This window comes from Quercus robur, chromosome 5, assembly GCF_932294415.1.
Source record: "Quercus robur chromosome 5, dhQueRobu3.1, whole genome shotgun sequence".
Lineage (NCBI taxonomy): Eukaryota > Viridiplantae > Streptophyta > Magnoliopsida > Fagales > Fagaceae > Quercus > Quercus robur.
The window spans coordinates 11,204,628-11,276,716 of record NC_065538.1 but is presented as its reverse complement, the minus strand read 5'-3'; the positions used below and the strand labels follow the sequence as shown (position 1 = coordinate 11,276,716).

Here is a 72,089-nt window from a genome sequence, read left to right as displayed (position 1 = left end):
ATTAATATCTAAGCATTAAATTAGTGTCAACATAAAATTCACAAATTATAAGCTATCCAAATGTATAAGCATTAAAAAAATAATTTTTTTATTTTTTTTATTTTAATATATATATATATATATATATATATATTAAAGATAAGAGAGTTGAATGACCTTCACATTGAAAGTCTACACAACCTTGGAATTGAATGTCAACAGTTCAATAGGAATCCCCTACAACAATACTGAAAAAGAAAAGAAAAAATAAATATAAAATAACATATAGCAATGTCGACGTGTTTGCATGGGACGCCTACGACGCCCCGGGAGTTGATCCTAGCCTTATTTGTCACCACTTGAATGTCAACCCCTCTTCCACTGCGAAGAAGCAGCCACCCCGACGCCCTTCAAAGGAACACGCTAGTGCCATGAGAGACGAGGTGGCAAAACTGAAAAAAGAAGGGGCTATTAAAGAGGTCTTTTATCCCGAATGGTTGGCAAACACGGTGGTGGTAAGGAAGAAGACAGGGAAGTGGAGGGTCTGCGTGGACTTCACGGACCTGAACAAGGCGTGCCCAAAGGACCCATTCCCCCTACCCCGAATCGACAGGTTGGTGGATGCAACCGTGGGTTATCCTCGGATGAGCTTCCTGGACGCCTTCCAGGGCTATCATCAGATCCCCCTTGCGCCAGAAGACCAGGAGAAGACGGCTTTCATGACGCCCATCGGAAATTATCACTATAAGGTGATGTCGTTTGGGCTGAAAAACGCAGGCTCAACCTACCAAAGGATGATGACCCGGATGTTCGAACCACAACTGGGCAAGATCATAGAGGTTTACATAGACGATATGATTGTAAAAAGTAAAAGGGTGTCCGAGCACGTGAAAGACCTCGAAAAAATCTTCGCTATCTTAAGGGAACACCGGTTGCGGTTGAACGCTTCCAAATGTTCATTCGGGGTCGGGTCGGGGAGATTTTTAAGGTACTTGGTAACCCATAGGGGAATAGAAGTGAGCCCCGATCAAATCAAAGCAATAAACAGCCTACAGGCTCCTCAGAACCTGAAGGAAGTACAGACGCTCACTGGTATGATTGCAGCATTAAACTGGTTCATATCGCGGTCAGCGGATCGATGCCGACCTTTTTACCTCCTGATAAATAAGTGGAAAGGGTTTGAATGGTCGGAGGATTGTGTTCGGGCTTTCCAGTAGCTTAAGGAATATTTGTCACGACCCCCCATCATGTCCAGCCCTGAGGCAGATGAGGTGTTGTTTGCGTACATCGCTGTAGCTCCCCATGCCGTAAGCTTGGTACTGATACAGGATGATAATGGGGTGTAGCGACCGGTGTACTATGTGAGCAAATCATTACATGAGGCCGAGGTGCGATACCTACCTCTAGAAAAGGCAATTCTGGCGGTAGTACATGCCACAGGGAAGCTCCCTTATTACTTTCAGGCGCATACGGTCATCGTTCTAACTCAGCTTCCCCTTCGAGCAGTGCTTCGAAGCGCTGACTACACAGGAAGGATCGCCATGTGGAGTGCGCTTTTGGGAGCCTTTGATATTAAATATATGCCCAGATCCTCCATCAAAGGTCAGGTCCTCGCAGACCTGGTAGCGGAGTTTGCTGAACCCTCTATAGAAACAATAACCGAGAAGAAAGACATGGATGGAAAATCGGTTGGCGTAATTTCGGCGGGGGGAACCTTACATTGGAAGGTCTACGTGGATGGCGCGGCCAACCAGAGAGGATCTGGAGTTGGGATAGTTTTAATATCACCAGACGGTGCCGCCATTGAAAAATCGCTGAGGCTCAGATTTTCGGCTACGAACAATGAAACCGAATACGAGGCCTTACTCCAAGGGATGACAATGGTTCAGAAATTTGGCGGAAGAGTAATAGAAGCTTTCTCGGACTCCAGGTTGGTCGTCGGACAAGTGATGGGTGAGCTGGAAGCCAGAGATGCTAGGATGCAAGAGTATCTAGGACAAGTTAAACGCCTGCAGACGAGTTTTGAGTCATTCAAACTGACGCACGTTTCCAGAAGTGTAAACACTCATGCAGACTCGCTGGCCACTCTTGCCACGTCCTCGGCACGTAATCTGCCACGAATGATCCTTGTAGAAGATCTAGTCAGGGCGAGTCCCATCAGCGGAAACCCGGCCCAAGTCCATCAGATCAGACAGAGTCCCAGCTGGATGGACCCCATAAAGAAATTCCTCCAAGACGATATCTTACTGGAAGAGAAACTAGAGGCAGAGAAGGTACGTAGAAATGCTCCTCGATTCTGGCTATCAAACGACCACAAACTATATCGGCGCTCCTACTCTGGACCGTACCTACTCTGCGTACATCCAGAAGAATCCGAGTCTCTACTCGAGGAGTTACACGAGGGAATTTGCGGAAGTCACACCGGAGGAAGGTCGCTGGTGCACAGGGCACTCACCCAAGGATACTCGTGGCCGAACATGCAAAGAGAGGCTCAAGAATAAGCTAAAAAGTGCGATCAGTGCCAAAGATTTGCCCCGAATATCCACCAATCCGGAGGGGTTCTCAACCCACTCTCTAGCCCATGGCCGTTCGCACAATGGGGTCTTGATATTGTCGGACCTTTCCCCAAAGCTGCGGGGAACAAGCGATACTTAATAGTCGGAACCGATTACTTCACTAAATGGGTGGAAGCTGAACCTTTGGCCAACATTAGGGACGTGGATGCCCAGAAATTCATCTGGAAGAACATTATCACCCGCTTCGGAACTCCACGTACACTCATTTCCGACAATGGTCTTCAGTTCGACAGTAAGAGCTTTAGGGAGTATTGCCGCGAGTTTGGGATCATTAATCGATATTCCACCCCCGCATACCCCCAAGGAAATGGGCAAGTCGAGGGCGTGAACAAGGTCATAGTGAACGGATTGAAGAAAAGACTGGATGAGGCAAAGGGAAGATGGGTAGAAGAGCTCCCGCACGTCTTATGGACCTATCGGACAACGCCGCGACGTTCAACCGGTAAGACCCCCTTTTCGATGACTTATGGGTTGAGGCCGTGCTCCCAATCGAGAACAACTTCCCCACACTGAAGTCTAGCTCGTTTACCCTAAGCAGTAACGACGAGTTATTGGGAAGAAGTCTAGACCTAGCCGAGGAAAGAAGGGAAAAAGCCACGATTCATATGGCCTATTATCACCAGAAGCTGAGACAAGGGTATGATGCCAATGTTAAGCTGCGACCTCTAGGTCCAGGTGATCTCGTGATGAGAAAGATTCTCGGCAGTGCGAAAAACCCCTCTTGGGGCAAGTTGGGGCCCAATTGGGAAGGACCATACCGTGTCACATCCGTGGCCGGGATAGGCGCTTACTACCTAGAAGATCTGGATGAAAAAACCGTACCTCGGCCATGGAATGTAAATAACCTCAAAAGATATTGTTATTAATGAAAATGGCTTCGCCCATGTTTTGTTTCATGATTATCCTCTGCCTGCTAATCTAACTACGACTATTAATAGTTTTAAACAGAACCTAAGTCCTGCATGGATCCTCGGACCACAGACTTAGGGGAAATTATTACTCATGACAATTTATACAAGTTTTAAACAGAACCTATGTCCTGCATGGATCCTCGGACCACAGACTTTGGGGAAATTATTACTTATAGCGACTATTCATAGTTTTAAACAGAACCTAAGTCCTGCATGGATCCTCGGACCACAGATTTTGGGGAAATTATTACTCATGACAATTTATACAAGTTTTAAACAGAACCTAAGTCCTGCATGGATCCTCGAATCACAGACTTTGGGGAAATTATTACTTATGACGACTATTCATAGTTTTAAACAGAACCTAAGTCCTGCATGGATCCTCGGACCACAGACTTAGGGGAAATTATTACTTATGGCGACTATTCATAGTTTTAAACAGAACCTAAGTCCTGCATGGATCCTCGGACCATAGATTTAGGGGAAATTATTACTTATGGCGACTATTCATAGTTTTAAACAGAACCTAAGTCCTGCATGGCTCCTCGGACCACAGACTTAGGGGAAATTATTACTCACGACAATTTATACAAGTTTTAAACAGAAACTAAGTCCTGCATGGATCCTCGAACCACAGACTTAGGGGAAATTATTACTTATGGCGACTACTCATAGTTTTAAACAGAACCTAAGTCCTGCATGGATCCTCGGACCACAGACTTGGGGGAAATTATTACTCATAACAATTTGGGAAACTATTACCTAAGGGAAATCATTTTTAGGCGTGCGCGCAGTCTAGCACCGTTGCAACCCTCATTCAAATTCGCTACAAGACATCCTCTTCACCTTGACCGTTTATATCGTTATCAGCGTTAAATAAAGGGATGGTGCTAACATAAATCCATGAAAATGAAGGAAACATTCTATATTAATATTCCGAGATCAATACAAAAAGAGAGGTCCTTATAAAAGAGCGCAAAAGCAGGACGACTCTCGTTCAAAAAAAAAAAATGATAATAATAAAGAGAGGAAGGAAATACAAAAATTAAAAAGCCTAAAAGCTAAGCCTTGGCAGGAGGGTCTTCTTTCTGCTCTGGCTGAGGAGGAGGAACCTCGATGGTAGGGTCCGCGGCCGGATCCTTTGAGTTGTCAGGTATGGGGACGGCATCTGGCATCGTCAAATCCTGCTCAGAAGTTGCTTGGACGCCGTTAGGATTCTCTCGGATCTCCTGAGGGTAGAAGACGTTCTCAGGCAGTCTTAGCACCAAATCTGCAGGAACTGCTGCAGCATCAACTACAGCATCAAGGGCCTGAGCCCATGAGATGCTGCAGTAGTCCCTGCACACCTCGGGGATCTCCTCGGACAGCCTGGCCTCCGTTTCTTGGACCCCAAGCTGGCGAGCAGCATTCTTTTCAGCCTCCGTAGCCTCTTGGATCAGCTGAGCCTCCTCTTTGACCCGCCGCAGCTCACCCTCGACTTTTTGCAGAGCAATCTTGAGATCCAGTACTGCTTGCTTCTCGGTGGCGAGGTTGATCTGGGTCGAATATAGCTCTTTGTGCTGGTCCTCCGCCTGGGTCTCGACACTCTTCAGACCAGCCTCAGCACTTTTGCGTCATTTCTCCGACTCCTTGAACTTCTCAGTGAGTTTAAGGTGATCGTGCTTGAGGGACCCCAAGGCTTTCTCCATCTCCGTCCGAGACTGAGCCTCAGCCTCAGCCCGACTTCGATTATCACAACAAAATTCCTCAGCCACAAATACCTGCTGAGTAATCTGCAAACGAAACAAAATCGGTTCAGAATTTAACAGGGTTAAATAAATTAATAAAACAGTGAAAGGATTACTTACCATCGCAAGATCCCTTTTAAGGGATAGGAAAATCTCGGGCTGAGAACCGCCTATAGGCCTCCATATCCCGAGGAAGCAGTAAGGGTTGCTCTAAGGCATCAGCCACGTACCCCGCTCGGCCCCGGTTGTACTCTCGGATCGACGAGTTGTAAGGGATAGCAACCCCATCCAACTCCAACTTAGGGCTCCACGTACGCGGGGTAGCGCGCACCTCAGCACGGTTCTCCTCGTCCCTACTCTCAGAGGAGTTGGCCCTCTTACTCCTCTGTCCCTTTGTAGCCTTTTGCTGCTTAGCAGGCCGGGTAACCAGCTCACCCTCCTCAGGAATATCAGCCTGCCTCTTCTTTTTTAGGTCGGGGATAGCCTTGAGGCCAGGATCAGTAGGGACCTGAGGGGCGATTGGAGGTGGGTCCTGGGTTTGTGCCTTGGCAGGCGCCTTCAAGGACTGACCCTTGCCTTGGCTGGACATCAACTCTCGCAGAGACTTTCCCATATCACCTCCTTCTCCGTCCGAGGAGTCGTCCGAGCAGGTTACTATGATTGGACCACCAGCCACGGAGTTGCGGTCCTGCTCTCCTTCAGGATCAGAAAGCTCAACCACGGGGTCTTGCTGAACTTCCTCCTCAAAATAAAACTCGTCTATTTCTTCCTCAAGGGAAAGACGAGATGATTCGGTTTGCCCCTTAACTGGAACAGCAACACCAGGCTCTTCTGGCAGAGGTAGTTGCTCTACTATATAGGGATGCCAAATGCCGGGTAATATGACTGGTGGAAGATCACGTTGAGCTAGGAACCCGGTCTTGGACACGTCAATCCTAGCCAACCTCGGACTGCCAGCCCTTATGGCGTGACCAATAGCTTGGAAAGAGCGGCTTAGAGGTTGATAGCCCAGAACCAGATTAGCCGCACGTAGCTGTCCGTCCTCAGCAACGTAAATTTCCGACCTCAGAAGGTAGTTCAGCGCCGGCACATTCACGAAGTTTAGCCGAGGAGTGACGTGAACTTTATCTGTAAACATCCAAGAAAAGTGGGATTAGTTCATGAAATCCTCCAAGTGTAAGGAAAGCAAGAAAAATAACCCCCCAATGCTAAACCCTTTCCCCAAAAGGATTGGCCCTAAAGACGCCGCACCTGGGATTCCTGCCCGAGTCGGACAATGAATACCATCGAACCACTCCCCCGAAGCAATAAGAAAATCATTCTTCACGGTCTTATTGGATACTGGAAGACAAGAGATCAATCTAACAACCTCGGATCGGGATTTAAGATAATACCCTCCACTCTCGAGGCGGTGACACTCATACAGATAAGCCACGTCGTGCCAAGTAAGGCCTAGATTCATCCATTCGTCTAAGACATCTACACAGCCTAGTATCTTGAACATATTTGGGGCACACTGATGCGGCGTCAAGCTATGGTTGAACAGGTACTCCCTTGTAATCCTACGCATGGGAAGTGTCATCCCTCCCTCTATGAAAGCAATCATGGGGATAACAACTTCTCCCTCTCCTCTATCTGTCAATACTCCTTCAAGAGGACAGTACTACAGCCCCACACCCGAGGGAATGTGGTATTTTGCCCTAAAGGCCTCCATAGCGGCCGGAGTATTTACTAATTTTTCGAATCTACCCATCTGAGTTGTACTGGAAGAATGAAAATAAAGACCAAGGGAAAAACAAAGTCCGAGGAGGAAGTCGAAGCGACAAAGCGAACGGAACTTACAGGTATCATCTCAAATGACCGATGAGGAAATCGGAAAGCTCTTCTATGGAGAGTGCCTCGCAGAAATGACTATGAAGATCTGAAGGAAGGATGTACTCAGGGATTTCTGGACGCTGGAGTTCTCTGGAGGTCTCTACTCTGATGTGCGGATAAAAAAAGAAAAAGGGAGCCTGTCTGACATCTTATATAGTCGGGAAGAGAGAGAAAAGATCGACCTCGCCTAAAAAGTCGAGAAATAATGATGGCCGTTCGATCCACGTCTCACCGTTGGATGAAGGGGACAAGAAGCCTCTGGAAGTAAATGGCCGCGCCTCGTAAATTGTAGCGCGTCCAAAGTAACTGCCCGCACGCGCGCCCCAAGCCTTCCTTACTTCCATCCTCTCACTGACATCAAAACCCCGCTTTTCTCCTCGGAAGGAGATAAAAACCGTAGTTTTGAGGGGCTATTGTGGGGCCCGGCCCAAAATAATGGGCTAGTTAAATACAGGCCCGTCCGAGAAGCATCGTGTCCGAGGAGAAGTCATTGCCAAAATATTATTCAAGCCCAACTGCGGTAAAAGAAACCTGTCCAAGGAGTAACACCTCCTCGGACACCACTAAGTCTAGATCAAAAAGCTCGCCCCAACCACTGCAGCTCATCCTCCAATCATATAAAAAAGAATAAAACCCAAAATATCTCACGGAAAGCTGCTACCACCACATTAAATGTATCACAACCACCCTCTTGGCCGCATTAATGAGGAAAAGACCCCTGAACAGTACTACCTTGGCCACTGCAACTCACAAGGGAGTGATAAAGGTGTCTGATAGGACAGGTGCTCAAGTGGGGGCTTAGATGATCAACAAGTGTAAGGTTCAGATAAGAATGAGAGAGCTATATAATGTAAGGGAGTCCCTCAAAGAAAGGGGACGAAAAAAATGTATTCAGCACTCAGGAAATAGAATCTTCTGTGAAGTATCCATTCTGGTGTCTTTATTCCTGCAACAACATTTTCCATACTTCAGACTGACTAAGGTCACTGAGGCTAAGTTCTTTGACCCATCCTCTACAAGTATTTATTGTGTGTTGCGCCTTGGGGCAGGGCTTGCTCAATAGGGTTTGGGCCAGGAAAATCGTGCAACTACAATTGGCGCCGTCTGTGGGAAGAACTAGAGCATCAGCCAGCACAACGGTCGAGTATGGCAGAACTAGGCCCACACCAGGAGAATCCTCACCAGGCAAACTCCCAACAGACACAACCCGCAGAGTCCTAGAGGCAAAATAACCCCACCAACCCAGGCGGCAGGGGGAATCGTGAGGGAAGTGTGCATACTATCCGGACGAGCCAGAGTCACACTCAGACAGGTAGTCACGTGTCCCAGAGGCGAAACAGTCATCAGGCCATGCAGCGGGAAATAGATGACCTGAAAAGGAAGTTACGACGTGTGCGGCAAAAATGATCCCCCTCTGACTCAGACGAATCTTCTAATGCGGAGGATGCGAGTTACCGACGGAGGTCAAGGACCCCCCCAAGTGAAACCTTTTCCTACGAAAGGGAACCACGCCCTGTACGGAAATATGAGAACCCATCCAGCAAGGGTTCAGGGAACGATGTTATGAAGAAGGCGCTGGACCAGGTTTCGAGATCACCCTTCACGTATAGAATTGAAGGGGCTAAGCTGCCTCGACGCTTCAACCAACCGGCGTTTGCCATCTATAATGGCCGAGCAGACCCGGTAGAGCATATGAGCCAGTTTAACCAGAAAATGGCAATCTACTCCCAAAATGAAGCCCTAATGTGCAAAATCTTCCCATCCAGCTTGGGATCAATGGTGATGAGGTGGTTTAACAGCTTGAAGACAAATTCCATAGGCTCCTACAAGTAGCTCACTCAGGCTTTCTGCTCCCGTTTTATCACAAACACCAGAGTCCCTTGACCCCTTAGTTCATTATTGTCCTTATCCATGCACGAAGGAGAAACCCTGAAAGCATACTCAGATAGATATTGGGAGGTGTATAACGACTTAGATGACAACCATGATGATGTTGCTATCGGCACGTTCAAAAGCGGCCTCCCCACCGAGCATGGCTTGAGGAAATCCCTCACTGGTAAACCAGTTGCCGACGTTCATCAGCTGATGGATAGGATCGACAAGTACAAAAGGGTGGAGGAAGATCAGCTGCAAGGAAGGGGAAAGGAGAAGGTCATTCCCCCCAAAGCAAATGACTTTAGGTCGGAACGATATAACCCTAGCCAGCCGAGGAGAGATTTCTCGCGACAGGCTGGACAGAGCCACCCGCAAACAGTGAATGCCGTGTTCAGGGAGCCAGTACAACAGGTGCTGGAGAAAGTAAGGAACGAGCCCTATTTTAGATGGCCAGGAAAGATGGCCGGAGACCCTTCCAAACGTAACCAGGACCTATACTGTCACTACCATCAGGACCATGGGCATACCACTGAGGATTGCAGGAATCTATGGAATCACCTAGATCAGTTGGTCCGAGAAGGGAAGTTACGTCATCTTCTGCACCCCTCGAGCGGACATCCCGGGCAAGCAATACCAGAGTCTCGAAAGGATGTGTCCTTAAGACCCCCTACTGGAACGATACATGTCATCCTCGCTGCACCAGGAAGAACTGGGCCACCCATCCCCAGGGTTTTGCTTTTGGGTTTGTTTGAGTTGCTGTGCCGATCTCTCTAGCTTTTTGTGTGTGTGTGTGTGTGTGTGTATTTTTTTTTTTTTTTTTTTTTTTTAAGGTGGCGTTGGTGGATGTGGGTTTGTGCCGGTGGTGGCTGGTCGGTGTTGTTGTGACAGTGGTTGTTGGTGGCTGTTGTTGTGACAGTGGTGGATGTGCCGTTGTTGTTGTTGATGTTGTTGATGGTGATGAGAGGGAGAAGATAATATATTATTTTAATGTGTAGTAAATATTATTTTAATGTATAAAATTGAATGATAGAATATCTGATAAATGAGATATTGTAAAATGATGTGGTAAAATAATAAAGAAGGCTTTTGGTGTGTCAAAATGACATTTCTTTTGCAACATCTGCTACGGATGCTCTGTTATTAGAATTTTTTGTTATACATTCCACAAAGTTGGAAAGGGGAAGAATGGAGGAATAAATGAAAGAAGTTTTTCTACATGAAGTTGTAATTTTCTTTTAGAAGCACATGAAGTTGTAATTGTTTCTGTACTTCTGTGTGGATTTAAAAAAAAAAAAAACTTGACGTGTGTAGTTTCTTATTTTATTGTTAATTAGGAAGTTTTTTTTTGTGTGCTTTTTATATATTTTTAAAATTTTTAATTTACTATTTTAATCTCATAGAATAATGATAAGTTAATTAAATTAGGGGTATTTTTTACAGTGAAAAAAAATAACTAACTTTTTTAATCTTCTTAATATACAGAAAAAAAAGGAAAAAAAAAAAGAAAAGAAGAAGAGATATATATATATATATTTATTTATTTATATATATTGTTTTTGATAAGCTTATAGATTTTTCTCCAATTTCATTTTATTCCCTTAGCAAGGTTTTAAAAATCAAATCAAACAAAGAATATAAGAAACAAGAAGATGGTTTCTCACTTTTTTAGTCTATTGGATTTAATCAGCGGTCAATTTCGTGATGTAATAAGAAATTTTAATTTATAATTATTTAAACTATGAATTAATAATAATTAACAATTGAAACTGAAAATTTTCAAAAAATAAAGATTTTTATTGTGAATTGTCTCCTCTTTTTAAATAAATAAAAGTAACAAAACATAATTAGTCAATTTTTTAATCCATAGCTCTAATAATCCCACCCACCACTATGCGGAATAATACCATTATGATGGCGAGTCCAATAAAAAAAACTCAACAACTAAGTCAAGGTACAAATTTTCACTTGAAAGGATTGACAAATCAATTTTTTTTGACAAGTGCAAATCAATATAAGAAAGGCAAGCCAAAAACCTCCTACCGATACATTTTACGTAAGATTGAGATCATAACTCTCCCACTGATACATTTTACATAAGATTAAGATCGAAAATGAAGAAATAAGAAGATAAAACTAACCCTCTCTTGAAAGATGGTACAAAATAAATTCCACTCAAATTAATTTACAAAATCAAAAACCATCTCACATTTCAGTGGAAATAAAAATAAATAAAAATCAAAGTGGGCAAGGCCAAAATAACCCACAATTAAAGTAAACTAGCTAAAAAAAAATTATTATTAATTTTCTCCAATATTTCAATAAGTTTACTACGAATCTTGTAACTTAATTGGTTGGTACTTCAATTTCCAATAAAAACATTCATGATTCAGATCCCCCCAACTATTGATGTATAAGATAAAATTTTGAATAAATTTCCTTATAAAAAATTGTAATCTTTAGTTATTTTATAGACAAAATAGAAAACACACTATATATATATATATATATATATGTGTGTGTGTGTGTGTGTGTGTGTGTGCGCGCGCGTGTGTTCACAAATTGCAAATTGCATGATATAGTATTTCATATAGATAAGCATGTTTCATGCCTAATAAAAAATGCATATATCCTTCAATTTATTATTTTTTATTTTTTTATTTTTTTACCTTCTTGATTGTGTTTTACTAATTTTTTTCCCCACTCTATTGGGCATTGCTTCAATTATTGCATGATATGGTGTTTCATTTGTTTCTCACCTAAAAAAAATTTTGTTTTCATACAAATCTTAGAAAAATTATACTAAAATTTCATTATGCTATAACAAAATAATATATTTATTCTATTACACACACACACATATTACATATGATTGAAAAGTGTTGAGAAATTTAAAAGACTAAGATTTATTTTAGTGAATTCACGAATATTTAATTTTTTATGTCTTGTGTGTCAATTGTCGTCAAAGAAACTAAACATGAGTAAGAATGTCATATTCTAAATTTATTATAATTATTATTCCAACTAAAAATTATCTCTTATATAGAATTTATAAAAATAATCATATAAATTTATTGGATATAAATAATTAATGCACAATTATAAATAATTAATATATGCATTTACGTCTAATAAAACTAAACATCACAAATTAATATCAGCATTTAGCAAAATAATATGTCCATGTAAATTAATATCTAAGCATTAAATTAGTATCAACATAAAATTCACAAATTATAAGCTATCCAAATGTATAAGCATTAAAAAAATAATTTTTTTATTTTTTTTATTTTAATATATATATATATATATATATATTAAAGATAAGAGAGTTGAATGACCTTCACATTGAAAGTCTACACAACCTTGGAATTGAATGTCAACAGTTCAATAGGAATCCCCTACAACAATACTGAAAAAGAAAAGAAAAAATAAATATAAAATAACATATAGCAATAACTAAAATTGAAAATATAAATCAAAAAGAAATTTAAATCTAAGTTAAAAAATAGAATTACATAGATTGCAACCTTTGAATTGTATGTCAATTTAGGAGTTTTAAACAATTTTATAGGATGCTTGCTTGGAATCGCCTATTAAAAAATCAAAAATAAATTTTAAAAAAACTATTATTACATATAACAAATGGAATGAACATATAGTCATATACCGATAGCTAAAATTGCAAATATAAATCAAGAAAGAAAATTAAAATTACATTAAAAATAGAATTGTATATTATACAACCCTTAAATTTAATGTCAATTTAAGAGTTTCCTATGAAAAAACTGAAATTAAAATAAATAATAAATCTAAAACTATATAAAAGAAAGCAAATGAAACATGTATTGATAGCAGTCTATTTTGGTAAGAGGATGTTATTCTGCGTTAGAGACTCCTTGAATCTACTCCCTGCCTCATTAGATGCCCTATCTAAGAATCTATGCCCGGAACTTGGCGTGAAAGGCAATATCGACCATAATAATCTGAGTATGACAAATATGGAAAGTCAGAAAAAGATATTGTTAGACTATATGAAACAGGATATTCTTATGTTGATCCTTTGAGAGATCTGATTCCATAATGACAAAAAACATTATTTCCAAATTACTAAGAATTAGCTTTCAATTTCTCTTAGAAAAAAAAAAAAAGAGAATCACTAACCTTTGTTGTTTATTGTTGGACTGAGATTGTGATATGGTGATAAATCAAACCTATTCATCTTAATTCCTTACCTTCCCATCTTAATATCACAAATTGCATTTAAAAAACTAAAACTGAAATAAATAATAAATCTAAAACTATATAGAATAAAAAACAAAAATAAAATGCAAATGAAACATGTATTTCATTGATCCTTTGAGAGATCTGATTCCATGATGAAAAAAAAAACATTATTTCCAAATTACTAAGAATTGGCTTTCAATTTCTCATTCAAAAAAAGAAAAAAAAGAATCACTAACCTTTGTTGTTTATTGTTGGAATGAGTTGTGATATGGTGATAAATCGAACAATTTCATCTTAATACACAAAAAGTTCCTTACCTTTCCATATTAATATCAAAAATTTCTTTTAAACAAATTAAAATAAATAAGAGATCTAAAACTATATAAAAGAAAGCAACTGAAACATGTATTTCATAGATCTTTTGAGGGATCTGATTCCATAATGAAAAACAACATTATTTCCAAATTACTAAGAATTAGCTTAATTTCAATTTCTCTTCGAATTTTTTTTTTTGAGAATCACTAACCTTTGTTGTTTAAATCCTATGATAGAATTATAGAGTTTAAATCTTATTGAAATTATAATTTCTAATCAACGTTAACATTTAAAAAAAAAAAAAACGTGATTGATGGCTGTAATCTGCCAAGGAAATATGATAGAATTCTTTTTTTTTTTTTTTTTTAATTTTTAAATGGAGTTATTATACGGTTTGTTAGCATTCTCTAACTAAAGTAAAAACCCTAGCTTTCATATACCTAAAAACTGGTACGAAACCAAACCTCTTGCTCTTCTTGCTTTGCTCTTTGCTTTGCTTACCATGTTGAAAGTAAAAACTCTGAGAAATCATAGGGTTAAGCGTGAGCTTGAGAAGCCAAGGGTTAGGGGACTTTTATATATTCATGTGAGTTTCTCTTCTCCAAAAAAGTAGATAATATATCAACTTAAAATATGTTTAACTAATGTAGAACTTTAAATTATAATGAGATTAAGATTTTTAATTAATTTAAAAATAATAAGATAAAGAGAATGTATGTAAACAAATAATTTGGAAGTGAAGAGAAACCTAAGGCTAGAAAAAGAAGTGTAATTGATAAGAATAATTTTTATCAAAAAAAGATAGGAAGAAGAAGAATTACGTGTAGCAATTTTTTATCAATTAATACTTTTTATCAACTTCTAAATTATAATAATAAAGATGAAAAATTATAGGAGAAGAAGATAAGAACAAAAAAATTATATCTATTTTTTTATAAAAAATCTAAAAAAATTTATGCAATTTGGTGAAGCCACTTAGCGCAAGCACGACTTCTAAGCTCAACTTTTATTATATAGTATATGATATATATATTTATATATATATATATATATAAAATAAAGATAAAATAAAAAGTAACTTAAATGAAGTATCGAAAAGAAAGAAATATAAATTAACGTATAAACTCAAAGTTACAAGAAGTTCCTATTAAAAAATAAAAAAGTTACGTAGAAGAAATTGAAAATAAAAGTTACGGAGAAGAAATTGAGAGAATGAAGTTTAATATATGTGCAATGTTAGCAAAAAGAGTGATGGAAAAACAAAAGATAACAACAACTAAGTTTTTGTATTTATCTAAAAAATTGACAGAGATATATAGAAAAAAGTCGATAAGAATAATTATAATTTTGTGTCTATCTATGAGGTATTTTTAAAAAATAACAAATAAAATAAAATGTTTTTTTATATGAAATTAAACGTTACATTTTTTTTATCATAAGAAATTAACGTTGAAGAATTTGAATTTTAATATTAAGGTTTTTAGTAACTTAGAAATCATAATTATAAGAAATTAAACATTGAAGAATTTGGATTGTAATATTAAGATTTTTAGTAACTTAAAAATCATATACTATATAATAAAAGTTGGGTTTAGAAGACGTGGTTGCACCAATTGGCTTCACCAAATTGCAGAATTTTTTTTAGATTTTTAGATTTTTCAATAAATTCATTCACTTAAGTTTTTAGATAAAAACAAAAAGTTTTTTTTTTTAATCTTTATCAATTTCTTTGGATAAAGTAACTATAAGTGTTCTAATGAACTTCTTCATTTTTTTTTTAATTATAAATTTTATTAAATAACAATTTTACTAGCTTACATTAGATTTTTTTTTTTTTTTTGGTTTTTGGATAAATATTTATCCTACATCATCTATTTCATAATAATAAAGTAACAAATTTAAAAGTATTATTTTTTCTTCTCAAAATTTTTTTCTTTTGGAATAAATAACAAAAAAATCATTCTCAAAAAAAGAAAAACAAAAAAATAGCTCTGATAAGCCAACAAGATCCATGCCTCCCACCCACTTTGCAACAATTGGAATGGGTGACTGCTCATAGAGGAATCTCTTCTTCTCTGTGCCTAGACGTGGCAAAAATAATTTTTAAATGGGTCAATCGGGTCGCGTTGTGTCGCGAGTCGGGTCGAGTTGTCCCGTATTTTTCAAACAAGTTTTTTTTTTTGAAATAGATGCAATCTGTCAATTGTTTATGAGTTCCTTAATTGTGATTAGATTCTCACTAGTAATACTGTTACCAATTACCACAAAACACTTGATACCAAAATTTGGTGCAACTCTTGTTCCAGCTTTCTAGAAGCTATGCTTGGTATAATTTTCGATCTGTTTAAAGTAGGAAGAGAAAATGAAGGGCAAGTAAAGAATGACAAACTATAATGGAGTACATAACATATTAAGTAAAGAAAAATAAGTAAATATTTTATAAGAATTACATCTCAATCTCAATCTACTCAATGTTGGTAGACGTGGCAAAATGGGAGGGTCGGGTCAATCGGGTCGTGGGTCAAAACTGTTCGTGAGTTAAAATGGGTCATTTTTAAACGGATCAATCGGGTTGCGGGTTAATCAAGTTGGATCAGAATTTTCTGACCCTTTTTGCCATGTCTATTTGCGCCCCAACAAAAACAATAGCTAATATATATTAACTTTAACGTAAACTAATAAAAAATTCTAATAACAATCTAATAACATTAACTATTTTTTTGGGATAAAGTAAAAAAAAAAAAAAAGTAATTAACATAAACTTCTTTATTATGTAAACTCCTTTTTCTTTCTGTTTATATCAGGTTATCAACTATTTAGCAAAAATATCAAGTTATCAATTTCTTTACAACTTAAAATTATCTAATATAAAAGTGGGGGTATATATATGGTTTGATATATTTTTCCCTTTTCCTACCATACGGTTTCTTGATGTATTCTATCCTTCTCATACTTACCTGACCTATGAAACTTGCATGTATGTATTTGCCTTCTTTTTTTCATAAAATTTCCTTTTTTATTTGTTTTTTTCATCAATTTGAATATGTTTTGTGTGCGGATTGCCTTTTGTTTAAGTTATTTTTGTTAAATTTGATCTAATTTATATGCTTATTATGGTCTTCAGAATCCCGTGGTTGCGCCAAGTGGTTTCACCAAATTGCATAATTTTTTTTTAGATTTTTAGATTTTTCAATAAATTCATTCACTTAAGTTTTTAGATTAAAAAAAAAGTTCTTTTTTTTTTTTTTTTTTTTTTTTTTTTTTTTTTAATTTCTTTGGCTAAAGTACCTATAAGTGTTCTAATGAACTTCTTCTTCTTCTATTTATTTATTTATTTTTATTTTTTTATAAATTTTATAAAGTAACAATTTTACGAGCTTACGTTAGTAATTTTTTTTTTTTTTTGATAAACATTTATCCTACATTATCTATTTCCTAATAATAAAGTAACAAATTTAAAAGTATTATTTTTTCTTCTCAAATTTTTTTTTTTTTGGAATAAATAACAAAAAAATCATTCTAAAAAAAAAAAAAAAAAAGCTCTGATAAGCCAACAAGAACCACGCCTCCCACCCACTTTGCAACAATTGGAACGGGTGACCGTTCACAGAAGAGTCTCTTCTTCTCTGCGCCCCAATTAAAAAAATAGCTAATATTAATCAACTTTAACGTAAACTAATAAAAAATTCTAATAACATTAACTATTTTTTTGGGATAAAGTATATAAAAAAAAAAACTAATATGTAATTAGCATAAACTTCTACATTATGTAAACTCCTTTTTCTTTTTGTTTATATCAAGTCATCAACTTTTTCACAACTTAAAATTATTTAATATAAAAGTGGGGGTATATATACAGTTTAATATATTTTAAGAAAAATCTTATTCACTTTTTGAAATATTTATTTTCCAATTTGTGTAGATCCCATAGGTATGGGACCAAGATTTGAGCATCCAAAACCATGACAATGAACATCACTCCACAAAGAATGGAGACAGAAAATAATTAAATATAAAAAGGGTGATATTAAAATAATTGATATTCAAGGTAATGTGAAATCTTAATGACTTAGTTGTCTCTTCCTTGTTGTCAAAGTTAATTCCATTTTCATGTGAGTATCTTTAATTCCATTTTCATGTGAGTATCTTTACTTTAACTCTAATTCAAATTTTTTTTTTTTAATGTTTAGAAATTAATATTGTTTGTAATTATTGAATTCAGAGTTTCTTTGTGTCTATATATTTATGTGTGTGTTATTGTGAATTTTGCTTTCATTTTTTTTTTTAACTTTATAAATTTGGGTAATTTTGATTTGTAAATTTAGGATGATTATTTGGGGTTAAAGTAAAAATATTAGGAAAATTTTAATCATAATTCATGCGATAGTAGGGTGTTAAATGTTGATAATATATAATTTTATGCTTATTTACATTAATTAACATAAACATCTTAGCATGTTTAGTGTTGATATTAATTTGACACTTTGAGATGCAAGCCCTTCACTATAATTAAATATAAATGTTATTATACCAATATGTTATAATTATTATTTATTGTTTCTTACCCTACTTCACCTTAATTGTTATTTGAATAAGTAAAAATTATGTCTTAGTCGACCAGATATAGCATTTCTCTTCAATCATTAATTAGTGTTTCACAATAAAATTATTCATGTTATGACCAAAACCGTGCAAAACTCGGCCCGTTTACTACTAAAAGATTTTAGAAATTTAAAACTTGCCATAATCTTTAAAATATTTTTACTATTTATTTGTTATTAAATTTAATTATATTATCAAAAAATTTATATTTTTTAAAATTTATATATAATTATTTTATTAAGTCGTGCATCGTACGGGCATAATACTAGTTATAGATAAATTTATAATAAAAAAATTAGATGAAGAATTTGGATTGTAATCAAATTAAAATTTTTATTAACTTAGAAATTATAAGAAAATAATTTTACAATTTTTTGGTAGTCAACCATCGCTGCCAGAGACCACCGCTGATCACAAATTTTTTTTTTCAATCTAAAAATTTCATTTTTAAAAAACAAAATTTATATATATGTGTAGTTGCACGATTTTCCTGACCCAACTTATGTTGATTAGGCCCTGGCCCAAAGCGCAACCCACAATAATTATTTGTAGAGGATGGGTCAAAGAGCTTAGCCTCAGTGAACTTGTTCGGTCTAATGCATGGACAATATTGTTTGCAAAAAGAAAATAAAAACACCAGAATGGACCTTTCTCAAGTCTGATTTTATTTCTTTTTTGTTCCTGATACAGTTCTCTCCTCCCCTCTTTGAGGGACTCCACTACATTATATATTCTTCTTCTTTTCATCTCAGCCTTACACCTGTTAATCATCCAAGCATCCACTTGAGCACCTGTCCCATCAGACGCCCTCATCAGACCCTTTGTGAGTTGCAGAGGCCAAGGCGGTACTGTTCAGGAGTCTTTTCCTCATTAATGCGGCCAAGAGGGTGGTTGGGGCGCAATTAATGTGGTGGTAGCCTTCCGTGAGATATTTTGGATTTAATTCATTTTATATGTTGCGAAGATGAGCTGAAATGGCTGGGGCAAGTTCCTCGTCTGGGCTTCGTGATGTCCGAGGAGGAGTTACTCCTTGGACAGGTTTCCTTGGCGCTATTGGGGTTGAATAGCGCTTCATATGAGGCTTTTCTTTGGACAGGACGCTCCTCGGACGGGCCTGAGTTTGGAATAGCCCATCATTTTTGGGCCGGGCCCCACAATAGCCCCTCAAAACTCCGGTTTTTACCTCCCTCCGAGGGGAAAAGCGGGGTTTTGATGTTTGTGAGTGGAGGGAAATAAGGAGATCGTGGGGCGCGCGTGCGGATCGTTACTTTTGACGCGCTACAATTTACGAGGCGTGGCCATTAACTTCTGGAGGCGTTATGTTCCCTTCATCCAACGGCTTGGCGTGGATCGAACGGCCATCGTTTTTTCCCGTATTTTTAGGCAGGGATGATCTTTTCTCTCTCCTCCCGGCTATATAAGACGTCAGAGGGGTTCAGTTCCTTCTTTCATCTGCATTTCACAAACCCCAAAAGACTCCAGAGAACTCCATCGAATCCCAGAGATATACGAACACTTGCGTCCGTTACGCCGCCGTAGCCGTTTTTGTGAAGCGTTTCGTCCAAGAGAGATTTCCAGGCGTCCCCTTGAGCGTTTTGTGAAGGTACCAGTACATTTCGCTTTTCTCTCTGTTTCAATTCCCTCCTCGGACTTTACTTTTCTTCGTGGTCTCTACTTTCATTTCCCCCTTTCAGTTCAGATGGGTAGATTCGAAAAATTAGTAAAAACTCCAGCCGCTATGGAGGCCTTTAGGGCTAAATATCACATTCCCCCTGGGGTTAGGCTGCGGTACTGTCCTCTGGAAGGAGTATTGACAAATAGAGTTGTGGGAGAAGTCGTTATCCCCATGATTGCTTTCATAGAGGGAGGGATGACACTTCCCATGCGTAGGATCACGAGGGAATACCTGTTCAACCATAGGTTGACGCCGTATCAGTGTGCCCCGAATATGTTCAAGATACTAGGCTGTGTAGATGTCTTAAACGAGCGGATGAATCTAGGCCTTACTTGGCACGATGTGGCTTATCTGTACGAATGTCACCGCCTCGGGGATGATGGGTATTATCTTAAATCCCGGAACGAGGACGTTAGGTTGATCTCTTGTCTTCCAGTTTCCAATAAGACCGTGAAGAATGACTTCCTCATTGCTTCTGGGGAGTGGTTCGACGGTATTCATTGTCCAACTCGGGCAGGAAACCCAGGTGCGGCGCTTTTAGGATTGATCCTTTTTGGGGAAAGGATTTAGTGTTGAGGGGTTATTTTTCTTGCTTTCTTTGTAATTGGAAAATTTCATGGTCTAACCTCACTTTTCTTGGTTTGTTTGCAGACAAAAGTCACGTTGCTCCTCGGATAAGCCTTGTGAACGTGCCAGCGCTGAACTATCTTCTCAGGTCGGAGATTTACGTCGCCCAGGACGGACAGTTGCGTGCGGCTCATCTGGTTCTGGGTTACCAACCTCTGAGCAGCGCTTTTCAGGCAGTCGGTCACGCTATAAGGGCTGGCAGTCCGAGGCTGGCTAGAATTGACGTGTCCCAAGACGGATTCCTAGCTGACCACGATTTGCCACCAGTTGTGTTGCCAGGTGTCAGAAATCCCTACTTAGCAGAGCAGCTACCTCCGGTAAACGAGCCTGGCGCTGCTGTTTTGGTTGAAGAAGAGGCTGAATCATCTCGTCTTTCCCTTGAGGAAGAGATAGATAAGTTTTACTTCGAGGAGGAAATTCAGCAAGACCCCTTGGTGGAGCTTTCTAATCCCGAAGCAGAGCAGGACCAACATTCCGCAGTTGGTATTCCCTCAATCGTTATCTGCTCGGACGATACTTCAGACGAAGAGATAGAGCCCATGGCAGGAAAGGGAAAGACTCTAAAGGAGCTGATGTCCTCCCGAGGGAAAGGTCAGTCATCAAAGGTTCAGTCATCGAAGGGACCAAGTCCATCAAAGGTCAAAACCCTTCCCCCTGTGGTCCCCCAGGGCGTCTCGGACCCTGGCCTTAAGGTTAATCTGGACCTGAAGAAGAAGAGGCCGGTTGACACTCCTGAGGAAGGTGAGGTGACTGCCCAGCCGACCAAGCAGCAAAAGACTACGCGGGCGCCAAGAAGCAGAAGGGGTAACTCCTCGGAGAGCCGGGATGAGGAGAACCTTGCTGACGTGTGCGCCTCCCCTCGTGCATGGAACCCCAAGCTGGAGCTGGATGGGGTTGCCATCTCCTACAATGCTTCGGTCTGAGAGTATAACCGAGGCCGAGCAGGGTACGTGGCTGACGCCTTAGAGCAACCCCTACTCCTTCCTCGGGACATGGAGGCTTATAGGCGGTTCTCTCAGCACGAGCTCTTCCTATCCCTAAAAAGGGATCTCGCGTTGGTAAGTAATCCTTTTACTGTTTTATTAATTTACCTATCCCTGCTAGATTTCTTTAACACTCTTGTTTCGTTCGCAGATTACCCAACAGGTGTTCGTGGCTGATGAGTTTTGCCGCGATAGCCGTAGTCGGGTTGAGGCTGAGACCCAGGATCGGGCAGAGATGGAGAAAGCCTTGGGGTCCCTCAAGCACGAGCACCTTAAACTCACGGACGACTTCAAGGTGTCGGAGAACCGGCGCAAAAGTGCAGAGGCTGGTTTAAAGAGTGCTGAGACCCAGGCGGAGGACCAGCGCAAAGAACTGTACACGACGCAGCTTAACCTCATCACCGAGAGGCAGGCAATGCAGGATCTCAAGATTGCCCTGCAAAAAGTAGAGGATGAGCTGAGGCAGGTAAAGGAGGAGGCCCAGCTGATCCGAGAGGCTACAGAGGCCGAGAAGAATGCTGCTCGCCAGCTCGGGGCTGAAGAGACGGAGGCCAGGCTGTCTGAGGAGATTCCCGAGGTATGCAGGGAGTACTGCGGCATTTCATGGGCTCATGCTCTCGACGCTGCAGGAGTTCTCGCGGATTAGGAACTAAGACTGCCCGAGAGCATCTTCTATCCTCAGGAGATCCGTGCGATTCCTGAAGACGCTCAAGTGGCTTCAGAGCAGGAACTGGCGGTGCCTGATGCCGTCCTTGTGCCTGATATGGCGGAGGATCCCGCCGCAGAATCTACCATCGAGGTTCCTCCTCCTCAGCCCGAGCAGAAAGAAGATCCTCCTGCTCAAGCTTAGCCTTTTAGGCTTTCAGTCTCTGTAAATAGTTTTTTTTTTTTTTTTTTTTTTTTTTTTTTTTTTTTTTTTTTTTTTTTTTTTTTTTTTTTAAATGAGAGTTATCCTACTTTTCCCTTTTTTGTAAGGACCTCTCTTTCTAATGTACTCGGAATATCAATATAAAATGTTCGTTTTGCCTAATACGGATGTGCGTTAGTAGCACTCTTCTTTAAACATTTACGATCGATGTGGATATGGGTAATCGGTCAAAATAAAATGGGTTTCTGGCGCTGCGCATTTGACGATTGCGATGGCACTAAACTACGCGCACGCATTAAAATGATTTCCTTTAAGTAATAATCTCCCAATCTATCACAAGTAATAATCTCCCCAAAAGTCTGTGGTCCGAGGAGCCTGGCAGGACTTAGGTTCTGCTTAAAACTATGAATTGTCATGAGTAATAATTTCCCCAAAGTCTGTGGTCCGAGGAGCCATGCAGGACTTAGGTTCTGTTTAAAACTATGAACTGTCATGGGTAATAATTTCCCCAAAAGTCTGTGGTCCGAGGAGCCATGCAGGACTTAGGTTTTGTTTAAAACTTATAAATAGTTGGCTTAAGTATTAATTTCCCCCAAGTCTGTGGTCCGAGGAGCCATGCAGGACTTAGGTTCTGTTTAAAACTTATAAATAATTGGCTTAAGTATTAATTTCCCCCAAGTCTGTGGTCCGAGGAGCCATGCAGGACTTAGGTTCTGTTTAAAACTTATAAATAATTGGCTTAAGTATTAATTTCCCCCAAGTCTGTGGTCCGAGGAGCCATGCAGGACTTAGGTTCTGTTTAAAACTTATAAATAATTGTAATGTAGAATGGCAAGCGGCAAATAGTCATAAAAGAAAACGTATGCTAAGCCATTCTTATTAATAATAATACCTCCTGAGGTTATTTACATTCCATGGTCGAGGTATAGCTTTTTCATCCAAATCTTCTAGGTAGTAGGCGCCTATTCCGGCCACGGATGTGACACGGTATGGTCCCTCCCAATTGGGCCCCAACTTGCCCCAAGAGGGGTTCTTTGCGTTGCCAAGAATCTTCCTCATCACGAGATCACCTGGACCCAGAGGCCGCAATTTGACGTTAGCATCATACCCTTGTCTTAGCTTCTGGTGATAATAGGCCATGTGAATCGTGGCCTTTTCCCTTCTTTCCTCGGCTAGGTCCAGACTTCTTCCTAGCAACTCATCGTTATCGCTTGGGGTAAACGAGCTAGACCTCAACGTGGGGAAATTGTTCTCGATCGGAAGCACAGCCTCAGCCCCATAAGTCATTGAGAAGGGGGTTTCACCGGTCGAACGCCGCGGCGTTGTCCGATAGGTCCACAAGACGTGCGGTAGTTCTTCCACCCATCTCCCCTTTGACTCATCCAGTCTTTTCTTCAATCCGTTCACTATGACCTTGTTTACGGCCTCGACTTGCCCATTTCCTTGGGGGTATGCGGGGGTGGAATATCGATTAATGATCCCAAACTCACGGCAATACTCCCTAAAATTCTTGCTGTCAAACTGAAGACCATTGTCGGAAATGAGTGTTCTCGGAGTTCCGAAGCGGGTGATAATGTTCTTCCAGATGAATTTCTGGGCGTCCACGTCCCTGATGTTGGCCAAAGGTTCAGCCTCCACCCATTTAGTGAAGTAATCGGTTCCGACTATTATGTATCGCTTGTTCCCCGCAGCCTTGGGGAAAGGCCCGACAATATCAAGACCCCATTGCGCGAACGGCCATGGACTGGAGAGTGGGTTGAGAACCCCTCTGGGTTGGTGGATATTTGGGGCGAATCTTTGGCACTGATCGCACTTCTTAGCGTATTCCTGGGCCTGTCTCTGCATGTTCGGCCACCAGTATCCTTGGGTGAGTGCCCTGTGCGCCAGCGATCTTCCTCCGGTGTGACTTCCACATACTCCTTCATGCAACTCCTCAAGAAGAGACTCGGACTCTTCTGGATGTACGCAGAGTAAGTAAGGTCCAGAGTAGGAGCGCCGATAAAGTTTGCGGTCCTCTGATAGCCAAAAACGAGGAGCATTTCTACGTATCTTCTCGGCTTCTAGTTTTTCTTCCGGTAAGATATCGTCTTGGAAGAAATTCCTTATGGGGTCCATCCAACTGGGGCTCTGTCTAACCCGATGGACCTGGGTTGGGTTTCCGCTGATGGGATTGGCCTCGACTAGATCTTCGACTAGGATCGTTCGTGGTAAATTACGTGCCGAGGACGTGGCAAGAGTGGCCAGCGAGTCTGCATGAGTGTTTACGCTCCTGGAGACGTGCGTCAGACTGAAGGATTCAAAGCTCGCCTGTAGCCGTTTGACTTGTCCCAGATACTTTTGCATCCTAGTATCTCGAGCTTCTAGCTCTCCCATCACTTGTCCGACCACTAATCTGGAGTCCGAGAAGGCTTCTATTACTCTTCCACCCAATCTTTGAACCATTGCCATTCCTTGAAGTAAGGCTTCGTATTCGGCTTCATTGTTCGTAGCCGAGAATCCGAGTCTTAATGACTTTTCAACGACAGCCCCGTCCGGCGATATTAACATTATCCCAACTCCTGATCCTCTCTGGTTGGCCGCGCCATCCACGTAGACCTTCCAATGCATGGTCTCCCCGGCTGAAACTGCGCCAATCAGTTTTCCGCCCAGGTCTTTCTTCTCGGTCATTGTTTCTATAGAGGGCTCAGCAAACTCCGCTACCAAGTCTGCGAGGACCTGTCCTTTGACGGAGGGTCTGGGCATATATTTAATATCAAAAGCCCCCAAAAGAGCACTCCACATGGCGATCCTTCCTGTGTAGTCAGCGCTTCGAAGCACGGCTCGAAGGGGAAGCTGAGTCAAAACGATGACCGTATGCGCCTGGAAGTAATGAGGAAGCTTCCGGGTTGCATTCACTATCGCCAGAATTGCCTTTTCTAAGGGGAGGTATCGCACCTCGGCCTCATGTAGTGATTTGCTCACATAGTACACCGGTCGCTGCACCCCATTATCATCCCGTATCAGTATCAGGCTTACGGCGTGGGGAGCTACGGCGATGTAGGCAAACAGCACCTCGTCTGCCTCCGGACTGGACATGATGGGTGGTCGGGACAGGTAGTCTTTAAGCTGTTGGAAAGCCTGAACGCAATCCTCCGACCATTTAAACTCTTTCCACTTGTTTATCAGGAGGTAAAAAGGCCGACATCGATCCGCCGATCGCGATATGAACCGGTTTAATGCCGCAATCATGCCAGTGAGCTTCTGCACCTCCTTCAGGTTCCGAGGAGTCTGTAGACTGTTAATGGCTTTGATTTGGTCGGGACTTACTTCTATTCCCCTATGGGTGACCATGTACCTTAGGAATTTCCCAGACCCGACCCCAAATGAACATTTGGAGGCGTTCATCCGCAACCGGTGCTTCCTTAAGATAGCGAAGACTGTTCCAAGGTCTTTTACGTGCTCAGACTCCCTTTTACTCTTCACAACCATATCGTCTATATACACCTCAATGATCTTGCCCAGTTGTGGCTCGAACATCCGGGTCATCATCCTTTGGTAGGTTGAGCTCGCGTTCTTTAGCCCGAATGGCATCACCTTATAATGATAATTTCCGATGGGCGTCATGAAGGCCATTTTCTCTTGGTCCTCTAGCGCAAGGGGTATCTGATGATAGCCCTGGAAGGCGTCCAGGAAGCTCATTCGAGGGTGCCCCACGGTTGCATCCACCAATCGATCGATTTTGGGTAGAGGGAATGGGTCCTTGGGGCACGCCTTGTTCAGGTCCGTGAAGTCCACGCAGACCCTCCACTTCCCCGTCTTCTTCCTTACCACCACTGTGTTCGCCAACCATTCAGGATAAAAGACCTCTTTGATAGCCCCTGCTCTTTTCAACTTGGCCACCTCGTCTCTTACGACACTAGCGTGTTCCTTTGAAGGGCGTCGGGGTGGTTGCTTCCTCGGAGTGGAAGAGGGGTTGACGTTCAGGTGGTGGCAGATGAGGCTGGGATCAACTCCAGGGGCATCGTAGGCGTCCCAAGCGAATACGTAGACATTTTCTCTGAGAAATCTGACCAGTTCTTCCTTTTCTTGAAAGGGCAATTTAGAGCCGACCTGAAAGAACTTCTCCGGGTCATTGCTGACAGCAACCTTATCTAAACCTTCACACCTTATCTCCTCGGCTAGCCCCTCGTCTTGCTTTGCTGAGGAGGCTGGTTGCAATAAGCTCTTTGGGGCCGAGGACTCGACCAAGGGCCGATGTAAAACGGCGGCCACCACACACTTCCTGGCCACGGCCTGATCTCCTCGGATCTCTTCCACTCGTCCTCTGGATGGGTATTTCACTTTCTGGTGAAGTGTGGAGGTCACAGCCTTTAGGCTGTGGATCCATGGCCTTGCAACTATCGCGGTGTAGGGTGAATAAGTGTCGACCACGATGAAATTCACCTCCACCACTTCCGCCCCAGTCTGTACGGGCAGTCGGATTTGCCCCTTTGGCGTAACAAGCTTCCCCTCAAAACTGAGGAGGGGGGAGTCATAAGCTGTCAAATCTTCCGGCTTCAAATTCAGCCCCTTGTATAGGTCGGGGTACATTATCTCCACCGCACTTCCGGAGTCTACTAATACCCTTTTCACATCGAAACCCCCAATCCGCAAGGTGACCACCAAGGCGTCATCGTGAGGTTGAATTGTTCCTCTCTTATCCTCATCCGAGAACCCCAGTATCAAAGAGCTTCTCTTTTTTAACTTTTTGGGCTCCCTTTGCCTGCCTTCGGAGGGAAGGCGATCCACGGCCAATACCCTAGGGATGGGTGGCCCAGTTCTTCTCGGTGCAGCGAGGATGACATGTATCGTCCCGGTGGGGGGTCTTAAAGACACGTCCCTTCGAGGTTCTTGTGTTGCTTGGCCGGGATGGCCGCTCGAGGGGTGCAGCAGGTGACGTAGCTTTCCTTCTCGGACCAATTGATCCAGGTGATTCCACAGATTCCTGCAGTCCTCAGTAGTATGCCCGTGGTCCTGATGATAGTGGCAATACAAGTTCTGATTACGTCTGGCAGGGTCCCCAGCCATCTTTCCCGGCCATCTGAAATAGGGTTCATCCCTTACTTTCTCCAGTACTTGTTGTACCGGCTCTCTGAATACGGCATTCACTGTTTGCGGGTTGCCCTGCCTAGCCTGTCGCGGAAAATCTCTCCTCGGCTGACCAGGATTGTGACGTTCCGTCCTGAAATCATTTGCTTTAAGGGGGACAACCTTCTCCTTTCCCTTCCCTTGCAGCTGATCCTCCTCCACTCTTTTGTACTTGTCGATCCTATCCATTAGCTGTTGGACGTCAGTAACTGGTTTTCCGGTGAGGGATTTCCTCAAGCCATGCCAGGTAGGGAGGCCGCTTTTGAACGTGCTGATAGCAACATTATCATGGTTGTCATCTAAATCGTTATACACCTCCCAATACCTATCCGAGTATGCTTTCAGAGTTTCTCCTTCATGCATGGACAAGGACAGTAGCGAGCTGAGAGGTCGAGGGACTCTGGTGTTTGTAATAAAACGGGAGCAAAAAGCTTGAGTGAGCTGCTTGTAGGAGCCTACGGAGTTTGTCTTCAGGCTGTTGAACCACCTCATTGCCATCGATCCCAAGCTAGATGGGAAGATCTTGCACATTAGGGCTTCGTTTTCCGAATAGATCGCCATTTTTTGGTTGAACTGACTCACGTGCTCTACCGGGTCTGTTCTGCCGGTATAGATGGCGAATACCGGTTGGTTGAAGCGTCTTGGCAGCTTAGCCCCTTCGATTCTACTCGTGAAGGGTGACCTCGAGACCTGATCCAACGCCTTCTTCATGGCGTCGCTCCCCGAACCTTTGCTGGATGGGCTCTCATACTTCCGTACTGGGCGTGGTTCCTTTTCGTAAGAAAAGGTCTCACTTGGGGGGGTCATTGACCTTCGTCTGTAACTCATGTCCTCCGCATTAGAAGACTCGCCTGAGTCAGAGGGAGATCGTCTTCGCTGTACACGTCGTAACTTCCTTTTTAAGTCATCTATCTCTCGCTGCATGGCCTGGTGACTATTTCGCCTCTGAGACACATGACTTCCTGTCTGAGTGTGACTCTGGCTCGTCCGGATAGTATGCACACTTCCCTCACGATTCCCCCTGCCGCCTGGGTTGGTTGGGTTATTTTGCCTCTGGGACTCGGCGGGTCGTGTCCGTTGGGAGTTAGCTTGGTGAGGATCCTCCTAGTGTGGATCTAGTTCTTCCATGCTCGACCGTTGCACTAGCTGATGCCCTAGCTCTTCCCACAGACGACGCCAATTGTAGTTGCACGATTTTCCTGGCCCAACTTATGTTGATTAGGCCCTGGCCCAAAGCGCAACCCACAATAATTATTTGTAGAGGATGGGTCAAAGAGCTTAGCCTCAGTGAACTTGTTCGGTCTAATGCATGGACAATATTGTTTGCAAAAAGAAAATAAAAACACCAAAATGGACCTTTCTCAAGTCTGATTTTATTTCTTTTTTGTTCCTGATACAGTTCTCTCCTCCCCTCTTTGAGGGACTCCACTACATTATATATTCTTCTTCTTTTCATCTCAGCCTTACACCTGTTAATCATCCAAGCATCCACTTGAGCACCTGTCCCATCAGACGCCCTCATCAGACCCTTTGTGAGTTGCAGAGGCCAAGGCGGTACTGTTCAGGAGTCTTTTCCTCATTAATGCGGCCAAGAGGGTGGTTGGGGCGCAATTAATGTGGTGGTAGCCTTCCGTGAGATATTTTGGATTTAATTCATTTTATATGTTGGGAAGATGAGCTGAAATGGCTGGGGCAAGTTCCTCGTCTGGGCTTCGTGATGTCCGAGGAGGAGTTACTCCTCGGACAGGTTTCCTTGGCGCTATTGGGGTTGAATAGCGCTTCATATGAGGCTTTTCTTTGGACAGGACGCTCCTCGGACGGGTCTGAGTTTGGAATAGCCCATCATTTTTGGACCGGGCCCCACAATATGCTTTAGAGATAATAAAATGTGAAAAAGTAATAGAAAATATATTTTTCATAACATTTTCAAAAACAGTCAGGCTTGAAAATAATTTTTTTTCCAAAAAATATTATCACTTTGAAAATATATTACGGTCGAAAAATATTTTCCATCAGGATCCGACAAATCCCTGTTTACACCTTTTGGAAAAGAAAGATGATGAAGGTATTATTGTTGAGGATAATGACGAAAGTAATTTGGCCAATATTGAACAGGGTGATGGCAATTTCTTTTGGGTTCTGTCACGACTTGATACTTTTTTTTTTACTGATATAAGTATTTTTTTTTTTTTTTTTTGAGAAGAAGATATAAGTGATACTAATTGTTAGATGTTAATATTATGAAAATTTACAGGGTTTTATTAACCATATTGTGAATTCTATATCCAACCTCATTTCAATTTGATTAATGGAATGAAATATTTTAATAAAAGTTACTCATATATATATATATATCTTGATTTATTAAGAATATAAATTCAAATCCACGTCCCAGCCAAATATGTTGGCTAATAATATATTGGTCAACTAATATGGCCCTAATCAATCAGCGTATCTAACACTAAAAAGAAAAAATTGACGTGGACGTGAAGGGAGGGAGAAAGAAATTGAACGCAGTGGAGAAAAAGTGAAGTTCATGTGCTGATGACAGTGGTACGAAGAAGAAGACGAAGGGGAAACGTGATTGACGGAGAAAAGAAAAAGAAAAAAACACAGAAATAGAAGAGTTGACTTTTGGTGGAAATGACTCATGACTGGTACAATTAGCTGAACGGCTCGAATTTTATCTCACGTGTTGTAGGGGAATTAATCGAACCAGTCTGATGAGTTATATGAAAATTTGCGTATCCATGAAGGTAAGAAATTAACGATTTTGATGATAATGATTGTATGTTACATGTTTTTTAGCAGTTTCAGCTTAACGTGTAAAACTTTTTATTGTTGATAAATAAATTTAGAATTCGAATATTGACCACATCCCTAAAACCAATATAGGATATAGGGTTCAAATCTTGGCTACATGCCAAAAATAAGTTAACATCTTAACCTGATAATAGAGAAGGAGTAAAAGATGCAAATGTTAAAATTCTATACAATTGTGCACTCTTAGTGTGATTATCATTTCATAAATACAAAGTTTTTGTAAGTTGTAGAGGTAAGAGATGGTGGATTAAGTTTCTACTAGGGAGTTTCATATATATATATATATATATATATATGGATTGGATTCAAGTTACATCTAGTGTAACTCTAAGCAATATTACATAATTTAATATTTTTTAATTGGATGCAAATTTTGACAAATCTGCTATTAGATTACATTACCTTTTTATATTCTTCATGGTTGCAAAATTTCAGAGATAATCAAAGTTTAATAGCCATATCATCAATCAATTATTTAAATTCAAATTTTTATAATTTAAAATTATGTATAAAAAATGAGTTTATTCATCTAATGACAAATTAAATTCAATTTGCATGAAAATAGATATTCAAGTTAAGAACAAATAGTATTATGACAAGTGTACTGTCACTTGTAGATAAGTACAAATCTTAACAATTTTCATGTGTCGTGTTCCTCAACTTGCCCCTACCTGCAAGGCCACTTTTTTTAATTCCTTTCTCACCATCTTTTTGTTTTTTACTCTTGACTTTTGCTTTTTGGGAGTCTTGAAAGGTGATTTCTACTACGAAGTTTCTGGCTTTTCCTTTCAATCACATTTTTGCTATTTACCCCTCCGTCAGTCCCTTTTCTTATGCAATATTGTGATATAGTCCCTTCAGTTTTTTGTAATTAGTTAGTACCATGAATGATTACAACCGACAAAATTGAATGTTTGTTCGCTACTCTCTAGTGTCACTACACTCACCAACCAAACAAAATAGGCGTCCATTTAGTTTTTGGCAGCTTATTTGATTGAGTGTTTTTACACCTTAATAAATTTTTGATTGAGGGTTTTTCACATTAAGGGAAAGCAGCTTTAAAATTTTTTTTTTTTAAAAAAGATATAGCTCTATTTCCACACCAAATTTTCGTATAAATGTGCATGGATAAAGTTAAATCAGATTTGAGGATTTTTTCGACCTAACTTAAACTTATATGTTGAGAATTTCTCAAGCTAGGTTCAAAAGTCTGTCGTTAATGACTGTTGTAGTTTGTTCAGCGTTGTTAGGCTTCAGATTCTATTACTGTAACCGTGATTAATTATTTAATCTAACTATAGTCTATTTTTGCTTCTCCTCCTTTTTTCTCTTCTTGTTCTTGCTCTTATATATTTCTCCAATCTTCAAGATTCTCTAGCTTACTTGAAGATTACCATAATTTATTATAAAGATTTACTTTTTACAAAATTTTAAATGTCATATATAGTTAATTTCATAACTATGTCATCAATAGTTACCATAATTTACAACTCCAGCCTTTGAGATATCATTATTATCAAATATCATAACTATGCCATCAGATTTGGGATTTATTGGCCTTCTGGATTTAATAACTATGCCATCTGTTCATTGAAATCCTTGACTTCATGGTAAACTTCTCGTATTTCTACTGTATATCCATAGTCTAGGAAGATTTATCCTTGGAGAGAAAAAACCAAACATAAGAGATTTGAAGACTACAACTTCTACTCACTTGGACATAGCCATCATCGGTAAAATCCACCTCTGTAGCTTTCCTGGCTTCCTTCGTTTTCTCTACTGTAAAGTCCAACCCAAGCCAAACCCGACAACGAATGTGAAGTGTCTATATTATTGAAGAACCTACTGTTATTTGCTGTGACAATATGTCAATCATTGCAATGACTAAGAATCCTATTTTTCATGCAAGGACAAAGGCACATTGAGCTTAGGCACCATTTTATTCGAGACTTGGTTAGTGAAAGGAGAAATCTAACAGGAATTCATCAGTTCCAATGATCAGCCAGCAGATGTTCTCACCCAAGCAGCTACAGTTGACAAAATTGAGTGGTTCAAGAAGCAAAAGGATTACAAATTAAGAGGGGTGTTAGAAATTAATTTGTAATTTTAATAAAGAAATTTCTAGATGATGGCTGTTAGTATTACAGTTAGTATAGTAGTCATCTACGTAATTGAATAAAAGAATCGACATCGTTTAAGTGATGCGACGTCGTTCTGCTTCAGGAGTTTAAAGCCACGCGCAAAAGACGACATTGTTTTCTCACAAACAATTCTCAGGCTGGGTTCAAAAGTCCATTACGGTCGTTAGTGACGGTTGTAGTTTGTTTAATGTTGTTAGGATTCAGATTCTTTTTACTGTGACCTCAATTAATTATTTAATCTAACTACATTTTGTTTTGCTTCTCCATCTTTTTTATCTTCGTGTTCTTGCTCTTATGTATTTCTCCAATCTTCCGGATTCTCTAGCTTATTTAAAGATTTCTATAATTTATTATAAAGATTTACTTTTTACAAAATCTTAAATGTCTTATATAATTTCATATCATTTAAAATTTGTTACGGTAGGGAGGTGGCTTATAGAGCCCAACTAAGCATTGAGCCATACGTTAAAACAAGCCCAAAACTTATCCCTTCAAGGTGAAAAGCCTTTCCATAGGGGTACATAACTTGGAATATTAAAACCAAAGTGGCAGTGGGGAACTTTGATGATGCTGTCACCTTATTTTCTTCTTCTCGTCGTCGTCGACCACTACTCTGTCTTCTTCTTCGGTGCACTACTGCTTCCTTTCGTTTATTTTTTAGTTTAAAATTTTTAATCATATCTTCATTTTCTCCGTGGCAGCCGCACAAATTAGACAACATTTTTATTGAGGTGACAAGTTTTTACTAGTTTTCATTTAGGCTTATTACTAACATCATATTTTTATCTACTATTAACAATTTATCATATCAGTAAATGTCCAACTTTTTTGTATCTATAAACTTTATCATTTGACTTAAAACTTCACCTCACGCGATTGCTAAACTTATACGTGTAATATTTTATTCTTTTATTTGTATTTTATGGTGATTTTTTTCCAAACTCTATGCATGTTTTTCGCTGGTTAGAATAAGTGGGTCAAAGTATACATTTAGTTAAATTGATTAGGTCTTCTAAAAAAACAAAAGTTAAATTTATTAAGAATTACGATGGTGTGAACATGTAAGGGTTTACATTTTTTAACTCTTAATAATTTATGAACTTCTAATTAAATATACATGCATGTTCATATATATATATATATATATATATATGTTAACAATTACAAAACGATACATTGATATTAACTAATACTGAAATATTTCATTTCTATAATCAAAACGAAATGGTCATTGATTCACTAATACATTATTGACTACTTTGATCAAAATGTGAAGCAACAAGGAAAATGCAGTGATTGGACCATAAAAAAAAAAGGGTATTTTATTATTATTATTTGGTTTTATGTGGGTGTTGTTGGACATTAGTGCAGCCTGGAGAATTGGTAGCTATAAATGGCTTACGAGCTTGAATTATAATGATATGTAGGGGTGTGTCCGAATCAAGTTGGATAATTTTTTTCAAAATCCAACTTGATGAGGTGGGGATAAGAAATTTCCAACTCATTACATGTGTAGAAAACTCAACCCGAGAGTTGAGTTAGGTTGGGTTGGGTCAGTAAATTATCCTTAGACATTTTATCTCTTGTAAAAATTGGACTTTCATCAATTATTTAAACACTTTTTTTTTCAATAAATTATTACAATTCACATCGATGTCTAAATTATATTCCAAATTTCTTAATTTATCAAATCAAATTCTCAAAATACTAAAGTAATCAAACTAATCAAATTAAAATAAGGTGATGAAATAAATTTATATATAAGGTGGATTGAGTTAGGTCATATGGATGGAAAAGAAAAACTAATAACCTGAATCCTACCCTAACTTAGGTTCAAAATAAAATTTCAACCCATTGCACCAACTCAAGAAACCAACCCAAGGCATCGGGTTGGGTTAGTTTCGTCAAGTTGGTGGGTTGGATGCACACCTCTGATGATATGGTTCAATGAAATTAATGGTTACAAGGGCCAAGAACAAAATATAATGTTCACAAAAGAATATATGTGCGAGGATAAATTTCTAGGTGACTTGAAACCTCAATCCGGGGCTTGGTTCGATAGGGGCTTAGCATTAGGGTCGGACCTTGAATGTTGGGCTGCTTCCCATTTGATGAAGGTAAATGTCAAAAATTGTATCCTAAGGTCATTGAATGCAATGAGGAGAGCTTATTGTTATTATCATTTTCTGTTGTTATCTTTTAGCCAAGGGCTGATGGCTCATTTAGCCTCCAACCTGAGTGATTTGGCCCATTTGGGCTGGGCAAAATTGAGGTTCCACACCCCTCAAGTCTTTACCTAGAACAGAAAATCTGAGTGATCTCTAATGATGAAACATTTGTTACATGAAAAAGATAAATGGGTCATCTGCTCTTTGATTAGTAGAACATGGAAGTAACTAGCCGACGCTATCTTTTACTAACACCAACATTATTCTTGCATTGAACAACAAGATGAAGTTTTTGCACATATTTTTAGGCAGACAATTGGGAAACTCGTTGATATTTGAATATAGGATAAATTAAGCTTCATGTAAAAACGAAGGAAAATATTCATTTATAGTATTTTAGAAACTAGGGATCGATTTTTCTAGAATAAACTGTTTGAGAATGACTTTCTCTTCATCAATGCAATTATTTTCTTCAGGATCTTTTTGCTTGATCTTCCATTTCTCTCTTCCTACATCATATTTACTTATTTAGATGATAAATAGAACAAACCTGCTTATCTTGGTTCTTTGATTGTTTGAAGTAATATTCCCCTACATTTCGTCAAGTTGGAGCAATCCAAACATCAAAATTATGACTTTTGGATTTAAATTGATAACAAATTTGAATTTGAATTTTAACGGAGTATGTTTCAAAGACATTGGTTCTTTGGGTGGTAGATTTATACAGATTGTTGCGGTAGTTTATCTTGTAAATACTGTAGATTATGGGAACTTAAGAAGTGGCATAGAATTATAGACTAGATATATGATTGTGTTTTTTTATGATTTATTTATGCTGGATTACTAGTCTTTTGCACTAAAATAACTCACTTGACTATATATATATCCTACTCATGCTCTCTTTCCCCAAACTCATACTTGACTCTCACGTTTTTTTTTTTTTTTTCTCCAAACTTATATTGTTCAAAGCCTAAATAACGTAAACATCAAAATTTTACTGAAATTAACCTCTTTTTCATCAATCATTGATGCCAAGAACTGAAAAAAGACAATTGAGTTCCATACTCTCTCTCTCTCTCTCTCTCTATATATATATATATATAAAAGATGGTAAATAAATCATAGATTAAGTGTGTGAATTTTTTAAGGGTTTCAGGTCGTTTGTTTGTGTTTTTTTTTTCCTTCTCTCATCAGTAGCATTTCTATAATTTATAATCTAAATATTTCTTATACAGCCACAACAAAATTTCACAAGATTTTTACAACAAATTGAAATGTTAGCCCGCCACAAGTAAAAAAAAAAAAAATATATATATATATATATATATATACACAAATAAAGATTATACCAACCTACCACAAATTAAAACAAAGTTGTCATAAAAATATTATGAGATTTTTTTATACCAATAAACTTTCTCTAATGTACAATCTATAATCTATAATCTATAATATATATAAAACCGAATTCATATGACTTTTCATTGAGCTCATACACATAAGTTTTGAGACCGCATAATTTTACACATTATAATTTTCATGTAAATTTTTTAATTGAAGTTTTATTTCTGTTATGGGCAGCAGGGCAGGTAGTAATTCGGTACTACCACTACCACATTTTGGTTGTATTTTTTTTTTTTATTTCTAATGTAATTCGACAATCACACCACCGAATTTTCAACCATTTCAGTAATATCACTACATTATTCTCTTAAAGAACTTTTAATAGTACCTATAGTATTCTTAATAAACTCGCCAATGATTGTACCTACACTCATCTTATATCCTCTATATTTGAAAATTTTAGAAAAAATAAAAAATCAATAATTATATTATCAATTAAATATTTAAATTTCAAGTTTTTATAGTGTAAAATTATTCATAAAAAATAAGTTTTGCATAATAAATAACATTTGGTTCGCACAAAATTTGACATGCATGTTAAGAATATAAAGAATATGCAATTTGTTAGATTTTTAAATATGTAGCAATATTTATTTTTTTAGTGGGATTTATAGCCAAATTTTGTTCTTACTCAGCCAAAAGACTTTTATTATGATGTTCCAGAAAATGATTATTTTTCTCCTTTGGGAGAATTGAACTAATGGACGGGTCTATTTTTTTTTAATAAAAAAAATAAAATAAAAAATCTAATGGAATACTTTCATTAACCTAATAAAAAAAAAAAAAAAAAACCCTTTTCCCATTTGCGGACTTCGAAAATTAGTCCACTCCGTAAACTCTTTCTACGTCTTTTTGTCTAATGAGTCTAAACTCGCATTGTATAATAAAGATGTCGGTCTCCTATGTATTTATTTATTTTTAATGGGTCCTGTTAAAGAGATTTATAAATAGCATTTCTCTTTTCCAAACCAATTCCTTTTAAGTCATTCTTTAGCCTTTTCCCTTAATAAAACTCAAGTCTTCTCTGTAGGTCTTTCTGCCTAAGCTCTTTATAAAATTACTGGTGCCCAATCATTGGAAAAGGGAAACCCCGTTTCTTCTCTGTGTATAAATATAATGGGTGCCAGTGCCACCTCATCGAAGAAGAAATCCTCTCTCTCTCTCTCTCTCTCTCTCTCTCTCTCTTAAATTAAGTGATCTAAAGGACTAGATAACCGCGTCTAGATATGAGTATGACCTCCAATACAGTGACATTTTGTTATGTGTCCAAACTCCAAATGTCTAAAACAATATTAAAACCAAAGTGGCAGTGGGGAACTTTGATGATGCTGTCACCTTATTTTCTTCTTCTCGTCGTCGTCGACCACTACTTAGTCTTCTTCGTCGACCACTACTGCTTCCTTCCGTTTATTTTTTAGTTTTAATTTTTAATCGTATCTTCGTTTTCTCCGTGTCAGCCACACAAATTTGACAACATTTTTTTATATTAATTGAGGTGACAAGTTTTTTCTAGTTTTCATATAAAGCTACTATTAACATCACATTTTTACCTATTATTATCATTTTGTCATATCAATAAATGTTTAATTTTTTTGTATCTATAAACTTCCTCATTTGACTCGATCCTTCACCTCATGTAATTGCTAAGCTTATACGTTTAGTATTTTATTCTTTTATTTGTATTTTATCGAGATTTTTTTAAACTCTATGCATGTTTTTCATCGGTAAAAATAAGTGGGTCAAAGTATATATTTACTTAAATTGATTAGGTCTTCTAAAAAAACAAAAGTTAAATTTATTAAGAATTACGATGGTGTGAACATGTAAGGGTTTACATTTTTTAACTATTAATAATTTATGAACTTCTAATTAAATATACATGTTCATTTATATATATATATATATATATGTATGTATATTAATAATTACAAAACGGTATATATATATGTGTAGAGAGGGAAAATTCCCGACCTATCACAAGCTGACACGTCACATTACCAAGTCCACAAAATACAGCCAATTACAAAGCACCACATACTGCTGCTAGGTTTTGCTATCACTATTCAGAAGCCAACAGAAATTTGCCAAGTGTCATGCAAAAACCAATCACACATCAGCGCACGTGTAAGCGATGATACAAACAGCTTCGCACGTGTAATCGATGACATAAACAACTTCGCACATGTAAGTGATGACACAAGCAACCTCGCACGTGTAAGCGATGACTTAAGCGGACCAATCAGGCTGTGACATGTGTCACCAATCAAGCTCCACCACGTGTTGCTCACCCACCTCTAAACTCCTATAAATAGAAGCCTTCCTAAGACATTTAGGAGGACCAAGACACCAGGATTTAGAGGACCAGAATTCAGAAGTGAAAAAGCTCTGTGAAGATCAAGCCTCAAAGCCTTCAAGAACTTCAACCCCAAAATCGGAGAACATTCGAAGTAGAATCATCCAGATCATCTGCCTAGATCCTAAAGTTCGCGGGAATCAAGCCAAAAGTGTCCGAAAACATCAACAAATCACAAATCAGTGAAGCTCAATGGATTCAAGCCTCTAAAGCTCCGAAGAACTTCCACCACAAACCTTCGAAGACGAAGAACGCATGAAGAACATAAAGAACGTGAAGAACAAAGGATTTCTAAACAAGCTCATAGCCAGAAATTCATTGTAATTCCGTTTCAGCAATCTTCAATCCATCCCTCAACCAAATTGAAGGATATTTTGTGTTCAAGTCAAAACCACATTACCACAAATCCAATCAATAAGTCTTGTAAGGAGATCGAATCAGAAGATCACTCTTTTGTAATTTCAGAGAATTGTACCACACAATCATCAATACAAAATTCGCATTTGTGAAACTATTTTACTTGTTTGATTTATTTCAAACTAGAAATTTAGTCGCTTACAAATTCTGGCACGCCCAGTGGGACCTCTCTGCCTCTCATCTCTTTCTCCTTCAAACGAAAAGAAATTCGACATCATTTTGCTACTAGCTTCAATGGCCTCTAGCAAGAATGTCCGAAAATCAATGGTTGATGATTCCAGTGCTGATGAATATATCGGCCCAATCACTCGCAGTCGGTCCAAAGCTCTTAATCGACTCCAACCTCAACCAACCAAAGAAAGCCAACCTCCTACTGTCACCTCTCCGAACTTTCTGGCAGATAGGAAAGCTACCACTAAAGATTCATCTACCTCGAAAGATTTGGAGATCAGTAATGAATCATCCCCAACAAAGACCTTTTCTATCAACTCTTCACCCGTGATGAGAAACTTAAGGAGTGAAGTACCACTGACTCATCCTGTTTCATCATTTTCCCCATCATCTATAGAGGTCATGCCAGTAATGATGACTAACACCTCTACCATGGAAGAAAAGATGGCTGAAATGGAACCAAAGGGTCATTCTTCTCACAAAGGCACTTGAAGAAAAGGACGTCAAAATTGCAACCCTAATGAACAAGCTGGAGGTACAAGATTCGGGTGAATCAAGTCTTGGCCCTGAGCACCCACCTGGCTTTACCTTCAAAGGAGAAAACGCCAGGGGTGATAAAGGAAAAGGAGGTGAAGGCACTTCTCAACACGGAAATTCCACCTCAATGGCCTCGATATCTGTCCAACAACTGCAGGACATGATTACAAATACCATTCGAGTACAATATGGAGGTTCTTCCACAAGTTCTCTCATATATTCCAAACCCTATACAAAGCGCATTGATAACATGAGAATGCCAAATGGGTATCAACCTCCCAAGTTCTTGCAATTTGATGGCAAAGGAAACCCTAAGCAACATATTGCTCACTTTGTAGAAACTTGTGAGAACGCAGGGACTCAAGGAGGCCTCTTTGTAAAGCAGTTTGTTCGTTCACTAAAAGGGAATGCCTTTTATTGGTATACAGACTTAGAGCCCGAATCAATCGATAGCTGGGAACAACTTGAAAAGGAGTTTCTCAACCGATTCTATAGCATACGACGCACGGTAAGCATGATAGAGCTTACCAATACTAAACAGTGGAAGGATGAGCCCGTTGTTGATTATATCAATCGGTGGCGTTCTTTGAGTCTAGATTGCAAGGATAGACTTACTGAAATATTTGCTATAGAGATGTGCATCCAAGGCATGCATTGGGGACTTCTTTACATCCTTCAAGGAGTAAAGCCCCGAACATTTGAAGAGTTGGCAACTCGTGCATATGATATGGAATTAAGTATTTCCAGCCATGGAAATACGAAACCTCCCGTACCTGAGGAAAGGAAAGAAAGACGGGAAATAAGGAAAAATGACAAGAATGCAAAAAGTAATATCAAAGACTCAATGAATGTCAATCCTGCCCCAGTCAAAATTTCAACAAGAAATGTGAAGGCCAATGAAAAGAGGCCCGAAGGAGGTCAACAGCGTGAGACGTGTCGCTCATCACTTAAGGAATGGGAACAAAAAGTCTATCCTTTCCTAGACGCCGATATGCCTGAAATGCTAGAACAACTGCTCAAGTTGAAATTAATTGAATTGCCAGAATGCAAACGACCGGAAGAGATGAGAAAAGTTGATGACCCGAACTATTGTAAGTATCATCGCATCATAAGTCATCCAATCCAAAAATGTTTTGTTGTTAAAGAACTCATCATGAAGCTAGCCAAGGAAAGGAAAATCGACTTGGATTTTAATGATGTTGCTCAGTCAAACCTTGTCACATTTTCTTGTGGGTTGCCTAGTTCCATGTCTCCAACTACTAAGCAAGGGTCAAATACCACGCTCATCCATTTTGGTTCTCTGGAACCGGTTCAAGTTCAGCTCTCACAAAAAGCACCTGATTATAATTCAAATGATGATAAAAGGTCAACGATGGATGAGGAAGAAGGCTGGACGATAGTTACTCGCAAGAGATGGAAGAAGAAACGAGCATTCCCTCTTCATTTGACCACCCGAGAGTCCAGAAGAGCACAAAACCAGATTCAGCCTTGGTCAAAAAGAATGAGTGATAAGAGGCAAGGGAGACTAGGAACAAAAGTGTATGAAGATTCAGCACAAATCCAAAAATCTCGAAAGCTCATCACATTGGAAGAATTCTTCCCCAAAAAATTCTTTTAAAATGACTCAGCCAAGGCCGTCCATATAGTCTCTCGTTGTGAAATTCAGGACGAAAAGGAGGATGTTGACCATGGTGATTCAAAAGAGACCTTGTCATCTTTGGAGGAACTCTAATCTCAAGACAATGAAGTTGAACCCTTGCAATCCTCCACATCACCAAAAGAAGTGCTCACCCAAGCTCTTGAAAAGCCAGAGATATACGCCCCTCATACCAATACACTTCAACAAACACAGGGATGTTACGTATGCTCTCCAGACTTAACCTTCACTGATGAGGATCTATTGTTAGGCTCTAAGCCCCACAATCGCCCACTCTATGTCTCTGGTTATGCTCATGAACAAAGGATCGAGTGTATCCTTGTTGATGGAGGTTCAGCCGTTAACATACTTCCAAAAATGACCATGAAACGACTGGGTTTTACTATGGAAGAATTATCACACAGTCGTTTGGTCATCCAAGGTTTTAACCAAGGAGGACAACGTGCAATCGGCCTGATCCACCTAGAATTGATAATTGGAGAATTGACAAGCAACGTCTTGTTCCATGTCATTGATGCTAAGACGACCTATAACATGCTGTTAGGACGTCCTTGGATCCATGAAAATGGAATAGTGCCATCGACCTTGCATCAATGCTTCAAGTTCTTTCAAAATGAAATAAAAAAGGTCGATGCCGATTTAAAGCCTTTTGCAGAAACCAAAGCTCATTTTGCTAATGCAAAATTTTATGCAAAAGAAGACATTTCTAGAAAGGTTCTTCCAGTTGAGATCCCGTCTATAAAAAGTAAAATGATGAAAAGGAGCATGTTAAATTCATCGCCAAAAAGGACATTTCTTCCCCAAAGAAAGGTCCAGAACCATTCCTCCAGTATATAACATTATCACACCGCAAGAATGGACAATCACCATTCGCAGAATGCCTTCAACCTACAAAAGACATGGGGAGGCCTCCTGCAAAGCTCACGATGGAGGATGTAGCCGTATTGAAAGAAAATCATGTCATGCCTTTAACTTCATCCACAAATCCTTTGCCCTCAAAGCTGTTAAACGGATTTGTGAGGTCTTCGCAAAGTCCAATAGAGCATGGTATTCTACCAAGTGAGCGAACGAAAGAATGGTTCGACCCAAAGGCATATAGGTTGTTAGCCAAAGCAGGCTACGATTTCTCAAAACAAGAAGACTTAAGAAAGCTAATTCCAGAAGCCACCAGAGAAAAGATGCATGGCCTTAGCAAAACACAAAGGGAAATGCGACTTGAAGGGCATGAAATTCCTATCCCAAAGACCGGATTAGGTTATACTCCCGAACAACCAGCTCAGATATGGATCAAGAAAAGAAGCGATCCTTCGAGTTCCCAATACATAACGGTGGAGGTCGGCGAAAGTTCGAATCAAAGAAAAGACCATTCTTCACCTCGTGTCTCAGTGTTTGATCGCATCGAGGCCTCGTCATCACAAATCACAGTGTTCAACAGGTAAAATACAACTTGTTTAACACCAAATCGGGACACTCTTGCTTGTAAATCAGTCTTTGATCGACTGGGGGCAACAAAAAGGCCTATTGATAGTCATTCTCAAAGTTCAATAAACTTTGACGTTCAAGGGAAGAAGAAAGCTAATGATGAGATCCGCAGTAGCATTCCTTCACGCATGAAACGTAACTTTACCTTCGAGATCAACACTGAAGGATCACTCAAAGTCAAAAGACGAACAATTGTACATACAAGTCAGACACCTATCCATGATAAGGAAATTGAAGAGGTATCATCCTCGTTTCATATTACAATAGAAGAGGGTACACTGTCAGATGCTGACGCAACCAATGAAGAGGTCGATGAAGCTCCTCCAGCCTTGGAAGATGGAGGACAAGCTACAGTTGATGAACTTAAAGAGATCAATTTAGGGACTGCTGAAGAACCCCGACCAACTTTCATCAGTGCACTTCTCACCCCTGAAGAAGAAGAAGGATACCTCAAGCTCCTAGTAGAGTACAAAGATGTGTTTGCTTGGACTTACAAGGAAATGCCTGGGCTCAATCCGAGTATTGCTCTACACCATTTGGCAGTAAAGAAGGGTGTGCGCCCAATCAAACAAGCTCAAAGACGCTTTCGGCCAGAGCTTATCCCTCAAATAGAAACCAAGGTCAATAAGCTCATTGAAGCAGGCTTCATTCGTGAAGTACAGTACCCGGAATGGATCTCTAATATCGTCCCTGTCAAGAAGAAGAATGGACAAATCCGAGTGTGCGTTGACTTCCATTATTTGAACAATGCATGTCCCAAGGATGATTTTCCATTACCCATCACTGAGGTCATGGTTGATGCCACTACTGGTCATGAAGCATTATCTTTCATGGATGGATCTTCGGGTTACAACCAAATTCGAATGAATCCTAAGGATGAGCAGCTTACAGCTTTCTGTACTCCTAAGGGAATTTACTGTTACAAAGTAATTCCTTTTGGACTAAAGAATGCTGGTGCTACTTATCAGCGGGCCATGTAGAAGATCTTTGATAATGTACTTCATAAATACATGGAGTGTTATGTCGATGATCTGGTGGTTAAAACAAAAAGGAGGGAAGACCATATGGCAGATCTACGATCCGTGTTCACTAATCTGAGAAAGTATCAGCTTAAGATGAACCCCCGCAAATGCGCTTTTGGCGTAACATCTGGAAAATTTCTTGGTTTCATTGTGAGGCACCGCGGTATTGAAATTGACCAGTCCAAAATTAAAGCTATCTAGAAAATGCCAGAGCCCAAGAATCTGCGAGAACTTAGAGGCTTGCAAGGAAAACTGGCCTACATACGACGATTTATCTCGAACTTGGCTGGTCGATGTCAACCTTTCAATAGATTGATGAAAAAGGATGTGCACTTTGAATGGGATGAGGCTTGCAGCAATGCTTTTGCGCGCATCAAAAGATACTTACTTAATCCTCCAGTCTTAGGTGCTCCTATCCCAAGAAAGCCTTTGGTACTGTATATTGCGGCCTAAGAAAAGTCTCTAGGTGCTCTTATGGCGCAAGAAAATAAAGAGGGGAAAGAAAGAGCCCTTTATTATCTAAGTCGAACTCTCAATGGGGCTAAATTAAATTATTCTTCTATTGAAAAGATGTGTCTCGCTCTTTTCTTTGCCATAGACAAACTGGAGCACTACATGCAAGCATATATGGTCCGTTTGATAGCAAAGGCAGACCCGATCAAATATGTCCTCTCCAGGCCGGTGGTTTTGGGTCGTATAGCTCGATGGGCAGTCTTGCTTCAGCAATATCACCTTGCATACGTTCCACAAAAAGCTGTCAAAGGACAAGTATTGGCAGATTTCTTAGCTGATCACCCAGTTCCATCTAATTGGGAGTTCTCTGATGATTTCCCGGATGAAGATGTGTTTTACATTGAAGTAATGCCACCATGGGTGATGTTTTTCGATGGCGCTGCACGTCAAGAAGGAGAGGGGGCAAGTGTAGTATTTGTTTCTCCACAACGGCAAATACTTCTTTACTCGTTCTCATTAAGCGAACTCTGCTCTAACAACGTAGCCGAATATCAAGCATTGATCATTGGTCTACAAATGGCTATTGAGATGGGCATATCGCAACTTGAGATCATGGAAGACTCCAAATTAGTTATCAACCAAATCTTGGAGCAATATGATGTGAAGAAAGAAGACCTCATCCCCTATTGCAAATATGCGAAGAAGTTGCTAGCAAATTTTGAGGCCACCACATTGGAGCATATACCAAGGAAGGAGAATAGACAGGCCGATGCTTTAGCTAATTTGGCTACTGCCTTAGCATTATCCCAAGAAGAGACAACCAAAGTCGCTATTTCCCAAAGGTGGGTGGTACCTCTCGTGGTTGAAGAAGAAGAAGAAGAGCAAGCCAAAATCATTTCTGTATGCCTTGTCGAAAAAGAAGATTGGCAACAAATGATCATTGAATACCTTCAACATGGAAGACTCCCGGATGATAAACACCACAAGACCGAAATTCAGCGGAGGGCTGCTCAATTCATTTACTATAAAGACACCCTCTTCCGCCGTTCATTTGATGGATTGTTTCTCCGTTGCTTAGGAGAGGAGGAGGCTAAACAAGCCTTAGAGGAGGCTCATTCTGGAATATGCGGCGCACATCAGTCAGGTCCTAAGTTACATTATAGGATCAAACGAATGGGTTACTATTGGCCTACAATGGTGCAAGATTCTATGGAATGTGCTAAGAAGTGCGAAGCTTGTCAGTATCACGCAAACTTCATCCATCAGCCACCAGAACCTCTACATCCAACTGTAGCTTCTTGGCCTTTTGATGCATGGGGGCTTGATGCAATAGGGCCATTACCAAAGTCATCCGGTGGCCACTTGTACATCTTGGCCGCAACTGACTACTTCTCGAAATGGGCAGAAGTTGTACCCCTTAGGGAAGTGAAGAAAGAAATGGTGGTCAATTTCATTCGAACTCACTTGATCTATCGGTATGGTGTCCCTCGGTATATCATAACTAATAATGGCAAACCATTCTACAATAGGCTGAAGACAGAGCTATGTGAGAAGTTTGCATTTAGACAATACAACTCCTCCATGTACAATGCCCCGGCAAATGGACTAGCTGAAGCGTTTAACAAAACACTTGGCAGTTTGTTGAAAAAAGTGGTATCCAAGACAAAGCAAGACTGGCATGAAAGAATCGGAGAAGCATTATGGGCATATCGAACAACATTTCAAACGCCTACTCAAGCAATGCCATATTCTCTTGTCTACGGAGTGGAAGCCGTCCTTCCTTTAGAACGCCAAATCCCATCATTACGGATTACCATTCAAGAAGGATTGACTGGAGAAGAAAATGTCAAGCTCAGGTTACAAGAATTAGAGGCACTTGATGAAAAAAGGCTCGAAGCCCAACAACGCCTTGAATGCTATCAAGCTCGTCTTTCAAGCGCATTCAATAAAAGAGTCAAACCACGATCATTCCAAGTTGGTGACTTAGTCCTCGCCGTTCGAAGACCTATCATCACAACTCATCGTACAGGCAATAAGTTCATTCAAAATGGGATGGACCTTATTTTATGCAAGAAGTCTACACCAATGGAGCTTACAAGTTGATTGATAATGATGGTGTAAGGATCGGCCCCTTCAATGGGAAGTTCCTCAAACGCTTTTATGCTTGAAAATCGAGGATTGCTCCTCGGTAAGAGCTTAAACTACCCACTGTAGCGCTGCAAGAGTACATGATGTCTTCCCATTACCCTTCAAAGCGTACCAATAAGGAGAAATTAATCCCACTCCATGTCACCGATTGAGAGTGTGGCGTAGCGGTTGGACGCCCGTGTCTCCCTTGAGGCCAAGGTCTTGGGTTCGATCAGTGGTGATACCCACTATTACACACTGCGTCCCCCTTTTTGCAAAAACACATAAGAAAAAGAAAAAAAAATTATAATAAAAAAAAAAAACAAAAATCTTTTGAACTACGTGATGACTTGATCCCTCTCAAGGGTACGTAGGCAACTTAGTATCTTTTGCTAAGTTCAGTCACACATTAAAAAAAAATTTCATTAAAAAAAATCATCAAAAAAAAAAAAAATTTATCAAAGAAAAAAAAATCATCAAGAAAAAAGAAATTATAAAAAAAAAAAAAAAAAATCTGTTGAATTACGTGATGACTTGATCTCTCTCCGGGGTACGTAGGCGGCTTAGTACTTATCACTAAGTTCAGTCACATGGAAAGAAGAAGGATGGCCAGTCTAACTTGAGGAGTTTTCCAATAGTTATCAATGCGTTTTTAAGGTCCCTTTGGTTGGCAAGGCATTGCTCATATTCAATGGATATTCTCCCACATTTCTGAAATATGCTTTGCATCACTTATCTCCTGGGGGCATCTTCTTGTACCTTGCAAGTTTAAGCTACACCATTTCTCTTCTAGGTTGTGCCACTTCATAACTCTGAAATTAGAATCACATCATCTCCTTTTTGAGTGGTGTCGTTTCACATCATGTCTCTGAAATCTGGATGACGTCAACTTCCTCTGGAATGATGATAGATTATATATCTGGAGTCGGTGTGGCATCATCTCTCCTCTATGGGCATGTTCGTGCAATGTCAAAATTCTTGGTAGCATGTTTCAACATCTTCAAAGTCTTGGTAGCATGCTCTGGCATCTTCAGATGTTATGCACCCTTGATGTCTGAGCTTTGTTGCCTCTAAAAATTTGGTGCGACTTTAATGCGAGTGCAAGTGCTAATGTGGAGTGTTGTCGTGGCTTCATGGCAAAGACGAACGTTGGCATGGCTTCAACACAAATGAAGTGTTGACATAGCTTCATGATAAAGATGAGTGTTGACACGACTTTGATGCGAATGAAGTGTTGATGTGGTTGCTTCGATGCAAATGAAGTGTTGACATTGCTCCACGGCTTCAATGTAAATGATGGTGCAACTTCAAGTGCTAATGTGGAGTGTTGTCGTGGCTTCATGGCAAAGACGAACGTTGGCATGGCTTTGGCACAAATGAAGTGTTGACATAGCTTCATGATAAAGATGAGTGTTGACATGGCTTCAATGTGAATGGAGTGTTGACGTGGCTTCATGGCTTTGACAAAAATGAAGTGTTGTCGTAGCTTCATGGCAAAAATGAACGTTGGCACGACTTCGGCGAAAATAAAGTGTTGACATAGTTTCATGGCAAAGATGAATGGTGACATAGCTTCGGTGCAAATGAAGTGTTGACGTAACTTCATGGCAAGGATGAATGTTGTCACGGCTTCAGTGCAAATGATGGTATGACTTCAATACAAGTGCAGGTGCGAATGGAGTGTTGTGATGGCTTCATGACAAAAATGAAGTGTTAACATGGCTTCATGACAAAGATAAACATTAGCATGGCTTCATGATAAAGATTCTTGATGTGGCTACGTTGCAAAGACTGTTGAGATGGCTCCGATGAAAAGACAAGTGTTGGTGCAGCTTCATTACAAAGGCAAATGATGGTGCGATTTTATAGTAGACGCAAGTGCAAATATTGCTTCATGACAAAAATGAATGCTGGCACTGCTTCATGGTAAAGACTCTTGATGTGGTTATGTTGCAAAGACTGTTGAGATGGCTGCGTTGAAAAGACAAGTGTTGGTGCAGCTTAATTACCAAGGAAAGCATGCTGTGTAACAAAAACAAGCAACAGCAAAGAGATTATCAGAAGAAAATCTCATGGCACGTCTAAAAAAAAAAAAAAAAAATCAAAGAGAGAGCTTCATTTCTAATATCTAGCCTGTGAAAGAAAAAAAAAATCAGTACGAATAAAGCAGGTCATAGAGAAAAAAAAAATGTAAAAAAAAAAAAAAAAAAAAAAAAAAAAAAAAAAGGGAGAAGGCATAATTTCTCTACACTTAGAGTATTATGCTACCCACCAGAGATGTTTGTACAACTCAATGCATACCCCGGTGGCTTTATATAGAAAACTTCTGAGAGACAAGACAAAAAAAGGAAAAAGAAAAGTAGGCAAGTCATTAAATGCTACCGCCGAACAATTGGAGCTCAAAGTTGAATTTTGCAAGCTCAAATGCACTCAAAGTCAAGGAAATCTGCATCAAATTTTGAAAATAAAAGATGGCATTTAATGCAGAGAAACAAAAAATGGAGGCTTACCACCTACCTTTTGACCCTCAAGTCTAAACGCAGTCACCCTCCTGACAGAGCAGCCAGCGTAGAGTGGACTAAAAAGTCTAAAATGGCAACAAGTCCAACAATGCCTGCGGTTTCCCATTCCAGATTTCCACAATTTCTGACAAGATTTCACAAAAAATCAACCCACAGAAATCTTCTAAGGACTTTGATGAACAAAACCTAGGAAAATCATCCTCAAAAAGCCCGGCCAGAACACACAGTGACCGACGGAATAGTTTTTCAAAATCAGCGCAAAATCGGCCTTCATTTCACAAAACTGATACCACAAGGCTGTTAAATGGACTTCGATCTACAAAACTCAGAAATTTCAGGTCCAAAACCCCAGGCACGCGCCTCCACGCGCCGCTAGAGACTAGCGACGATCCACGGCCTAATCCTTCAAATCTGCCCATGATTTTGGAAAACTGACTATACCATGGTCTTCTATGGCCTTGGATCAATAAAACCCAAAAATTTTAGCCTCCAAAACCCCAGGCACGCGCCTCCACTCGCCGCCAAAAGGGTTGGCGGCGCTGCCTTAAGTTTACGCACACCTCGCCCAGCCAGGCGCTCGCACGTGCCACACGTGCCGCACGTGCCCTCAGCGCTGTGACGTCATGGATGACGTCATCCACTGCTGACCCGTTTGTCCAGATTCGACCCGGAAATCTGACCCGGTTCGAACCGCCTCAAAAAAAAAAAAAAAAAAAAAAAAAAAAAAAAGAAAGAGAAAATGCTTTGACCAAGCGGACTTTTGACCTTGACCAGAAAGTCAAAATTTTCAAAAACTCGATTTTTCGAGTACATTCCGATTTTGGGACATTTTTCTTCATTCGAAGCTCAGAAATTGTGCAAACATCCAATTTCCAAAAAAGGTTGACTTTTGTGCAAATGTTGACCAGAAAGTCAAAATTTTCAAAACGGACCTGTCCCACTCAATTTTTCGAGTACATTCCGATTTTGGGACTCGTTTCTTCATTCGAAGCTCAGAAATTGTGCAAACGTCCAATTTCCAAAAAAAAGTTGACTTTTGTGCAAATGTTGACCAAATGTCAAAATTTTTTATGGACCTATCTTGCTCAATTTTTCGAGTACATTCCGATTTTGGAGTCCGTTCCGTCATTTGAGACTCGAAAATTGCAAAAATGACTCAATTCCAAGTGTTCAAAACTTAGGTCTTCAAGAACAAAATTTGAAATTCATCCATTTAATTGGGATCCCCGCAGGGTTATTCTCCAGATTTAATCAAGACTTGCCTTTCAAAGTACAAATGAACTCTCACAAGTGTGTCTTGAAATTACACTAGGTCATTAGTTCAATCTGCTATTCCCATTCGGTGCCTACCAGTCTCCAACTTACCATTCCCATTCGGTGCCTACCATTCCCACCTACCGTTCCCACCTACCGTTCTCACCAAAAATTCTCAACTACCATTCTTAACTACCTACCTACCATTCTTCATCTCTCTACTATAAATAGGAGGGTCGGGTTCATCAAAAACTCATCCAAAAAAAAAAAAAAACACTAAATCATGAAACCTCGCACGTGTAAGCGATGACACAAACAGCTTCGCACGTGTAAGCGATGACTTAAGCAGACCAATTAGGCTGTGACATGTGTCACCAATCAAGCTCCGCCACGTGTTGCTCACCCACCTCTAAACTCCTATAAATAGAGGCCTTCCTAAGACATTTAGGAGGACCAAGACACCATGATTCAGAGGACCAGAATTCAAAAGTGAAAAAGCTTTGCGAAGATCAAGCCTCAAAACCTTCAAGAACTTCAAGAACTTCAACCCCAAAATCGGAGAACATTCGAAGCAAAATCATCCAGATCATCTGCCTAGATCCTAAAGTTCGCGGGAATCAAGCCAAAAGTGTCCGAAAACATCAACAAATCACAAATCAGTGAAGCTCAACGGATTCAAGCCTCTAAAGCTCCGAAGAACTTCCACCACAAACCTTCGAAGACGAAGAACGCACGAAGAACACGAAGAACGTGAAGAACAAAGGATTTCTAAACAAGCTCATAGCCAGAAATTCATTGTAATTCCGTTTCAGCAATCTTCGATCCATCCCTCAACCAAATTGAAGGATATTTTATGTTCAAGTCAAAACCACATTACCACAAATCCAATCAATAAGTCTTGCAAGGAGATCAAATCAGAGGATCACTCTTTTGTAATTTCAGAGAATTGTACCACACAATCATCAATACAAAATTCGCATTTGTGAAACTATTTTACTTGTTTGATTTATTTCAAACTAGAAATTTAGTCGCTTACAATATATTAATAATTACAAAACGGTACATTGATATTAACTAATACTGAAATATTTTATTTCTATAATCAATATGAAATGGTCATTGAATGACTAATACATTATTGACTACTTTGATCAAAATGTGAAGCAACAAGGAAAATGTAGTGAATGGACCATAAAAAAAAAAAACATGGTATTTTATTATTTTTTGGTTTTATGTGGGTGTTGTTGGACATTAGTGCGGCCTGGAGAATTGGTAGCTAGAAATGGCTTATGAGCTTGAATTATTATGATATGTAGGGGTGTGTATGAATCGAGTTGGATAATGGTTTTCAAAATCCAACTTGATAAGGCAGGGATGAGAAATTTCCAACCCATCACATGTGTAAAAAATACAACCCCACCCAACCCAGAGGTTGGGTTGAGTTGGGTCAGTGAGTTATGCTTAACCATTTCATCTCTTATAAAAATTGGACTTTCATCAACTATTCATCTTTTAATCAATTTTTACAATTCACATAAATGTCTAAATTATATTCCAAATTTCTAACTTTATCAAAACTAATTTTCAAAATACCAAAATAGTCAAACCAAACAAATTAAAATAAGGTAATGAAATATATATATATATATATATATATATATAAAAGATGCTTTGAGTTGGGTCATATGGATGGAAAAGAACTATCTAAGGCCCAAAATAAAATTTCAACCCAATGCACAACTCATGAAACCAATCCAATGCATTAGGTTGGGTTGGTTTTGTTAAGTTAGTGGGTTGAATGCATACTCCCTAGTGATATGATTCATTGAAATCAATGGTTACAAGCACCAATCCGGGGCTTGGTTTGATAGGGGCTTAGCATCAGGGTCGGACCTAGACTGTTGGGCTAATGGCTGGGCCACTTCCCATTTAATAAAGTTAAATGTCAAAAATTGTATCCTAAGATCGTTGAATGCAATGAGGAGATCTTATTGTTATTATCATTTTCAGTAGTTGTCTTTTAGCCGAGGGCTGATGGCTCATTCAACCACCAATTTGAGTGATTTTGGCTGGGAAAAATTGAGGTTCCGCCCCTCAAGTCTTCACCTAGAACAGAAAATTTGAGTGATCTCTGTTGATGAAACATTTGTTACATGAAAAAGATAAATGGGTCATCTGCTCTCCAAGTAGCAGAACATGGAAGTCACTAGTCCGCACCATCTTTTATCGAATAACACCAACATTATTCTTGCATTGAACAACAATGATCTAAAGAACTTCAATGAAATTAGATGACGTTTTTGCACATGATTTTATGTAGACAATTGGGAGACTCATTGATATTTGAATAAATGATAAATAAAACTTCATGTAACAACGAAGGAAAATGTTCATTGATAGTATTAAAAATTAGAAACTAGGGATAGATATTACTCAAATAATCTGTTTGAGAATGGCTTTTTCTTAATGCGCTTCTTTTCTTCATGATCATTCGATTTGTTCTTCCTTTTCTCTTCCAACATTCACTTGAACAGTTTGCATTGCTGATTCTCTGGAATTTGTTCCCGCAACATCACAGGCTCTGTGATGGGTGGCGAGGGGGGAAGGGATTTTCAGCAAGAGGAGAAGTTTTTGCAGCTGTGGTTGAAAGTTGAAACTGGTGTTGCAATTTCTTCCTCTATGTGCTCATCTTTCTTCTTTGTCCGCATAAAGACGTAGGCTATAAAAGTATGAAGTTCACAGAAACTCATAACAAGCATATTTAGAGAATAAAAAACTTACTAGTTATATAGAAAAACTACATAGAAACACAGGAAAAAACCAAGTTTGGCCACAAAACTAGATATGAATACCTCTCAAACTATATAGGATCATAACATGCAAGGAATATATTTCCTTTATCAGACTGCTCACTCTACTTCCATTTCAATGTAATGAAACCAGTTTACCACCCCTGAAGTTTTCTTGTATATTCCAATTTTTCCTTCTCAAACCTGACTGAGACACCAAACAAGATATTAAAGATGATCAACAGATGTAGATCCAATATATTAAAATAATCATATCTAATGCACAAAACTCCCACTTTTGCGAGGTTTGGGAAAGGTGATTGGTAGGCAGCCTTACTCTCAATTTTAAATAGGTGAGTTAGTTTAAGCAAAAAGAATATGTTGCTACTCACCTACATAATTATAAGCTCCAAATGAGGCACATGAATAACTCCATCCTACTTAATGTTACAGTATGCGATGCAAGATACTAGCACATCTAAAGGAATTGATACTAACTTTGATTCAACATATTGCTCATCATAGACATGTATAAAGCCAAAGATTACTTGTAAACGATTTTAATCACAAGTAGCAGAGCTTTAGCTGGCCAGTAAATAATTTTTGCAAGAAATGCATTTTGTTTGTCTTTTTCTCCCACCTTTTGTAATGATTATGTTTATGTCTTTACTCTTTTCCCACACCCGAATAATCCGTACTGATTATGCTAATGAGAAAATGGTCATGAATCATGATTTTTGTTTGTAACTTATAAGGATAGACAAGTCTTTTACTTGACCATTGGCTGTAAGATCCATGTCAAATAGCCAAAAACATCACTCTGATTAGGCAACCATAAGGCTCTAGTAATGCAGAAGAATGCCTCTAGATATTCCTGTTACTACCATTTTAACAAAACAAGAAGAAAGGTCGTCAACAACAAACTCCAGAATTCCCCAAATGAAGCAATATGCATCCTTTTTATGAGGAATGTTACACATTTTGGTAGAAGAGAGTTGATGCTAAGGTCTTCTCATTGAAGCCACCTAGGGTTCTATCCTTTCTCATTGAAACCCTCAATTTTCTCCATCCTAAGTTTGTTCTTTTATTACAAGATGAACTGGCACTAGCTAAAATACATTTAAGTTACAGACATTATACCCATATCAACCCCTTCACCACCCCCCCCCCACCCCCCCCCCCCCCCCCCCCCCCCCAAAAAAAAAAAAACTCATATGGACAAGTACTTTACAGAGGAATAAGACACCTGTGATCAAGATTTTTGATCATATGGTATACCTTCTTCTTGAGTTGACACACAGCAAACTCATCTTTAACTGTATCATGCCTAGCCTTGAATAAGCACTAACGACCATCATATAGGATCAAAGCATAAAAGATTATAATCTATCAACTTTGGAATGAATAGTGAATACACAGCCTCCATGTTTTTTTTTTTTTTTTAATTATTTTTTTATTATTATATATATTTGTCTTATCATATAGTAACCAGACAATTTCCAAATGCCCAAGCAATCCATCCCCTCTTCTCCCCAACTTCCCCCCAGTGCACGATGTGGTGGAAGCAAAGGTTATCCCCTTCATGCTTGGGTAGAAGGTAAAGGAATTAAATTATTGGCCCTGCAATCCAAATGCTCCTTACTTCAAATGCCCTGTATATAAAACTTCAACAATGATAACAATTCAAGTAGTCAACTACAGTGCTCAAGTTTCATTTCTCTAAACCCAAAAAAGGAACAATGAAAATAATCAATTGCCGAAGAATTTGAAAGTTTTACAGTAATTTGAGAGAATTGCAAGATTTATTTCCCCTCTAATTCTCCAGATTCATTCTGGCTTCTTCGTTTGGAACTACAATATATGTTTATTTCAGCCCTAATACTCCAGCATATTAACCGCATCACCACTCTTCTGCATAAGCATTCCTAGACTCTTTAGTGCATCGGAGGAGAACAGAGCAAAAACCTCCTTTTTTTTTCTTTTGGAAGGAAAAGAGTAAGAAGTAATTAGATGTTACATAACCAATTAAGATCTAAATCCATAGAGGCTAGAGTCAACATATTCTCACACTGTTTCTCAGCAAATAAGGAGAATCATAAATCCCACACAAGCTCAAACTTGGAACACCAAATCCCATTTAATCAGAATACCCCCTCCTCCCTTCTCTCTGTGATTGTATCAAGGAATACTTAGGAAATAAGACTAAAACCATAACTGTTAAGAATACCCATATCACCAAAACAATATCAAGAAAAGCACTTAATAAGCTTAAAAACAATTCTTTGAAGCTGAAATCTCAAAACCCATATCACCATTTTATAAATTTAATCACTTTGTATACGAAATAAACACAATAAATTAAGGTAAACAAAAAATTACAAAGCTGAGGAATAAGAAAAGGAAAGGGACTTCCAACAACAACATTGACAGCCAAGTGCATGGGCCTAAGAAACCTGTAACGCCGAGCTAATGACTCTTTTGGTGGTGGCTGCGGTGGAGGAGCTGAGTCTCCATTGCTGATGATGCAGAAGACGATGGTGAAGAAAACTCGTTGGGTTTCTGCTGGGGCTCATGGCAAGCAGTCAATCGAATCGATCAATAGTCAGAAACCAAACCCCGGATACTGAAAACAAAAACCGCTCATTTGTTATGTTGGCTTCAACTTTCGAGTATTGAGTGACACGCAATTTTGTCAAAGTTATAGGTGTTTTTCGTTTTTTTTCAGTTAGCAAATTATTGTTTTATTTATTTATTATTTTCTCAACACTTTTTATGTTTTTGGCTATCTTAGCTTATCTAATTGAATTCAATCAATTTATGAAAAATAATAATGTTATCTTTTTTTTAAGCAAAATTAACTTCAATGGTATCCTCTGAGAAAAACAGTAAAAATAACTTCAATGGTATACCTCATTTGGTCAGTGCAATATGTTTTACCCAAAAACTTAAGATGGGCCTAAAGTTTTACACATTTTATTTTATTTAAACTTTAGAAAAGAGATAAATAAGTAAAGCCAAACATGTTTTTCCCCTCCCTCAAATAAGAATAATCTTCATTTGCAAGCAAACTTATGATGAAGTTTTACTTTTTACAAGATCTTAAGTCTGATTTGGTATGCTGTCATTCAAATTAGTAATCATAAAATACTATTAAATTCATTTTTAATATTCTAAAATATTTATAAAAAAAATTCCAGTACAATTAAAACTAAAAAATTAATTAGAAAATAAAATTTTAAAGAATTTTCAATAAGCTAGGTTTTATTTTTATTAATGAAACTAGCTTATAACTCATGCATATGTATGTGATACATTTATAAACATGCACAATTAAATGTGTATTAAATTTTACTAATTAAGTTTATATATAATATATATAATTTTTTCTATATTTGAGAATATAAAATAGCTACATATAATATAAACTCTAAGTTTATTTGTAAAAGAAAATTCATTTGAATTGTTATCCACAAAATTTTAAATTTTAATTTGTCAAACAATTATTTGTATAACAATAATAATTGTAGGGGTGAAAGACCAGGGAGCCCATACCTTGTATATGTTGGGCCAAGGGCCCCAGTCTGGGGAAGAACTCCTCCTCTGCCAGGCAAGGTCGAGGACAAAGGGAATGGTCTGCCATTAAGAGCGACACTCCAGACCATTCCATAGAAGAGAATAAGTATTAAGAAAGAACAGGACAAAGGAAGACATGGAAATATCTAAGAGAAAGTTGCTACTATTGCATTAAATGCTCTGCAACTAACTGAACCATACTTTTCAATCTTTACAACCACTCCCAAAGACTTTGGGGAAGGGCTGATGGGACAAATATCAACACTATCAATCTAAATCTACACGTGGACAGTGGAAATGAGAGGAAGACAATATAAAATAGAGGAGAAGGGAAAAAAGAAGTCCCAGAGCAATCTGGAGACCAGACTTGTAACAAAGTATTAAGAACAATATTTAAGAATCAACATCCTCAGGTAAAATTCGAGGACGTCTTTCCCTAGTGAACTTATGTTATCTTTCTTTCTTTATCATCAAAACCTATTGGTCGATCATTTAATTCGCTAAGGTCCAAGTTTCCAATTCATTCTCTACAAATTTATTGTATTGGGCTCATTGGACCAAGACTCCATACATTTTAGGCTTGGGCCCCAAATTGTGACCCTACAATAATAATAATAATAATTGTAAAGACCAGATTTGAGTTCCTAACCCAAAAAGGTGGATGAACTTAGGCCCAAAAAGCCCAAAACAATGAACTTGTAAAGAGTGGGTTGGAAAACTGGGTTTTAATAAATCAAATAACAACTAAAGTGGATTTAGATGACAAGAGAATGAAGATAGACAAGTTTAAACTAAAGAAAATCGTTCTCGGCACAGTCCGAGGAGGTCAGTTCTTAAATATTTCTCTCAAGTTTGATTACAAATACAATTCTTGATTGCTATAGTGTTTTTCCCTTAGTTTCTCGATTCCCTTCTCTCATTGCCTCCTTCTTCTTTTATACTATCCTCCCCTTTCATCTTTACCCTCCACATGCAGGTCAGATGGTTGGTGTTGATATTTGTCCTATCAGCACCTTCTTGAAATCTTTTTGTAGTAGTTGTAAGGCTGAAAACCACTGTTCAAGTATCACTTTCACATTAATGCAGCCAAAGGTTTAACTGCAGAGCATTCAATGCGGTGGTATCAACTCTCTTCTTAGATATTTTGGGACTCTCCCCTATCTTATGTTTCTGTAATGCTTATCTGTGTCAATAGAATTTCCTAGAACGTTCCCCTGGACAGCAGACCACCCCTTTGGACCTCGGCTTTGGTTAGCCGAGGAGGCATTCATCCTCGGACCACCCTTATGGGCTCTTATGACCAAAACTAACTTTTTCATTTACTAACACAGACTCTTAGGAAGGTTTTTACTTGTCCTCGAACTATTCCTATCCTCGGATTGGGCCCCCGACCCAATATATGTGCATTCCTGGGCCTATCACCCGTACAATAGTCCCTCAAAATTCTTCTTCCTAGCTCCTCGAGGAGAAAGGAGGATTTCGATGTCACTGTAGTTGTTCTGTGCTCATCGTATCCCACCTCTAACTGCGAATACGCCTTTTTAATTGCCCAAGGCACGCTCCTGATGCTTTGGCATTCGAGACGCGTCTTCATTAAATTTTTACGGCTCCCTATCCCCCATATTCTACAGCATGATGCGGATCCAACGGCTGAGGATTTTGCTACAGGATCTACCCAAAAGCCTCATAGGCATTCCAGGCAAACACATGAATATTCCTCCTAAGAAATGCTAACAGTTCTTCCTTCTCCCGAGGAGGCAACTGAGTTCTAACTTAAAAAAACTTTTTCAAATCGCCATCTATGGCAATTTCCTCCAACCTCTCACACTTTGCCTCTCCCGACATCGCATTCGTAGATAGGACCGAAATCCTTGATTGCTATGAGTCCACCTCAGTAGCGGCCGAGGACTCAGCCGCAAGCTGATGCATGATGGCAGCCACGAGGTATTGCTTAGCCATGGATTGACTCCCCACAAGCTCCTCAATCCGGCCCCCTGATGGATACTTCACCTTTAAATGCAGAGTTGAAGAAACGACCCTTAGGGCATGAAGCCAAGGTCTGGCCACAATGGCAGTGTAGGGAGAGTATGCATCCACCACAATGAAGTCCATTTCAACCATCTTTGAACCTGTATACACGGGCAACCTAATTTGACCCCTTGGGATAACTACCTTCCCATCAAAACTCACCAAAGGTGAATAATAGGCTATCAGATCTTTAGGCTTTAAGTTCATCCCTCTATATAAGTCATGGTACATAATCTCTGCACTACTACACTGGTCTACCATCACCCTCTTCACATCACACCCTCCTATTCTGAGAGTGACCATCAAAGCATCATCATATGGCTGGATGGTTCCCATCTTTTCCTTGTCTGAAAAACTCAATGCCGGTCGAATTCCCACTCCAGCCCTCTTCAGCTCAGAATTAGAGTCCTCAGCTAGTAGTCGAGCTATAAACATCACCCTGGAAGGATGAGAACCAGTCCTCCCAGGTGTAGCAAAGATAACATTAATTGTGCCTAATGGGGGCCTTGAAGAAGCGTTCCCCTGAGCCCCTGACCTTGATTGGTCCCCTTGCCCGTTAAGTCGATACAAAAACTATTTTAACCTTCCTTCTCTGATCAATTGCTCCAAATGGTTCCACAGAGTTCTGCAATCCTCGATGGTATGCCCCCGCTCCTGGTAGTATTGGCAATGGAGGCTTTGGTTGCACCTCAAGAGGTCTCCTCCTATTTTGTTTGGCCATTTGAAGTGTGGCTCATTCTTGATCTACCCCAAGACTTGATGCACTGGTTCTCGGAACACAATGTTAACCACCTGAGGAGCTATAGATCCAGATTATCCCGTAAAATCCCTTTGAGGTCTGTTATTGTTGTATCTATCCGACCTGAAATCCCTCCTCTCCTAAGGGATAACCTTACATTTCCCCTTGCCTTTTTGTTGGTCTCCTCAACCTGCTTGTACTCATTAATGCAATCCATAAGCCGATGAACACTCCTTACCGGCTTCTTGGTCAAGGATTTTCTCAAATCATGCTCAGTGGGCAGTCCGACCTTAAAGGTCCTTATAGCCACGTCATCAAAATCCCCATCATTCTTATTAAACATCTCCTAGTACTTATCCGAGTATGTTTTCAGGGTCTCACTTTCTCGCATGGACATGGACATGGAGGGCCGAGGAACCCTACTACAAGTAATAAAATAAGACCCAAAAGCTTGGGTGAACTCCTTGAAGGAGTCAATAAAACATGCACCCAGACCATCAAACCACCTCATCGCCACAGGCCCCAAGCTAGATGGAAATACCTTGCATATCAAGGTCTCATTCTTAGACTGTACAATCATTCTCTGGTTGAAGTGATTTACGTGCTCCACAGGGTTTGTACGACCATTGTATATGGTGAACGTGGGTTGAGTGAACCGCCGAGGAAGTCTCCCTTCCTCAATCCTGCATGTGAAAGGTGATCTAAAGATTTGTTTAAGTGTTCTGCGCATCACATCATTCCCTAGGCCTTTGGAAGATGAGCTTCTGTTTCTACGCTCATGGTGGTATTCCTCATCATACGAGAAAGACTCACTGGGAGGTGTCCTTGATCTCTGCTTATAACTACCATCCTTGATCTTCATATTTTATTTAGTTAGTTGGTGATGTTGCAGTTTCTCATTAAAACCAAAAGATATTTCAGTTAAAAAAGTATTGAAGGTAAGCCAAACCCTTGAAATATTATAAGGGCATTAATCGTTCCAATTTAATGACTTATATAAATGAAAATTTGTGTATCGATCGAGGTAGGAAATTAACAATTTCTTTATGAGTTTCAATTAGTTCAAGTGATAAAGTTTTTTATCATTGAATAAGAAATTTGTGATTCAAATTCTGATAACATCAAAAACCAATTAGTTTCTGCCTAGAGTTGGTGCTTCATGCTCTCTGGTCATTCTGAGAACTAGAGGTGGTCTAGTTTAATGTAGAGCTTTGGGTTTTCAGCAAACAACACAATCTGAATACTTCACAAAATTGGCTGCATGGATTTTCAATGAACACAGCAACCCAGACTTGTTTGCTATTACCATATGGTCTATCTGGAATCAGCATAACCAAGTATGCTCTCCATCTCATACCACAGGTTTCCAAGGATCGCTTAATGAATTTCTGGCTATGTAACCACCACCACAGCCCCCTCTGATTACCCCTCTAGTTCGCTAGTGCCCCCTACCACTAGGTTTTGTCAAAATAAACTTCAACGGATCGGGTTTTGCCAAGGATAATAAAGCAAAAGTTGGTACTGTCATTTGGAATAGTGATGGACTTGTCCTGGCGTCTCAATCTCGACCGATAAATCAAGCTTACAGTCCCCAGGCTATCAAGGCAATAGCAGCTCTATCTGGTCTTCAACTAGCGATGGAACTTAGCTTCACTCACGCTGTCTTGGAAGGGGACCGCCTCTCACTTATGTCAGCCCTACAAAATGACTCTGATATATTGTGTCCTGATGGTCTGCTAATTGACGATGTCTAGCGTTGTTATAGTTCTTTTCATAAATTACTTTACTCTCATACAAAGAAAGAAGGTTATAAGGTTACTCATTAAATTACGAGATATGCTTTAAATATTTGACTTTGTTGTGTGGATGGAAGATGTTGCACCACTAGTTTCTATTGTTATTCATGCTAATGCAGCCAATTTATTTTAATATAAGCTACGTAGGTTGGATTCTGTTATTTACACAATATATATATATATATATATTATACAGAAAACCAAACAAAAAAAAAGTCATTTAATTATTAGGATTCAGATTCTATTACTGTAACTTCCATTAATTATTTAATCTAACTACATTCTGTTTTGCTTCTCCTTTTTTCTCTTCGTGTTCTTGCTCTTTTAAATTTTGAGTAATATTAGAGATACAAACTTTATTCAAAATATTTTACAAACTGCTAAAGTGGTGTGTGATGCCTCAATTTGATTGATTGTGTGATGTGTATGAATGTGTGATGAGTCCCACATCTGGTATTTACTAGGTTGAACTGAGCTTTATTAACAACTACAAAGAGCCTCAATTGTGACTGGTCCTTTTGAGGTATAGCGCAGATGTGGCTAGCACTTTTCCTTGAGTCGTTACATATGGTATCAGAGCCGGCCCGGTAATCCCGTGTGGGCTCAGAGACACTACTCCACAAAGTGAGCCCTAACGAGGATATTAGGGATTTAAGTGGGGGAGATTGTGACGTCACAATTTGATTGATTGTGTGATGTGTGTGGGTGTGTGATGAGTCCCACATCTGGTATTTACTAGGTTGAACTAGGCTTTATTAACAACTGCAAGGAGCCTCAATTGTGACCAGTCTTTTTGAGGTATAGCGCAGATGTAGCTAGCACTTTTTCTTGGGTCGTTACATGGTGAGTGATTATTGGAAAATGAAAAAGTAATATTAATGGTGGATCTAAATGAAAATCAGTAAAAAAATTGGTCACATTAATAATTTGTACAGATATTTTAAAGTATAGCGCAGATGTGGTTACCACTTTTCCTTGGGTCGTTACATGGTGAGTGATTATTAGTAAATGAAAAAGTAATATTAATGGTGGGTCTAAATGAAAATCAGTAAAAAATTGGTCACATCAATAATTTGTAAAAATATTTTAAAATAGTTTGTAATTGTAGCAATACTCATATATTTCTCCAATCTTCAAGATTCTCTAGCTTACATGAAGATTTTCTTAATTTATTATAAAGATTTACTATGTGCAAAATCTTAAATGTCTTATATAGTTTCATATCATTTAAAATTAGTTACCATAATTTACTACTCCAGCCTTTGGGATATCATTATTATCAAGGGTCATTCTACTGTACCCCCATTTTTTTAGGGGGTACGGTACCCCCTTTAATCTTGGCTATAGATTTTACACATTTGAATCTGACCATTTATTTATTTTTAATGAAAAACTAGGGCCAAAATGGCCAAATACCACCTTTTTTTGAAATTTTTAGCAACAAAACATTGTTTTGGAACTAAATGGAGATCTACCACTTTTTATAGTACTCGAGCTCACCAACCTCGAGTACCCCACTTTTCTATTCCACCATGGCACAATGACATGGCATCTGGGATTTAAATATTGTAGTTAGTACTCGAGCTTCACGAGCTCGAGTACTGTTCTAGTCTATTTCCATTAAACTCTAAGAACCCCTGTCTCAATCTCGTCCCTCACTTTCAGAATCTCCCTCTCTCAATCTCGCTACATCTCACTCTAACTCTCCCACACGCTCTGAATCTCCCTCTCAGTGTCACTGTCGCTCTCATTCTCAGTGTCGCTATCGCTCTCATTTTCAGTCTCCCTCTCGGTCTCGGTGTCCCTCTCAGTCTCGGTCTCACTCAATTTACATCTTCAATTTGCATCTTCGGTTTGCATCTTTAGTTTGGAATCACAAGGTATGTCTCGCTCAACTTGCATCTTCAGTTTGAGCATTGGGTATTTGTGGGTATTTGTGGGAGAGTTAGAGTGAGATGGTAGCGAAATTGAGAAAGTGAGAGTGAGTTGATAAAAACCGGGTATTGATGTGTTTGTTGGATTTCTTTAATGATTGAAAAAAAATTACATCAAATTTTGAAGGCTTAAGATGAGTCTGCATGTCTATATTGATGTCTTTTATGGGGAAGAAATGGGTTTCATTTGTTGAGAAGTTTAGCACCCTTTATGAACATATGTAAAACAAATACATTGTATTATATAATTCTTAACATCAATGAAAATTGAAATTGGGTATGTTATGCTAATTTAGAAAAGGAAAAAAAAAAGGAATAAAACAGACAAATAGATCATATGTTCATGACTCAAAAAATCAAATACTATATAATAATAAAGTTAGAGGTGCAGAAATGTTTTAAACACCACTCTATAATTTATGATAATCTAGACACATGTCTTAATCTATGATAACCTAAATGCTCTAGCCTTACCAGATTAATCAACTTTTCAATTGAAAAAAAAATAGGGTAAGAAGTCAACTATTTTGTTTAATCCATTCACACGGATTTACCTAGTGCTTGTGTTTCATGCCAAATCAAACCATTAACATAGTAATTGGTTTGTAAGTATGCCCCATGGAGAAGCCGATGCACAAGTAACTAGGGTCTTTAACCATTATTAGTGTTAAAATTACAGGTAAAAATTCCACATTTTGTTAAACCTAATGCTTCCAACAAACAATACTATCCTCCGAAGCATCAGGCAAAGGTTCAACGCAATAAGACATCAAGGAAAAGTCCAAAACTTCAATAAAAACCAGAAAGTGACACCAATTTCCTGGAAGATCATAACATCTAGAGCCCTAGACCTATAGAATCAAGCTGCTCTTCTTTGTTTTCTTTCTTAAAAGGAAAAATGTTTGCATGAATGAACCCTAACCCTAAGTGTACTAAACCAACCAAGACCAGTCTATACAATTCCATTTAACCTACTCCAGCCTAGATTAACCAACACCACTCAACATAAAATCAGATCAGATAATGCAGATCTAAAACTATAAACCAAGTCACATATGATCATGCTTTCTAAATCCTAATTAACCGTGTATTCAGGACTTAAATCTTTTTGATTCCTTAAACTGACACTAAGATTTTAAAATAGCTTCAGTAAGGACTTAAATCTTCATGTTTTTGCTCGTCCAAAAACTAAAATAAGAAGCTCTTTCTTGACACAAAACAGAGGGCTTATGAAGCAAGAATGAAAGAGGGTTTACTTTAATTCATGTAACCAGGTTTGGTCCTTAGTGAGGAGATTTGACCAACCGTAGAAATACAAGCCGTTTGTTAGCAGGTGTAATTTTTTATTTTTTTTATTTTTTTATTTTTTTTTTGTTTTTAATGAACATTTTCATGTGTTATTAGAGCAATTAGTCATTGTGGGACATAGTTAGAGTTCTCATTGAGGCAATCGGTTAACAATAGAAATCAATAAGACAAGTGAATGAGGGTTTGTGAATTCTTTACTCCAAAAAGGAATTGAAAATTTATTAGATAGGACCGCTTATAGCACAGAGAAAGTAAGTTAGCAAATGCAATATTAAAGAGTGCTTTATTGAAATTTAATGATGTAAACAGCCAACAATTGCATTAAGAAGCATAAAGTCAATTGACTGCCTAACCAAATTAATGGAAAATTATGGAAGTCCCTATATTTTTTAATTGTAGAAATGATCCAATCAAAGAATATCAATGATGAAATTGACAAAACTGGATTGGATTGCTATGATAGAGAATACTGTTAATAATGGGCATTTACAACACAAGAAATATGATCTCTCATTTTAGTTTGTAAGTTTCAAAATCAAAATTAATATGATGTGGGTATTTGTGGGTATATATGGGTATTTTGTGGTGTAATTTTTTTTAATAGAGAGACTTTCATTTTAGAAATTTCTTCCATCTGAAAGTTGTGGCTTTCTCATTTATTTATTTAGGGGTGAAAATGTTTTATCTTGTATACTGATATATTCTATTTCTATTAGCTGAATATGTTGTAATCTACTTAACATTCTAAAGTTTAGTACATTTTTTTTATGAAATCAGTGAAGGCTGCATTAGATATATATTATTGCCATTTTCAGTCAAATATGTTTATAATTAAAAATAAATAAATAAGACTGTCATGTTGTTGTCACCAAATGCCAGATATGGACCCACATGGAGCAGGACCCTCTATACAGACTTTGTTGATGAGGCAGGATGTGCATCGTTCAAGTTTGCTTTGGGATGCTCCTTTGGAAGGCGAGGTATGCACTTGTTCAATATATGTAGTAGAAAGATTTTTGGCATTTAAGTTTGAAGCGTAATTATTACGTGCTACTCTAATTATTATTAATACTAAGTTGCTCTATTTGCAGGAAGTGCGAGGTGTACTGACTTGTCATTACTGAGAGAAAGGTCTGCTTGAAGGTGGGTTAGATCCACGAATTGCCGCTTATATCACAGATGCAAGGTTAGATGGACTACTTCGGGTCCCACATATGGACCTTGACCACGCATTGATCATGACGTTGGTGGAGAGATGACGGCCGGAGACGCACTCATTCCACTTGCCCCATGGTGAGATAACCATCATACTACAAGATATGGAGGTTATAATGGGGGTACCTGTAGATGGCTTGTCGGTGGTGGGATATACCGAGATGGTCGATTGGGGCGAACTCTGCGGCAACTTGCTAGGGCATAGGCCACCGAACAAAGAAGTTGGTAGTAATAAGAACACTGCAGTGATGGAAGGGCCGAGGGTAAAAGCCAAATGGCTTGAGGATTGGTTTAGCAACCCTCTCCCAGTTGACGCCCCTAAGGAGCTTGTGCAACTGTATGCTCGGTTTTACATACTAGAGATGTTAGGTGGTACGTTGTTTATGGACAAGTCTGGTGAACGGATCTCAATTATGTATCTGCAATTTTTCAATTCAATCAACAACGGAAAGAATTATAGTTGGGGTAGTGCAGCACTAAGTTGGCTCTATAGACACCTTTGTAAGGCATCAGAGAAGACAGCTAAGCAGATTGGCAGTGCATTGCTATTGGTGCAGTTGTGGGTGTGGGCGAGGTTTCCACACATATTTCCTATGATGAGGCATCCACACCAAGCACTGCCCCCAGGTCCACTTGCTATCAGGTATGTAGCATCTTAGATAGTTATCGTTTTACATTTCCGCATTAACTTTTTTCGCATAGGAATTATGTAAGTAACTAATATGAAGGTTATGTCTGTGTTGTTTGCTAGATGGAAAGGGGCTAAGATAACAACTGAACATGCAATGCACGTCCTACGTGCCTATCATGTGTCGCTTGCTTCGCTACAGCCAAATCAGGTATCGTGCCTTACAAGTGGGAACCGCTTTGGCATGTAGTTTTTGTACTTACAATTCACTTTGGAATGAATAAACATTTTTTATTTCAGAGTTATATCTATTGTTCACATTCGTTACACATTTTTTCTAATTATATTGTTAATATGGTTGTTTGCATCTGTTGGATCATTGCAGATTGTCTAGGAGCCGTACAAAAATTATTTGGGTTCGCTGCTCGCATATTGTACGACAGGCCAAGTAGAGAGTTCTCCTGACTCTCATTAGATGTTTGCTTGAGCGAGATCTCAAGATACGTAATGTGACTCCTACTTGATAAATGACTTTTGTTGGTTTTTAATTTGCATCCACCATGTAGCATAACTTTTAACCTAAGAAGGCCATACCATAGCATAGAAAATCTAGAAAAGCCTTCCTTTCAATGCAAAATAAAGGAGCTGAGGTTCCTTTTATTCTTGATCCTATATTCATGAACCATTGTGCAAGAACCTTCAAGAGCGTAAGCTTAGTTGAAACCACAACTTCCCGGAGTTTTGATTTCACGCAGACAACATTCGTGGTGGAAATCATATAGAAGAAGCCTAAAGCAATGTTATGAATTCCGTTCCATTCTGGCCCTTGTTCCACCTCAAACAAAATTCCATGCCATTCCGGTGTGTTTCGGGCATTCCGAGGCATTTCGATAAATTCCAGCCGAAACTAAAACTTCGGCCGGTATGGATTTTGGGATTTTTTTTTTCTTTTTTCTTTTTTCTTTACCTTCAACTTCATATCTGACATTCTAACAATCTGAGTTGCTGCCCTTCACTACCATCTACCATTCCTTCTTAATCTCCATTTGGACCATAATTCTCTGTTTCTTCTTGACCACCTTTCAAAACTTTTTGCCGGCACAAAATCCACATCAAAAGAAAACTGAGGTGTTGATGGAAGGGCGTGCAGCTGAATTAACCGAGTGGAGAGAAAGACTGAGAATGTGGATAATGGACGGTTATGATTTTAAATGGTGGAGGGCATATTCTATGAAATCTTTTAAGGAAGGGTCTTGAATGTCTTTGTGTGGAACGTGAACCCAGCTGGTTATTAGTTTTTTATTTTGGAGTTATCATCTGGGTTGCTACACCAGAAAGAAAAAATAAAATAAAAAATAAAAGAAGAAGGAGAGAGAGAGAGAAGAAAATCTAGTGGGCTATCATTTTCTCCAACTGGAAAGTTTAACTTATGTTGAAAGAGGACAGCTCTACCTAAACAGGCCAAACCCAAAGGTGCCACACTGCTCTTGCCTCTGAAGCGGAGATGAAAAACAGAGTATTGTCTAGCGAGGAGGAAGCCAAGCTATCCAGGAGCAAGAAAAAAGTTAAAGAGGGTCATCATGCTGATTTCAACGATGGTTTAAGTGAGAGTGGGCATTCGCAGGGAAGCCAGACCCCGTGGGGGGATGCAAAGAAAACTTTCAAAGATAAACCGGTGGGAGAGATCCCAGGAGCCTATGCAAAGGCTTTCGATTTCTCGGACCTTATGGACATGGAGGCCGATTCAAATGATGAGGTGGAACAGCTTCGTGAGGGGCTAGCAGCAGTGAAGCTTACGAGGGAGACCAAACTCCGTATTAGGAAACTGTGGTCCAAAGCATTGATCTTTAAGCTCTACGTCAGAGCAATTGACTCGGTGTTCTTCAGAGTAAACTTAATATGCTATGGAAGCCGGCTGGGTCATTGGACTGTGTTGATCTCGGTAAGGAGTTCTACTCAGTAAGATTCTCGCTGAAAGAAGATATGGAGGCAATTCTCAAAAATGGACCGTGGTTCATTACAGGGCATTTTTTGTCCATTAGGCCTTGGGAACCTTTTTTCAAGCCGGATTGTGCCAGTGTTTCGTCTATCGCGATTTGGGTTAGGCTTCACGCATTACCTATGGAGTTGTATGAGACGGAAGTGCCTAAACAAATTGGTGAAGCCATAGGGAGGATCCTTCGGATTGATTCCCATACCGCCATGGAAGCCAGGGGGAAATATGCTAGACTCTGTATCCAGCTAGACATTACCAAACCACTTATCAACACTGTGCTCATTGGTAGATTTGAGCAGCCTGTGATTTACGAAGGGATTCACAGGCTTTGTTTCTCATGTGGGAGGATAGGGCATAGGATAGAAGCTTGCCCGCTCATCATTAAAAAGCCTGAAACACCGGTGGAAGGTGGTCCGATTAGTGGTGGTGTGAAGAAGAGTACGAACCAAGGACCGGATCAACGTGGCTCGCATGACTTGCATAGTACTGACACAGGTAGTGGGACATCGAATAACAGAAGTACTGGCACAGAGGAGGATGGATACGGCCCTTGGATGCTAGTGGCACGTAGAAAACCTGGGCAGAAGAGAACAAACTTTACAGGTAATACTGAGGGCCATGCTGGACACGGACTGGGCCAGACAGCTCATGGGCTTAGGCAAGAATCGAAAGGAGTTACGGGGAGTGTTTTTGATATTAAAAAGGGTGCTGAGTTTGTTGGGCCTTCGAATGTGGGCCGAGTTCTACACAATGGTAGAAATAAGGTGGATGAGCATCATGAAGCCCGATTCAGCCGTTCAATTAAGGGCAAAAGAATCTTAGCAAGGAATAGGGCAATTCGGGTGGTGTCTAAGCCAGACATGGGTCATTTCATTGTGAATAACTATTCAGGTGGGATTGCTTTGGGTAAGGGAGGCGATGGTGAGTGCCCCGGTGACTCTTTCCAGTTTACAGCTAGTGGCCGAACCGAGGTGGAGATTCAAGCTTGTCGGCAGGGCTACGATGAGTTCAGAAAAGGTGTTGCTCGTTCTCGAGATGGGTTTGTCCGACTGGCTGGTGGCGCTAGTGTGGAGGAAGCTCTTCCAGTCGACGGTGGACAGTTTAAGGGAAATTTTCCTACAGACAATTCCAGGGAGGAGCAAAGTAAGCCTAGTGGAGATAATAGTGGAGTGAGGGAGGCGAGTGGCTCTATTCGGACTCATCCTCATGATGGGGTTTTAACTCTGCCCGAAGGCCATTTTGGTAATCAAGCCAGTGCCAATATTCAGCAAGGTTACAGGGCTGAAGGAGTTGTTCTTAGAAATGTTGAAGTAGGGGATAATTCTGTTCCAAAGGAAGGGAAGTTCAAAGGAAAGGATGGCTTGGTTGGGATGGAGTTTGAAGTGGGAAGAGGAGATTTTGACTCTTCTGTTTGATTGTCTGTTCCTTCTTTTCTTTTTAGTTATGAATGTTATAGTGTGGAATTGTAGGGGTGCTCTGAAGCCCAATTTTCAGAGGTATGTTAGTGAGTTAGTTAGGAATCATAATCCTGCTATTTTGGTGGTTATGGAAACGCGGGTTGGGGGAGACAGAGCAAAGAAGATTAGTGATCGCCTTCCGTTTGATGGTGCTATTCATCTGGAGTCAATGGGTTACGCGGGCGGTATTTGGCTGCTTTGGAATTCAAACAAAGTTGGGATTTTGCTGCTTGCGAGCACAGAGCAAGAAATTCATGTCGAAGTAAAGGTATTACCTACTAACCTTTCTTGGATTTTTTCTGCTATGTACGCTAGTCCTAGAATTGGGGAGAGACAAGTGTTGTGGGAAAACCTTACTAAAGTTACTGATCTTCATAGTAAACCTTGGATAATTGTGGGTGATTTTAATGAACCCCTCGCTGAGGTTGATAAGTTTGGGGGTCGGCCAGTTAGTATAAACAGATCGTTGCTATTCAAAGATTGCTTGGATAAATGTAACATGGTGGATATGGGCTTTAGTGGGCCAAAATATACGTGGATGAATAGAAGGGAGGTTAGCAGTCTTATTCAAGAAAGAATCGATAGATTCTTTATGAATCCTACTTGGTGTCTGTTATACCCGGATGCCAAAGTGTCGCACTTAACTAGGTGCCATTCAGACCACTGCCCTGTGTTAATGGAAACTAGTCCCAATAGGCAAATGCATCTCTTGAGACCTTTTAGATTCCAATCCTTTTGGCTGTCCGATCCTTCCTTTCCTAATGTGGTTAACCAGGCGTGGCAGCAGCCTAGGAAGTTGCTGGAAGCTATGGAAGTTTTTTCTAAGTAGGCTAGCTTGTGGAACAAAAACCATTTTGGAAATATCTTCCAAAAAAAGAAAAGGATTGTAGCCCGGCTGGATGGGGTGCAAAAGGCTTTGGCCAATCAACCTTCTGCCTCTCTAGTAGCACTGGAGAATCATCTCATTAAGGAGTTGGATGTTGTGCTAGAGCAAGAAAGGGACCTTTGGGCTTTAAAATCTAGAATTAATTGGATGATTTTGGGAGACAGGAATACTTCCTTTTACCATGTTTCTGCTCTTGCTCGTAGGAAGCAGAATTTGATCACTACTATTAAGAACGACGCGGGGGATTGGTTGACTAAGGAAAGAGAGGTTGCAAAGCATATTAGAGAAGGATTTATTGACATTTATACTACCTCTCAGGAGGTTGCAACCCATGATTTTGAGTACAGTGTGCAATGGCAGCCTATACTTTCTTGTGAAGAGAAAGACAGCCTTAGCCAAGAGGTGGCAAAGGAGGAAATTAGAGCTGCTCTGTGGTCTTTAAAAGCCTTTAAAGCCCTTGGTCCGGACGGGTTGCATGCCGGATTCTTCCAAAGATTCTGGCTTATGGTGGGTAGATCGGTTACAGAGGAGGTGATGGTTGTGTTTAGAGAGAAAAAAATGCCAGAGTACCTTAATAACACCAACATTGTGCTTATTCCAAAGACCCAAGGACCTGAAACCATTGGTGGTTATCGCCCCATTAGTTTATGCAACTCAGTGTATAAGATAGTGTCCAAGATTTTGGTTGGAAGAATTAGACCCTTGTTGGAGCATCTAATTTCCCCATGCCAAATAGCATTTGTTCCAAGGTGGAAGGGAGTTGATAATGCGATTGTCGTCTAGGAGATTATTCACACTATGGGGAGAGCCAAGGGAAAATGTGGCTATATGGCTCTCAAAATTGACTTGGAGAAGGCTTATGATAAACTCAAATGGGGATTCATAAGGAGCATGTTGATTAGATATAATTTCCCTGATAACCTCATTGAGACCATTATGAGTTGCATTTCTTCTGTTTCGACGTCTCTCCTTTTTAATGGAGGGAGCCTCGACCCCTTCAAGCCTTCGAGAGGTATAAGGCAGGGGGATCCGCTATCCCCTTACATTTTTATCCTCTGTATAGACTTCTTGGGCCAGCTCATTCAAGAGAAGTTAGAAGCCAAAGTGTGGTGTCCGGTTAAGGCGTCTAGGAGTGGTCCTTCCTTTTCCCATCTTTTTTTTGCGGATGATCTAGTGCTCTTTGCCAAGGCTAATGCAATCAATTGTAATGCCATTAGAGAGGTTCTTGATACCTTTTGTAGTTGCTCCGGGCAAATAGTTAGTGATTCTAAGTCAAGGGTTTACTTCTCGCCGAATATTGATCATGATGATAGGGAGGCTTTCAGTGATATTCTTGGTTTCCATCAAATGGAGCACTTGGGGAAATATTTAGGCTTTCCTATCAAACACCAAGGAAATAATAACCAAGACTTTGGTTTTGTTTTGGATAGAGTTAAGAGTAAGCTTGCGGGGTGGAAGGCCAATCTTCTTTCCATGGCTGGGAGAGCAGTTCTGATTCAAGCTTCATCTTCAGCTATTCTGACTTACATAATGCAGAGTCATTTGTTGCCTAGTAAGGTGTTGGATGGTATTGACCAGGTTAATAGAAATTTCTTGTGGGGTTCGACCGAGAGCAAGGGGAAAATGCATTGGGTGGGCTGGAAAAGGGTTACTAGACCTAAAGATGAAGGGGGTTTGGGGCTTCAAACAGCTAAAGGAAGAAATACAGCGCTTTTAGCCAAACTTAACTGGAGGTTCCATACCAAAGAAAAGGCACCTTGGGCTAAGGTTCTTAGATTGAAATATTGCAGCCCCCGGAGATTGAATTCAAGAAATTTAAGTAAGCTTCCTAGCTCTAGAACTTGGAAGGGGATGATGCGAGGTAAA

At 39.3% G+C, this 72,089-nt stretch overlaps 1 protein-coding gene and 1 long non-coding RNA gene across 4 annotated transcripts; one reads left to right on the top strand and one right to left on the bottom strand.

Moving 5' to 3' along the window:
- Positions 1-52,216: 52,216 nt before the first annotated feature.
- On the bottom strand, positions 52,217-55,345 carry LOC126725135 (uncharacterized). 3 transcript variants are annotated; one of them, XR_007655323.1, is made up of 4 exons: positions 55,117-55,345; positions 53,942-54,327; positions 52,727-52,871; positions 52,217-52,593 (listed from the first exon to the last, which is right to left on the bottom strand). It is a non-coding gene; the product is annotated as an uncharacterized LOC126725135 (long non-coding RNA). The 3 variants fall into 3 exon arrangements; XR_007655324.1 differs by having other exon boundaries at positions 53,942-54,283; XR_007655325.1 differs by lacking the exon at positions 53,942-54,327 and having other exon boundaries at positions 55,117-55,342.
- A 10,027-nt stretch (positions 55,346-65,372) lies between these two features.
- On the top strand, positions 65,373-66,278 carry LOC126727790 (protein MAIN-LIKE 1-like). The gene is made up of 3 exons (XM_050433706.1): positions 65,373-65,899; positions 66,008-66,095; positions 66,270-66,278. The coding sequence occupies exons 1-3, from the start codon at positions 65,373-65,375 to the stop codon at positions 66,276-66,278; spliced, it is 624 nt and encodes a 207-aa protein (XP_050289663.1).
- Positions 66,279-72,089: the final 5,811 nt, after the last annotated feature.

Excerpts from the sequence above, each read along its gene's own strand:
- LOC126727790 (XM_050433706.1), top strand. The coding sequence starts at position 65,373 with ATGGGGGTACCTGTAGATGGCTTGTCGGTGGTGGGATATACCGAGATG. Across the intron at positions 65,900-66,007 it reads CCAGGTCCACTTGCTATCAG|ATGGAAAGGGGCTAAGATAA; the intron begins GTATGTAGCATC and ends GTTGTTTGCTAG.